Consider the following 72,089-nt stretch of genomic DNA (forward strand, 5'->3'; position numbering starts at 1 on the left):
AGGCAAGCATTCAAACTACAACAGAACCCGCCCATCATTAATTAATCTTTTTTTTTGCTACCATTCTTGGTAGGCACAAGGGTGACCCACACCCAAACAGGCATGCATCCTAACACCTGGAACATGTGGCATTACAATGCAAATGGAGTTTTGTGGAAGTGATTATGTTAAGGACCTGCAGACAGGAAGATTACACTAGATTATTCAGGTGGGCCCAAGAGAATCAGAGTTAAAGGGAGGAAAGCTCAGAGCAGACGTGAAAATGGTAGAGTGAGGGGCATAGGATCCAAGGAATGCGAGCAGATTCTGGAAACCGGACGAAGCTAGGAACAGACTCTCACCCAGGTGCTCTGGATAAAACACAGCAGTTTTAGCCCAATAAAATCAAAGTCAGATTTCTGCTTGGAGAACTGAAACATAATCCATCTGTGCTGTTTTAAGCTACTAAGTTGAAACAATTTCTTTTTAATTTTTTTTCTAAACTTTTAAAATTTTTTTCTAAAAAGGGAAAAAATTTCATATATTTCATATACACAGTTTTAAGAGCACAATGGTACTTCCACCCTACACTCCCTCCACCCTTCCTTCTTATTTTTCATTTTCACAATGACATATTTTCAATTTTGTTTATAATCACAAGCTTAACCTCCCCCCCCCACTAAATAAAGAATCCAACAAGTAGTAAGTAGAAAAACCACTCATCCTCAAGAGTATATAAAAGGAGTATAAACAATAATCAAACATATCAAAATGTCAATCTCGCTTATATACTTTTTTTGTAATAGGAAACTAAGAGATTGTCATTTTTAAAATCTTTTGTGTATGTGAGAGTCAGCGAGTGAGACAGGGCTTCCATCCACTGATTCACTCTCCAAATGCTCACAAAAGCTGGAGCTTGGCCAAGCGGAGGCCAGGGATACAGGAACTCCACCCAGGACTCCACAACAGTGGTAGGAACACCCCAAATGGAGCCATCATCTGTTCCCTCCCAGGGTCTGCACTGCCAGGTACTGAACTCCTGACACTCCCTTGTGAGATACAGGCAACTTCACCACCAGATTAACTGCTAGGCTAAACTCTGTCTGTGTCTACCGTTTTTCTTTTTAAAGGTAGATGAACTGTTGTCTGGGCCTGCTAATACAGAGCCTGGGTCATCATGCTCAAGCTAATAGACAGAGCTGCTTGATTGGAGAAACATAAAGTAAAATCTGTTCTATTTTTAAACACAGGAGTTATTTTAACCAAATTGGGTTCAACTTAATAGGATCAGAAATTTGGAGCTTGTTTTATTTTTCTTTGTGTTCTGAATGATGCTTTTGGCTTTAGCTGGAAAAACACAGGTGGTGGGCAGACACAGCATTTTGGTGGGCCATCCCCATAAGCCTTGTAAGCCTCTTGGTAAGGCTGTGTCTAATTTTTATCTTTGCCTAAAACCAGAAGGTAAATTTATATACTTACTTAAAATATCACTTATAGGTAGGAAACAAATTTCAAAGAGTATCAACGGTTTTTCTTCAAAAGAAATGCTTTGTTAGATTAAAAAATAAAGATTTTTCAGGTGCCATATTTATCACACTTTGCCTTATAACTTGAATCACTAGTACATGTTGTGTTTTGATTTTCCTGGAAAAAGGTATAAGGGGAGGAGATGGCAAGGAACACTGATAAGTGATTTCTTAACTTATTTTCTATTTGCATTATTTTCCAATTCTTAAGAAATTTTAGTAGCATAAAAATTAAGTCTAAGTTGTTATTCACATTGAAGCTTTAATAAGTATGATTGTCACATTAAGAAATTCTTCTGGGGCCAGCACCGTGGCATAGTGGGCAAAGCCACAGCCTGCAGTACCGGCACCCCATATGAGTGCCTTCTAGTCCTGGCTGCTCCCCTCACATCCAGCTCTCTGCCTGAGAAAGCAGTGGAAGATGGCCCAAGTCCTTGGGCCCCTGCACCCGGAGATCCAGAGTAAGCTCCTGGCTCCTGGCTTTGGATTTTCACAGCTCTGGCCATTTAGCCATCTAGGGAGTAAACCACTGGATGGAAGACCTCTCTCTCTCTCTCTCTCTGCCTCTGCCTCTCTGTAACTCTGCCTTTTAAATAAATGAATAAATCTTTTAAAAAATTTAGGAAGTTAATCAATGAAAAATAATAATTTCAATCCGTTTTAATCATAAAAAATTGTAATCTTCCTCACTGGCCAGCAGTTTCACCAGTGACAGGTCACTTGTCTCAGCCACTTAAGAACATTCTGACTACCAAGTGACCATATGAGTCATATCTTTGACAATGTACTGGAAATCAATGAAAATTCAAATGCCTGCCACATAGGCAATCTTTAAACATTTTCTTGAATAAAGGAACATCTGTAAAACTATTATCCTATATAAAGTGTGTGTGCATGCCCACACACAAAACTGAGGAAGCTTGTTCTAATCCAGCAGAAATGAAAGCAAAAAGGTTAATAATTTATTGCTAAATAAATAATTGTCAAATGAATGACTGGATTTAAAAAGAAAAAAAAAACACATTTCCCAAGGTGCATTATGCTGTTCTAGGTATCACCACAACTCTGATTTGATCAATGCATAACCTAAAAAGACAACCATATTCTTTCAATGTGCCATGAAGCCAGAACAGTTTTTTTTAATGAAGATTTTAAAAATTCTCACAATGCAACAGAGAAGGCATTAAACTATTCTCCCATACCTCTTCTTATGTACAATGCTTTCTTTACCTTTAAGGCAATGATTCTCACATGTGATTGAGTAACATCAGTAATTTCTGAAATCTTGTTAGGAATTCAACTCTAGAGACCCACCTTAAACTATGAGGTTTGGAGACTCTAGTAGTGTGACCCAAGAATTTTCAAGGCCTCAATGTGGTCCTGAGGCAATGGTGATCCTGATGCAAACTACAATTTGAGAGCTACTATTCTACAGCCATCAAGGCAAAGACAGTGTCTGGTTCTGTGTGTGTGTGTGTGTGTGTGTGTTGTGTGTGTGTGCGTGTAATGATAAGGCATAGAGATTATCAATAGTTATTTCCTGCTTGTAAGATTATGAATGTTTTTAAATTTCTTCTGCATGTCTTTGTGGGCTGTGTACAACAATAATATAAACCTCTATAAGAATAACAAATAAATATATAACAATAGAAGTACTCAAATATGGCAGTCAACAATAAAAGTGAAATTTATTATCATGTCAAAAAGTCCATAGATTTCAAACATTTTCAAAACATTCATTTGGTACACTATTATTCTTTGTGATATCAATATGAGGGAATTTCAGAATGTCAGAAAAATGGAATTAAAAGGTAAATACATGCATGAGTTTTCATATAAAAAGTTAAAACATACTTATGTATATAAACTTATCCATATGTTCTGATTTGAATCTACTATTAGCGTTAAGCTAAGGTGGTACTTCTGTGTTAGAGATTCAAAAATTAAACACCCATATTTTCCTAAGATATTTATATTACATTTTAATACTTAAATAATCTGGTATTTACCTTAGTGTCAATTTTCAATCTAAAAGTATTCTAAATTTATCTATTCATAGGTGACCAATTATCACAGCACCATTTCATAAGAAATAAACTTCTTCCTGGTGATCTAAATAACTGCGACATGAGCCTCTTGTAGGTCCTTTCTTTTCTTCACCACTCGACAGGTGTACCAGTCATTCCTACAACTGAAATAGTGGAGAGACTCTCCTTACAATAGAAGAAGGTGCATTTTGGCTCATGGTTGGGGAGGTTCATGGTCCAAGATCAGGTGAGGGTGGTGGATGCACTGGCAGAGCACAGAGAGAACCAGGAAGCAGAGAGATGGGGGCACACTCCTCCTCTATGCCCGAGCGCCTGTCTTTATAAAGCCACCAAGTCATGATCCTAACAACATAATTCAATACCATCTCTTCCTAAAGGCCCCCCTTCAGACACCACAACTGAACGAAGCCTCCACCCTATCACTGCCATCATTCCATGACTTTGGGACTTGAATGTTTGCATGGGCCAAATCCTGTTGAAACTACAGCACAAGAAATGATTAAAAAAAAAAAAAAAGGAAATTCTAGGGTAAGGAAGAAAGAAGTCCAGGAGAGAATTCAAGTGTCGACCTCAAACCACTCGTAGTATCTCCATTATTTATTTTCCTTTCAGGCTTAGTCCTAACCATTGGATTTCTGGGTCTGATCTAGTTTCCTTAACATTGTTATGACTTCAGTAATTACTCATAAGCAGAGAAAATTGTTACTGAGGATTTATTCTGTCTTTGAGAGAGGCACTTAGACTTTTGGAGGACAGTGGGAAGGAACAGTTAAAACCAAGACTGCTTTCATCTATTCTTCCATGCCTACGTATTTGTTGATTTACTTAATTATTTTAAATTTGCAAGTCTTTATCTTTGTTAAGTTTTTGTTTCATTTCTATTGATTTGTGAGAGAGAGAAAGAGAGAGAGTCTTCCACATACTGGTGCACTCCCCAAATGCCCACAACAGCCCGTGCAGGGCCAGGCTGAAGCCAGCAGGCAGGAATGCTATCTGATATGGGATGCGGATCCGCTTGCTCCCAACCGGATGCTTATGCAGCACTCTGGTGGAAGAAGGAAGGACACAGTCATAGCATAACAGTGGCACTGGAAGGAAGACGTCAGTAAGCTAGTGCCCGGGATTTTTGGAATGAAAATTATTCCCAATCTAGAACTTCATGGCCAACTAAATATCTAAATTTTTTTTTTTACCCTTCTCACCTACTTAACTGACATATCAATCAATTATGTGAGATGAACACATTACAATTGGATGTGAAAAAAAAGCATTTATTTTTTTGCTTTTAATACTTTCTTCCCCATGAAACTACTGGAACATATCCCCAAGCAATGCAAGCAAGTAAGAATCAGAGTCAGCCACAAAAGAGAGAAATGGGAGATTTGTCAGGAAAGTCAAACCCCCTTTAAGGGTGGTGAAATGAAACCCCAGACTGACAACGCACACGCAGCACAGTACGTTGATGTAGAAGACTCAGTCAGCAAGCCTGTCACTGCCATGCTTTTAACCTAATGAGACTACTGGAAGCTATCCCTTCCCATGACAAGTGAATGAATCAAGAAGCAGCCAGACACAAGAAAAAGAAACCCCATCAATGGAAAGAAGCAAAGGGATTCCAATACACTAACAAAGACTCCCTTGGAATGACAATCATGCAGGAGCAACACAGACAGCAACAATCATCTTTAGGAGGAATATTTTGCAGGAAATCATGAAAAAACTGAAGTGAATAAAGTATCACACTATATGCAACTGACCTTTATGGAAATTATAAAGTTTTATTGGAAGGTGTGGGGAAAACTGGCAAGAGATACCAAGGAAAATACAATAACAATAATTCCATATTTATTTTAGAGAAAAAAGCAAAAATAGAAAAATGTTCAAAAAACACAAAATGCTCAAATATGAACAATATGGGAACAGTTATACTAATATAAATACTTTTTTGATGTAATAAAAATTGACAAAACATATTGGAGCATGGAGCAAAGTGACAAAATATAAACTATGCGAAGCAAACCTATCCTAATTTATAATAAATAATATCATGAACTGAAGAATCAATAGAGAGCAGATTTTACACTTTGTTATGAATACAGAGATATGTAAGAGCCAAAACAATGGTTTGAAAAGTATATCATGGAGGCTTCAGGGGAGATGAGAGGGACACGGATTGTGGTGGTTTATTACATACCCTGAGCACTATTTGAGTCTTTAAAACTATGTGCAGGTGTTGCTGGGAAAAATCAGGTTAACACACACTCACACATACACAATCAGTATGCCCAAGAGAACAACCATATCTCCTATATTCCTACAGAATCATGGGAAAAATGATAGAGGTATCAAATAAATATAGCTCCATTATTCAACTATCTTGATAGGACTTACAAAGTGGACAGACTGTAGATTTTGAACTCGGGCACAGATTTGCAATTTACTTTCTGAATTTCTGATTTTTCACCTCTTGTGTGATTATACTGCTGGAAAGGAATCAAGTGCTAGAAAAGCTGAACCTTTAACACGTGTCTGGCAAACAGTAAGTGGTCATCATTTTTAATTCCCTCCCGTCCTCGATAACATAATGCAGGCAGGAGGAAAGAATTGTATTGATTCAAAGAGTTTTCATTGCTTTGAGTTGAAGAGGTGTAATATAATCAATTGTGCCTAACAACTGCCAGCTGCCATTTTTCACATTTTATATCCCTGAATTTGGGCTGTTTTATAATGAATGACATCCCAGAGACAATGAAACGTGTACAGTAGTGGAAAGTACAGAAAGCATCCGTTTTTGCACTGGCTCAGGCACCGCCCACTCCACTGTCCCAAATGGCAAAATATTTCTATGTGAAACAGGCCAACTACTCTAAATAAATCTTTCATTTACTTACATATATAGTTCCTTTCTATCAGTGAAAATGGTATCTAACCAATGAAATGAGAAATATGAGCAAGTGTGAGAACTGATATGGGGCAGCGATGGGGAAGAAAGTTGCAGATGTTTCAAAATCAATGAGGGTGCTTATCCTCCAATTCATTCACTTAATTAAAACCAGTGAGCACCTGCTATGTCCCAGGCATGGAAGAAGGTATTCAAGTCCGGTCAAATAGAGTTCTGGCTCCTGAAAACATTTGCTACTTATGTGTTGCTTTTTTTTTTTTTTTTTTTTGCCACCACATTTAATCTTCTCATTTTCATGTTTTAAGCAATTGCTCTTTTTTTGGTGATACCTAAAACTGCCTTAATTTAGAAGCCTACAGAACTGTGAAGAGCTGCCGTTCTTTACTTTTTCCTATTAGTGAGCTATTTAAGAGAGCCCTAACCATTATCTTTGTCCTTTAATGGAAACAGCTACTCAACTGGACTAAAAATAGCCTTTATGTTGTTAACATTAGAGTTCATTATTCAAACATAAGAAAACATGCTCTGTGAAATTGTGCATTAATATCTTCAAATAACTCCAAGTGCTTCATGTTCACTGAAAAAAAATTAGCTGTTCAGTGTTATGTATATTCCATATGTTCATTGTCTCATTCTGTAAATATTTATTAAATTTCCACTAATTGATAGGGACAACCCTAGGCCTGGGACATAACAAGGAGGCTGTTAAGATGTGGGAGCTATGTTTGGCATGCTTGAGAAAAGGAGCTGAAACAGTGAAAAGCGGTCACAGAGCTAGCCAGGAGCCCAGAAGTGTATGAGGTTCGAGCACTGTCAAGACCCTCAGTGAGATGCAAAACCATCACAGGATCTGGGACACAGTGCTGATACAAGTTCATTTAATTTCTAAAAGGATCACTCAAACTGTTATCGGGAAAAGATGGCATCATGGTGAATAGTAAGATATTGAAATAACATTGTTGCTTAGATGTCACTCATGGAGTTTTGGAAAATAGATGGACTGGCCTTTATTTTATTGTTTAAGTTTTACAGTTGTACATAGTTGTACAGATTTACAGTTGTGCGCAGTTGTACAAATGTATATTGTAAAATGTGACTTTTGAATACACACAGGCATTGTGTAATGATCAAATGTCTTTAACTGAAGATGTAGTCAGTATGGCTGACTGACAGACTGAATGGGCAGCATTACAAGAAGAGAGGATTAAGGGATGAATCCAAATAGGCTCGCCATTTACTGATGTGGAGAAGATGGTGGGAAGAAGGAGACTGGCAGGTGGCAAGACCAGTAATTCTGCTTTGGACATTTTTATTCTGAAATGTTTATTTCACAGTTACTTAGAGGTGTCATTTAGCTGTTAGATCCAGGAGACTGTTCTTAGTAGTAAGGTGCAAAGACATCATGCAAGAAGCACATAAATGGTGTTTTTAAAAGCCATGGCCCTAGGTAAGACCATGAAGGAAAGGTATGAAGACAGAAACATTTTCAGTGAGGCTGTGTGTCATTATCATGTAATTGAAAGGCCAAGAAAATGAGAGAGAACCAGAAAGGAAGCTCATTGGGAGTGCTGCCAGTGAGGGCTGAGAAAAATCAAGAGTGTGGCTTCCCAGAAACCAAATGAAGAGCACAGTTTCAGCGAGAAAGAAAAACCAACTGATCAATGCTGCAGGCACAGCAATAAATTGCCATCCAAGAATGACCACTGCAACCAGCAAGTCACCTGTTGATTTTGAAAACAGCAGTTGCAGGGGATCCTTGGAAGCAAAACCCCATATCCTACTTCGTCACTCTCCACAGTGGTTCCCAAACAGGGAGTTTGCCCTCTTGTGGACATCTGTCAATATCTGGAGAAATTTTCAAGTGTCATGACCTGAGATAGGGGCAGGGCTGATACTAGCATTTAGTGAGCAGAGACTAAAGATGCTGCTAAATATCTGAACATGGACAGGTCAGTCCCCCATGACAAGAATTATTTGGTAAAATATGTCAATACCAATGGGACTGGAAAATTCTCTCCAAAGCAATCTATCAGTGCCTGATCCTTCAGAGAGAGCCCTCAGAGTTCACGGATGCAGAATAGTGGTGTGAGCAGTACGAAGTCACAAAACTGACTTCAAACACCGCAGTTAAACTACTACTTGGCTAACACTTGTTATCATTAAAATGAGGGCAGCCAATCAGACAATCACCTCCATAGACGTAAGTGAGTCTCTACCCAGAGAGTGCTGCTATAACTGATGCATCCTTAAGCTTCATATGAAGGTAACAGCAGCGTACGGTCTGGGGCTGGCATTGTAGCACAGGAGGTTCAGCTGCCACTTGGAGTGCTGGCATCACTTATGAGCACCAGTCTGAATCCTGACTGCTCTACTTCCCATCCAGCTCCCTGCCAATGTGTCTTAAAAGGCAGTGAAAGGCGGCCCAAGGACTTGGACCCCTGTCATTCAAGTGGGAGACCAGGCTGGTGTTTCTGGTTCTGGGATTCCACCTGGCCCACTCCTGACCATCTCAGTCATTTGAGGAACGAATAAACAGATGGGAGATCTCTTTCTTTATCTCTTTCCCTTTCTCTGTGCAACTCTCCCTTTCAAATAACTAAATGAATCTTAAAAAATAAATAGTGCATGGTTTCACAGACAGATGTGTATACAAAAACCAATAGCCCTGAGGAGCATATGTATTTTTTTATTTCAGATTTTAGTAACCACCAAATCATTCAGCATGTTTTCTTTTCCTTTTAATATAGTATCTTCCTTGAAGCCAAAACTGAATAAATTAATTTTATAAATATGTTCATGCATAATAAAAATAACTTGCAAGACAAAGTGAACAAGGTGAATATATCTGTTCTGAAAAGCTAAAGAAGATCCTGGAACATCATTCTAAGAAACAATGAACATGCAGAAATAATTAAGATGTGCTACATAATAGTCTGCATGAATATTTTAGAAGAATGCATTAATTTAGTTTGAATAATTCTTTTGAATATCTTATAAAAAAGAAATTTGGACATGTCTGTTTAACTAAATTCACCATGCTTTAAAACTGCATACAGAAAATTAATTCAAAAAGAACTCTGGGCCACGTGACCATGACAGCAGCAACCACTCTTGGTCAAGAGTCTATCTGAAAGCAATTACAATTGAATTTCATTTGGCTCTTACAGTAGTTCTCCATTCACTCTTTCTTTTAGACAGTGAATGTTTATTGTCTATTATGATGCATTATTTTCCTAAGTACTGAAAAAGTAGTTGAAAGTAAGTGGGCAGGATCTTTGCACTAATACTGAATAATTTATTCATTCTTTGGGGAAAAAAATCTTGTTTTTCTTAGGCAATATCTATTTGCTATAGAGAAGGATGCTTCCAGCTAGAAACTTCAATTGCACACAATTAGAAATTCCTCTGAAACCTTCCTACAGGGAGTATCTGCCTGAGGAAATGCATGGGGTGTTGTACAATAGTGTGCACTGAGCTTCAGTCAGGCTTGGAGAACACTGGAGATGCCTCTATTCATTGGCACTACTCATTAATACGTCATTTCCAGTGTTAATTTACACGGAACACTGTCATGTCAATTCAAAAGATAAACATTGACTAGGTCTACTAGCATTTACCTACTAGCACGTGACAACCAACACTGCACAGTGCTTACTGCTCCCTTCTTTGGAAATCCTAAAAGTCTATGAAACTGTCAACAACTCTCAATAATATTATTACTAAAATACCAACCTCTTCAAAGCAGAGAATGCTGCATATTCATCATACACTCACATGTACACTTTAAAAGCCTGAACTCGGCAGAGACCTGGTTTCGAATTTGAGTTCAATTACTTATTTGCTTGTGATACTGGACTGGCAGCATAACTTCTCTAAGCCTCAGCTATCCTGGGTAATGGCTGCCAAGAAGAGGAAATGGGATGGTAGGTGCAAAGCATCTGACTGACAATAACCATTCGATATACATCAGCTGAAGTTGTCTTCTTAATGTGCAACCAGGTTTTTTTTTTAAGATTTAATTTATTTATTTGAAAGTCAAAGTTACAGAGAGGGAAGGAGAGGCAGAGGCAAAGAGAGAGGTCTTCCATCTGCTGGTTCAACTGGTGCCCATATGGGATGCCAGCACTACAGGCGGTGGCTTTACCCGCTACACCACAGAGCTGGCCCTGCAACAAGTTTTATTTTTCAAAAATATGACCATCCTGTAGAAATCCTGCAATTGTTGCAAGTAATATATGAATGGAATAGGTCTGTTCTGTTTACATACAGCATTTTGAGGCATAAAATCACATCCTTGAATTTGGCAATAAGGAGCCTGCAAGCATGTTTTAGAAAGAAGTATTACAAGAGTGGTTAGTTTGAAAATCAGTCTACTGATCAATGGTTTTTAAGTTTATTTATTTATTCATTTGAGATGCAGAGGGTAGAGGGAGAGAAGTAGTTAAGAGAGGGAGAGGGGGTATTCACTGGTTTACTCCCCAACTGTCTCCAAGCCAGGAGCTGGGATTGCAGCTGGGACTGCGATGCAGGAGTCCTCCATGGGTGGTAGGGACCCCAGCACCTGCTTCCTCTCGGATCTGCCTTAGCAGGAAGCTGAGTCAGAAACCAGAGCTGGACATCTAACCCATGTACTCCAATAGAGAATACGGGCTTCCTAAACAGACTTTTTAACCACTAGGTCAAATGCCTGCCCCATAATTTTTTTTTCTAATGAACAGCTCAAATGTTTCAGTTTGGCAGAATAATAACTGAAGGAACAGATGCTATTTAGATGACAAAGAAGGCGCAGATAGACATTTCAAGGCAACATTATATACAACCAGAAGGGGCAGAGAAAGGAGAGATTGAAATTAGACATGATTTGAGGAATAGACATCCTGGAAGAGGGTGGGGTATGTAGGATACTGGGCAAAAGGTTAAACTGTACTGAGAGGAGCAAACCAGGTTTGTCGATACTGAAAAATAAACGCATAGATATAGTAAGAAAAAGAAAACCATGGACTTTGTGTATTGACAGATCAGCACAGCTTGTGTGCACCAAGAGGAATCCTTAATAATTGAATAAGAAGAATACTTTATCAAATTAATAATTTAATACTGTTGAGGTTTTATGTTTGCTCCATGAGCATGTAAAGCCGCCACCTACACTGCCAGCATCCCATATGTGCTCCAGTTCGAGTTCTGCCTGCTCCACATCCTATCCAGCTCTATGCCATGGCCTGGGAAAGCATAGAAGATGATCCAAGTCTTTGGGCCCCTGCACCCACATGGGAGACCTGGAAGAAGCTCCTGGCTCCTGGCTTTGGATTGGCACAGCTCTGGCCATTACAGCCAACTGGGGAGTGAACCAGCAGATGGAAGACCTCTCTCTCTGTCTCCCTCTCTGCCCCTCCTTCTCTCTCTGTGTAACTCTGACTTTCAAATAAATCAATAAAATAAAAAGAAACAAAAATGAGGCCACTGGGTTGTGTCAGAGTAGAGATGTCGCTGATCTTCACAGACATGACTCTTCTCAAGTGTGGTATTAAGGACGGGCAGTTAATGTTAGGGGCCTTCAAAAAGCTCATGGAAAAGTGGCATTAAAAGTATCAGTTTGCTTTGGTACCAAAATTTTGCTAATCCATGCATAATTTTTTCACAGTGTGACATTTTAAATGTATTGTGAAAAATATGATTTGCACCAGTGTAAACTTGTACTTTCAATTCCATTTTTCCACAGATTTTTCCATAGGTACTCTCATACCTGTGGTCAATATTGGTACATGCATTGCCTCAAGTGATCCAGCAAATCACCCATGTGGATACCCCCAATACTACAGGAATTAAGTGTGTCCTGTATTTCAGAAGTATTTATGGTTAGAGTAAAAAAAGGAAAATCATGAGAACAAATGGCTTCATCTTACCTTTTCAGCTGATATAGGGAGAGGCCTCACTGCCTAAGAGCCCATCTAATAGATGAGGGTGCCTACTTACACTTGCTCCAAAACTGTGCAGTACATTAGAATCACCTGGTGACACTTAAAAATGATGCCCAGACCATATCCAAGATGAGCTAAACTGGCATCTCAGTGGTGAGTTCCAAAATCAACAATTGTTATTGCTTACCAGGCGAATAAAATGTGTAGCCATGGTTGAAACTAAGTATAACTAAATTAAGAAAATTGAGTACTAAGGATATACAGTTTTCTCACTTTGTATAGACCCTACAGGATACACGGAGTGAAAGACAGAGCACACAAAAGCACTTGCAGTGCCAGCCCACTACTGTCATGGATGCCTAGTCCAGCTTTCTGTTCCTAACATCCCCTTCCCACATTTTTATTTTCACAAGAGAATATGGAGAAAAGAAGGGAAGAAATAAAAGAGAGGGAAATAAGCCCTCAAAATACTTCCTCTAACTGTGAAGTACCATATTCAGCGGGTGTATGACTTCACTGCTTTGCTGTGCTAAGTAATCTACCCCACAGCCGATGACTTCATTTTCAGTATCAGTATTAGATGGTAGAGAATGGCCCTGTTAGGAAGCTGTTTTTAATGGAAAGCACAATAATGAGACTTTGAAATGTATTCTTATATTTTAAAATGTTGGTGTCCCAAGTATAAATTAATAAAGAGGTGCATTGCAATGTTTAAAAATATGAGCAGGTATTTCAAGATATGAATGTAGACAGCTTATATAATTGTGAAATAGAATGCCACGTGTCCCAAAGGATCCATCCATTATGGGACCAACTGCAAATACTTTTACCACGTATGGTAACAAGCAAAGCATATTGTTAATATAGAGAGATCTTCCATAGGCTGGATCACTTCCCAAATGCCCGTATTAGCTGGGACTGTGCTAGACTGAAGTCAGAAACCTGGAACATCAACTGGGTCTCCCATGTGGGTGGCAGGGACACCAGCACTTGGACCATCATCTGCTGCTTCCCAGGATGCATTCAGCAGGAAGATGCATCAGAAGTAGGGGAGACAGGACTCAAACGGGGACTCTGAGATGGGCTGCACGTGTCCCACGTGGTGGCTTAACCATCTGTACCACCATGCCCACACCACCTGGATTTTGGAAGCCCCCTTGTAGAGTTAGAATGCATGACAGGCTTAGCCTGATTTGCAAATCACCTGTCTGACTGTAAGCCAAGGCTCTATGCACAATGTGAGGCTATCTTTTCACTGTGCTCTTAGCAATCACTCTCAAAATAGCATAGGAATCAATGGAATGCCCCAGGGACAGTGAGCAGAGTAACTACTGGCATCACTCTGATACATTTCTGCGTTGGAAACTGTTAGACTTTAAATCAAGGAGGATTGTTTGATAGCCCCTCTCGTGTCACCTGTGATGATTTGGCACACCTGTCGTATTTCCAGTGTTCAGGAATGATGCCTTGCGAATGGCTGCTGTGCTGGACAGGGCAGATACAGAGCCCATTTGTGACTACAGAAAGTTCTACAGAACAGCACTGTATGCCATCACCTTAAACATCTGAGTCGGGGACAGGCATTGTGGCACCACAGGGCAAGCTGATACTTGGGACACTCACATCCCGTATCAGAGACCCTGTTCTCTTTCAACACCTCCACTTCCCATCCAGGCTCCTGCTAAGGTACACCCTGGGAGGCAACAGGTGATGGTTTTAGTGCTTGGACACCTGTTAACCACTGACCACATGAGAGACTTGGATGGAGATTGGCTCTTGACTGACGCACTTGGGTAGTGAAACTGGATGGAAGACTTTCTCTCTCCCTCCCTCTCTGTCTCTCTCCCTGCTTTTCAAGTTGATAAAAAAATCAACAAACTTTCTTTTTTTTTAATCTGAGTCCAAAAGTATGGTACGATGTTTGACTCTGTAACTTTTGATTGTAACAATATTCTCCCTAATGTATGTGATTTCTCCAGCTTGAAGGTGCAACATTAGCAGTCAAATGACTACCAAAACCCCAAGGGGAGCTGTTTTCAAAGTCACCAATTAACAAATACATTTATACTACATAGCAATATTCTGAACCCAGGTGATAGTAACACCTTCAAACTGATTTGAGTTGGGGGGGGGGGATAACAATATGGCTGATTTCAGGAAAAAAAAATAAAACTGTCTGTTTTTCTTTTCTTATTTACCTACATCCTTCCATTTTAGACCTCAAGCCCTGTGACACCAGTCATCCTCTATTACAAACCATGTGTCACTTCAGATCATGAATCTGAGTTTTCTTCGTGGGAGGCCAGTGTTGTGGAACAGCAGGGGAGACACCACTTTGATGTTTTCATCCCATATTAGGGCACCAGATCCAGCTCCAACTGTCCCACTCTGACTCAGGTCTCTGCTAATGTGCCTCAGAGCGCGGTGGATCATGGCCCAAGTGCACGGGCCCCTGGCTTCAGCCTGGCCCAGATTTCACTACTGAGGCCATTTAGGGAGTGACCCAGCATAAGGAAGCTTGCTCACTCACCACCCCCCTTCTCTCTTCTTTTTAAACAAATAATAAATAAGTCTTTAAAAATTTCTTGGAAAATGCATTCTATGGAAAATCTACATACACTCAGAAGCCCCAGAAGAAATCATGTGCCCACAATGAGTACGGTACAGCGACAACAAAGAGAGGTTGTTTTTCCAGAATGAAAAGTTTAAGAGAGAGAAAAGGGACAGCTTGTGTCATACGAAAAGATTTTTAGAGTTCTCAGTTGCTGCGCTGCTGTCAAAGATTTAAACAATTAAGCAGAGGAAACAAATTGATTCAACAGAACTATGGGGAAAAATCTGTTCAACCCTCATTTTTTTTTTTATTTATTTGACAGATGGAGTTAGAGAGAGAGACAGAGAGAAAGATCTTCCTTCTGTTGGTTCACTCCCCAAATGGCCGTTACGGCTGGCACTGTGCCGATCCGAAGCCAGGAGCCAGGTGCTTCTCCTGGTCTCCCATGGGGTGCAGGGCCCAAGCACTTGGGCCATCCTCCACTGTACTCCCTGGCCACAGCAGAGAGCTGAACTCAACCCTCATTTTTAGTACAACCCTTCCATGACCTATCCCAAACCCCTCCTCACCTATGACCATTTGGAAATCAATAAAAAATGAAAATTTCTATCACTTCTGCAACCTTTCTCATAACTCAATCTTCCTGCTACAGAAATGCTGCAGATTTTGAAGATGTCACTACACAGTGTCATTTTTTACTGGAGTCCATGACTGACACATATACACCCTGCTGTGTAGTCGTACAGCAGCTCCCAAATCCGATCCAAGAACCTCACATGAAATTACTAACAGCGAGCAAAGTAGAGACAATAACACAGCGCTTTCCCATCTACTTTGCTCTCTTAGTAGGGGGAGTTATGATGAAGGAAGTAAAAAACGGTGTTCAATTATCCTCATGTTTTGCCTTGAGATGATTTTGCCTTAACGCCTGCATTAATGTATCCATCCACATGTATGTCTATCCCCTTTAAAATAAGACTGTATATGGCATGTCTGGAAATATTTTATAATGTATTCCAAGATGTTGTCACTGCCTTATATTTTCAAATGCATAAGATTTCAAATGTTTAATTGAAGTTATAACAGACGCTTCAAAGAAAACATAAAATATGAAACAGGAAAATTTGTGTGTAAAACAACTCAAAAATCTATCATATTTCATGTCGTTAAAGCCCAAAACTCTGACGTAGGCATTTAATTCCCTCAGGCTTACCACTTTCAGAGAATGCATTTAAAATGACTGTGCAGGGTGCCTTAAATGCAGACACTGTTAACCAGCATAAGAAGAAAGTCTCAAAAACGTCAAATCTAAAATGACAGGAGAAAATTATTGACTGCAATATTTGAAAAATATAATGTAGCTCTAATAAAGATATTGTTATGAACCACATAGGCACATTTAAATTTCAAGTAGCTATAAATATAAGAAGTAAAACCAAAAAGTGAAATAAATCATAAAAATATGCTTACTTAATATATTTAAAAATAGTTTGTAGCCAGTGTTGTGGCATAGCTGGTAAAGCTGCTGCCTGGGGCACCAGCATCTATTATGGGTGCTGTTTCCTGTTTCTACTTCTGACCCAGCTCCCTGCTAATGGCCTGGGAAAGCAGGGGAGGATGGTCGGAGGCCCTGGACCCCTGCACCCACGTCAGAGACCCAGAAGAAGCTCTTGGCCTGGCTTCAGTCTGGCCCAAACCCGGCTATTGTGGCTATTAAATGGAGTGAACCTGTTGATGGAAGATATCTCTCTCTTTCTCTGTAACTGATTTTCAAATAAATAAACGAATAAATCTAATCAAATAAATGTATTGCAATATCTAATAAAAATTAAGATATTGGAGCTGAAATTATGGTGCAGTGGGTTAAACCACAGTTTGAGGCATTGGCATCCCGTATTGATGCACCAGTTCAAGTACCAGTTGCTCTGCTTCCAATCCATCTCCCTGCTAATGCAGTGAGGCATACAGCAGTAGATGAACCAAGTTCTCAGGCTGCTACTACCCACATGAGCATCCCAGACAGAGGTCCTGGTGCCTGGCTTCAGCCTGGCCCTGCAGCAGCTGTTAGACCATTTGGAGAAGATCTCTCTCTTGGTATCTCTCCTCCACCCCCATCATTCTGCCTTTCAACTCAATAAATAAATCTTTTTAATTGAAATATTTTATATTATGTTTTTTATAAAATTTTTAAAGATTTATTTATTTATTTGAAAGCCAGAGTTACACAGAGAGAGGAGAGGCAGAGAGAGAGAGAGAAGTCTTCCATCCGATGGTTCATTCCCAATTGGCCCCAATAGCCAGAACTGCGCCAATCTGAAGCCAGGAGCCAGCAGCTTCTTCTGCATCTCCCATGAAAGTGTAAGGGCCTTAGGACTTGGGCCATCTTCTACTGCTTTCCCCGTCCATAGCAGAGGGCTGGATTGGAACTGAAGCAGCCGGGACTCAAACTGGCGCCCATATGGGATTCTGGCCTACAGGCGGCGGCCTTACCCACTACACCACAGCGCTGGTCCCAATATATATTATTTTAAGCATAAAGTCTTCAAAATGTTGTGTTCTATTTTACACTAACAGCATAATTTTGATTTGTACCACCCTGACTCCAAGTGTTCAATAACAGACTATTGAACAGAGCAGGCAGAGAGATGTAGTTAATAAGAATCAAAGGGCAATACAATTTATTCACTTCCCAGTTTACCACTTCAACCCATAAAAACTCATCAAGTTAGTAGTTTAGAACTCTTTTCTTCAAAGTCATATCTTATTAATTTTATGATAACATGAGAAATATCTACACATGTATGTATGGGTCATTTGCAAAAAGTTCATGAAAAATGGAATTAAAAGTAGTTTGCTTTGGTGCAAAAAGGTTTGAAATCTATGCAGTCTTTTGATGATATGGATTCTCTAGGAATGTTTTCAGATCTGTCATATGCATGGATTTCAAATTTTTGCACCAAAACAAACTTATGTCTTGCTTCAACTTATCATGAACTTATAAATAAATAATTTATTTATTTCACTTAAAAAGGCAGAGAGACAGAAAGAAGGGGAGAAAAACCTGCTATCCACTGGTTCACTCCCCAAATGCCCACAATAGCTGGGGGTGGGCCAAGCTGAAGATAGGAACCAGAAACTCAAACTGAGTCTCCCATGTGGGTGGCAAGGACCCAACTACTGAAGCCATCGCCCACCTTCCCCAAGGGTGCACATTAGCAAGAAGCTATAAATGGGAGTGAACCTGCTGCTCAAACTCAGGCATCCTGACATCAAAGCTGCATCTTAGCTGTTAGGCCAAAAGCTCGGCCTAGCAGAAACTTTTTGAAGACTCCTTGCACGTATCTACAACCTGACTCTACTTCATGAACAGCTGCTAACCAGAAGGACTGCTGATCATTTAGTACATTTTAGTTCAGGCAACCCAATACAAAAACCTCTAAGATGTAAAAGTTGTCGTTAATTATAAAGAATGTAAAATACAGGATTTATTTAAAGCTGAAAACATAAAGGAAAGAATCTGAAAAATAAGATGTCTGATGTCTGCAGATTGTCCAATTCCATTGAAAAGAACTCTTAGAAATGAGCACTCACGCAACACCAACTGTGCTGATGCCATTTTAAGCATTTACAGTTCCTAGAGTTTTCCATCAAAAACATCAAAAGAGCCTGAAATTGAGGCACAGACTTAAATGATCAGATTGTTAAGACTATTCCATAATTCAAGAATAAAAATTACAGAGCAAGTTTTAGGGAATATAATTAATAGCAGTGGAACTGTGTCAAACACTGGTTTTCTACTCTAAAGGCTCTTTGAAAATGTTCTGTAATTTTTGACAAATAGCATGATATTGCAATTTAATCTGTGATTCGAAGAGTAGGATCTCCAGGATAAGATTCCTCACTGCATTATTCTATGTGGGGGTATACAGAATATCATTTTCAGAACCATTCTCTCAAAAATGTGATCATGTTTTTGCCCATGTCCCACTTTAATAGCCTATAAAATCAATTATGGACTGAAAAGTGATGGAATAATTTCTTGAACACTGAGAGAGTGACTATTAACCTAAAAATGTACGTTTAGCAAAACTAACTTTTAAGAAGCAAAAGTGAAATAAAAAAGAAGTGTTTCTACAAACCATATTGAATCTATTAAAAATTAATTAAAATTTAAATCTTAAAAATATACATAAAATTTTAAACCTTGAAATAACCCCATGTGTTGATTAGCAGAAAAAAAATGTTGCTTTGGGCAGGGGTGTTTCTGGCACTGTCTGGGAAATGTCACATACTATATCCCTTCTTTTGGACAGTTACCCACCACTTTAAAATAGTGAGAGTTCTTTAAAATCCCACAACAAGTACTTACAGCTCTTTTCTTAAGTCATTTTTTCTGCAACATTAGTAAATATACTACAAATCTGGAATTCTGAAAAGCACAACTCTGGAAATGTCACCTTAGTGAAATTTTTATTACTGCTAGAAAAAAAAGTTTATTTCACCCATTCCATGGAAATCTGCAATTCATTTTGCATGCACTTCTTTGCATCATCTCATTCCACTTGACTGAACAGTTTTCAAGGAAGTAACCGAGTTTTCAGTAAACCCCATGTGAAAATTATTATGAAATTTTGTTTTGATAGTTAATAACCCAAATAGATCCTTTATATTATGTATCCTTCATGTTTTAAATTGGGCAAAAATTGGGTAGGCTTTTGATCTAGCAAGTAAGATGCCGCTGAGATATCTGCATCCCACATCAAGTACCAGGGTTTGATTCCTGGCTCTGAGTCCTAACACCAGTTTCCTGATAATGCAGAGTCTGGGAGGCAGCAGCAATAGTTGAAATAACTGGCTTGGACTTTGCTCTCTCTCTCTCTTTCTCTCTCTCTCAAACACAAAAATAATTTTTAAAAAACAAGCAGCTGTGATGGCTCAAATGACTGGGTTCCTTTCACCTAAATGCAAGACCTGGATTGAGTTCTCCATTCTGGGCTTCAGCCTCAGACCAGTTATTGCAGGCATGTGGGAAGTGAACCAGAACACTGGATGGAGCTCCCCGCTCCTTTGTGGCGGAATGAAAAGGCTGCTGGCAAGCGAGTGTCAGTTACTCAGGAATGGCTTCAGAAACCCCCTGGGAAACCACCAGAAAACAGAGCCTGCCTGGCAATGGGCTGTGATTGGTTAGGGCATAAACTGTCACTTGACTGGATTGGCTGCCTCGGCTATATAAGCTGCTGCACTAACTGAAACAAACGAGTCTACAGGCTGCTCGCTTCTGGCCCACTTTCACCAGACTCCTGGGGTCTGTGTGGTGACTCTGTGCTTCTTGCCCTCACCATGCTCCTCCTCTCAGCACAAATCCACAGCAACACTCCTTTCTCTCTCTCTCTCTCTCTCTTTCTTCCCTCTCTCTCCACCTCATTCCATTTGTGTTCCTCTCTGTGTCTCTTAAATAAGCTTTATTTTTTCAAAATAATTAAAATTGTAAATGAGAGTTCTATAACTAAGAATAAAAATAAACTATAACTATATAACCTTTTACAATCTAATATTATCATAGCTATTTAAAATTAAAGGTAATTGATTACAGGAAAAGGAAGCTGTGGAGAAAAATAAATACAGGAGGAAACAAAAATTAATCAAGCTTACTTAGCCATGACTTACATTTGTACCTGTATTATAAACAGATTTAAAATATGTATATATAGAGAAGTGAGGTCTCCGTTAATCCTTGACAACAGACCTTCATCATGTCATCCCCCTTGAATAAACTCTGCCATGGTTTTAAACCCAATTTAAAAATAGTTTTCCAACAATGAAAAAGATGCTAAAATGCCAAGCATGGCCAGCACCTGTAATGGACACATGCATCTGTCGGGAATGCAGTCAGCATAGTCACTGACTTGCTAGCAACAAACCATGGCAAACCTGGTTCTCACCCTGGCATGCCAGGGAGTTTTGTCAGCATTTGTTCTTATACACACAGGATGGCTCTCCTGAGCAGACTACAATTCTACCTTGAGCCAAGTAAATAACCTCTGAGACGACCTCAGATACGAACCAGCTCTCAGGTGGTTTTCCTTCAGATCGTGATCTGAAACTGTTATTAACAAAAGCCTAACAATATTCCAATTTTCACATAATTCAATTTGAATAAACTCCATTCCTTGAAATAGCACGGGAGAAACAAAATGGGTAGTAAAATTCTATCTCCACATACTACCTAATCTTTGAATCTGTATTCCATGTATTCATAGCAGGTATCACCCAGAATGCTTGAAGGTATGTAATTAAGATAAAACATAATTGAGGTGATAGGATACCAAAACTATTACTATTTTAGTTTTCTCTCTGAGAAAACCTCAGCAAGAATGAAAGATCCACCCATGCAAATTGAAAGAAAGATCTAGTTAGCCAGAAAAATGTCACAGTGTACAAAAGACAAAACAAAAAACACAAAAGCAAAAAGTCAGCTGAACTCAAACATCAGGTAGATACCAAAATGATATATGTTGGCAAAACCATGGGAACCAGCAGAAATAGAGGTTACAGCATCAAATTCCCTTGGTATGAATATTTCATAGCCTTAAAGTTGTTGAATCTAACTAAGCTTTGACTTTCCTCATCTAAAAAGTAATGGCGGCAGGCGCCGCAGCTCACTAGGCTAATCCTGCACCTGCGACACCGGCACCCCGGGTTCTAGTCCCGGTTGGGGTGCTGGTTCTGTCCCGGTTGCTCCTCCTCCAGTCCAGCTCTCTGCTGTGGCCCAGGAGGGCAGTAGAAGGTGGCCCAAGTGCTTGGGCCCAGCACCAGCATGGGAGACCAGGAGGAAGCACCTGGCTCCTGGCTTTGGATCTGTGCAGCGTGCCAGCTGTAGCAGCCATTTTGGGGGTGAACCAACGGAAGGAAGATCTTTCTCTCTGTCTCTCTCACTGTCTAACTCTGCCTGTCAAAAAAAAAAAAAAGTAATGGCTATAGTAATTCGTGCTTATCCCAGTCTGGACTGTGTTGATCCAGAATAAATATGAGCTTGTGGTGAGGCTCAGGACACCCCATCCCAACATATGGCGCATTGGCACTGGAGGAAACAGCAGAAGCAGAAAGCTCACCCTCGCCTTCCCTAGTCTTTCCTCCCTGAAGCAAGTCTCGAGGTCCTTATCCATTAGAGGCCTCCCTGTATGCAGAGCAAAGCAGCACCCTTGACTGTAAAGACACAGGGACACACAGATACCAAACCCAGAGACAACAGATCTACTCAGTCTTCCCAAACAAGAACAAGTCAATGCTCCTGTTTGCAACAGGAAATAGAAACACGCTGTATTTTGATAATGAATTACTTCTATCAACAACCAACTTATTCATTATTGTTTTGTTTTGTAGAGATTTATTTATTTATTTGAAAGGTGGAGCGGGGAGGGGAGAGAGAGAGTGAGAGAGAGAAACACAGACAGAGATATATCTTCCATATGCTGCTTCAGACCCCAAATGGCTGCAAAGGCCAGGGTTGGGCCAGGCCAAAGCCAGGAGCCTAGAACTCCATATGGGTCTCCCATCTGGGTACAAGAACCCAAACCCTGGGCCACCCTCTGCTGCTTTTCCAAGGCCATTTCCAGAGAGCTGGATCGTAAGTGGAGGAGCCAGGACTGGAACTGGCACACATATGGGATGCCAGCATCGTAGGCACGGTTTAACCTGCTATGCCAAAATGGCAGTCCTAATTTATTTATTTTTGTATCACTGAGAACACTCTAATCAATAGACTATTTTAGAATTGTTACATATAAATAACAACTATGTAGGTCTTAAGAGTAACAAAATTATAATACTCCAAAATGTAAAAATATCATGTATATTTGCTATAAGTATATAGAGAGAGTTCTAAAATGTGTAAGTATTTGCTGTGGATATTTTTATAAGTAGATAGATGTTGGAAAGGAAAACATGAAAACAAATGAATTTGAGAAATTAAGGAAATTAAATTGGATAGGTTGAGAATGCAAATTTTAAACAAGAAACTCTTCCTGCGTTAAATTTGCTTTAATTTCTAGAATTTAGAAACATACATTGAAAACGTACATAAAGTGAAAATGCACATGAACTGTAAACTATATATATATAAACTAAAATATACAATAAGATTATTTATACATCACATAAGAGTTATTTTCTAACAGTGTGAGGGAAGTTTGTTGAGTACAGTAAAATACTATAGATTACAAGACACAGAAACTGCACATAAGAAAGAGTTATCAGAGATTCAAGAAATTTCCAGATAAATCACAAAGGTTAGAGGTTATGTTGCCCTAAAGAGGAGATAAGCAGGCTAAAGGAGAAGCCTCAACCTGAAATGGATCAGGAAAATTCCATTTCACAGAAACTCCCAACACTGGCTGGAACAGAGGGAGACTCCATTTCCTGTTGTTTTCCTCTAATAAGTGTCACCATCAGCATAATCAATAAAAGGGAAATGAATTCCAGAAGCTGACTTCCAGAATCTTGTAGGGCTTAAACATCTTCTTACTGAGAGAAGGCAATGAACTCTCAAAGACATATTATTCATCACAGCCAGCCACTGACAACAAAGGCAAATTCGGAGCACACATTCCCTAGGGTTCCAAGGAGAAGGAAGACCAGGGGGAGATCACTCTTATATAATTTCTGATTCCTGCTGCCATGCTTGGGAAAGCAGTGGAAGATGGCCCAAGTACTTGGCTCCTGGCCACCACATGGAAACCCTGGATGCAGTTCCTTGCTCCCCATGTCGGGAGTGAACCAGCGGATGGAAGTTTCTTTCTCTCTCTATCTCTGTAACTCTGTCTTTGAATAAATAAATGAATATTTAAAACAAAATCTTGTATTTTATCAAATCCAACCCTGCCATGGGCTTTGATACTGTAAAGGACTAAAAGTATTGCCCTATTTTAACATTCCTTGGATCTCTGTGAGACCTCAGAGGAAAGAAAGGGTCATCAAAGAAGGATACACTCTTCTCTAAAGGGAGGAGAGAACAGCCGTGTCCAAAGATAGATGGCGTCTATGGTCATAAAAGGCTTCCATAGCCTTGGCAGCCCATGGCAAGAGCCGTGGATGATCACTGACATCATAAAAAAGAGTGTTAATTGTTAAAGGAACAACAGCAGTCACTGTGCACTTGCTCCCCATGGACGACCTCTGTCCCTAATGAATTATAATATGAGAACTCACTGCAAATTTTCTCCCCAAACTGTACTCTATATATTGCGTGTGGGCATGTGTACAAATTGTTGAAGTCTATGCTTAGCATGGAGTTGGTCCTCTGTATATAAAGTCAAACTAAAAATGAACCATAATGAAGGAGGAGATGGGAGAGGGAGAGGTAGGTGGGATAGGAGCTGGCAGGGAGGGGGTAAAGGGGAAAGAACCACTATATTCCTAAAGTTGTATCTATGAAAAAAAAATCATTAAATAAAAACTATAAAAACCCCTTCCTTGGATTAAAAAGGGACCCTTTCATGTGCTATGCCTTTTTTTTCTTCAAATAATAAGTTGACACTATTATGGTTAAGAAATTAAAATGTAACTGAGGTTTCTAGAGTCCAATAGGCACAATTCTTTTCAGTGGTACCTCAAGGACATGGCCTATTTTCTTACTTCCTGGAGTGTTTGACAGCCTGCAGCCCTCTCTCTTTGTACTGTGCTAAAAGGTAAACTGATGTCAGTGACACTGGTTCTACGAACCATCTCTTAAGGGCAGGAAAACGCTGAATGTCTTAGCAGTCTGTCTTCCTGTCAGTTTTCTGCATTCTTATAATTCTGGTTCTACAAGCACCTGTGAGCCTTTTCAACAATTAGTTTCCTGGGGACCGATTAATAGTGTTCAGTTAGACAGCTAATATTTATGACAGTTGAAGGTAAACCGTCTATTGAAATGTAGCCACCCAGTCATTAACTTCACCCCTCAGCGGGAGAAGAGCCTTCTACACATTTCTTTTTGAAAACAGCTAAAAATGTATGCATGGGATTTTGAAAATGGCAATGGTTTTTTAAAATACTCAGGAGTCTTTTTGTGTCATGATTCCATAGTGGGGAAAAAACTATAAAGGAAGTTTATTCTGAATATTTCTCAAATATTTCAATCACAAGAATTAATCTTTGTGTTTTCATAATGAATTGCATTTATGATACAGTCCCATGTCCAAAATGTGTTTGAATTATGAGGGAAAAAAGACTAATTTCCGGTATACTTCCAGAAGTTTATGGGACACTCCCAACTCAAATGCTCTCAAATCATTTTATTTTATTTTATTTTATTTTTATTTCCTCTCCCACAGAATGAGAGATTTCACTGTGGCAACCTCAGTGCTGTAATACTCCTGTCTCTCCCCATACAAATTATACCTTGACATTTACTGCTGTTTTCTGCATCTTCCTTGATAAAAAAAAAAGTACAGTTAGAACAAAAAAGAAATTGATCATTAATAATCCCAAAAAACAGGTATACCAATATATTATTTGTAGAACTGAAAGTTCAATATTTCATAAATGATTTCCAATGGCGTGGGGATTTCAGGAGTATAAACCCTTCATCATTGTGAAAACTGATTGGGGTTTAATAACAATCATCTTTCACCAACTGGCATTGGCAGTTTCATTATCAGATATCATTTGAAAGCAGGGACTTCTTGATACAATCGTTGTGCAATTCAATATAATTATATTGAGTCAACCTTCATCCTCCTGTGAAAATGCTTTTGGAAAATTATAATGAATTATCCAATTAGAGAGTGTGGTACCACTTGCTATTATGAAGAGGAAACTATGAAACAAAAATAGTGGGTATTTTATTGTATAAGAATTCAGGCTAAGAAATGGAATCCCAATTTCTGTGGCAGACTGTTATTTGAAAGGTACAGTAAGATTACCTTGATTACAGTTAATAATAAAAGATCATCTGGTTTCATTTAAACAATTAAGTGAGGGAACAAATGTAGACAGAGAACATTTGTTGAACTTCAAGTTGTTGAGAAAACTAGATTTAATTTGTCAATAAATAGCTTTAGTTCTATGTGTGCGTGTGTGTGTGTGTCTGTATCTGTCCAAGCATTAGAAATTCAGAGGACTGTATGGATCCCTTTCAATACATGTGCAAACGGTGTTAAGTAGCAGTACACTTAATCATAGTAGAATGGCACTGAAGTTGTTAAAATTGCTCCAGCATCTACCTCTATCTTCTTGTTAATGCAGAACCTGGGAGGCAGCAGTGTTCACTCAAGTAGAGAAAATATTAATCATTTCTCATTTTTATATCCAGGGTAATCATTTGCAAAAGCTATGTTTCACTATTGCAAATAAAAATTAAGGGTATTATCTAATTGATTTGTCCAGCATGGAACTGACCTGAAAGTTACAAGCTCAAAGACAGATTCTGAATGTCTTACTTCTACAAGAAACTCAAACAGAAACCTCAAAAAATGCACCAGGTGCTGATGGTACATGATTCACTCACACATTCAACAAATCTTTTCCGTATGGCCAACATACATTACATGCTATCCTAAGCAGAGGACACAAGCTAACATTTATTGATCAATTTCAATGGGGAAGACACTGATCTATTAATTCCTTAAATCATCTCCATAATTATCTCATCTGTCCATTCTTACTAATGGGAAGATGAGGCCGTGATACTATGAGGGCACTAACACCTTGCCAAAGCCACACAGCCGGACAGTGGCAGAGCCTAACTTTGAAACCTGGGGACTCAGCTTCACGCTCCAGACTAAAGTCATTAGTCTCTATCAATTGTATTAGTTTACCTTTTTATAAGAAGACCTGAAAAAGGAAATAATCTATCACCTGAAACCTGGAAATACTGAAAGAACGGTCACATTTCAGAACTGCTGTTGTTTCTGCAAGGTGGAGAAGCAGCAAAGCTCCACTGTTCAACCCCCAGCTGCAGCTCTGGGTTATTTTATTTACTGGTTTAAAAAAACCCAGAAGATGGGGCTCTGATTCACAGTTGCAAAAACTCAAGTCAGCTCTAAGAGTACCTGATTTCAAAACAAAGAAAAACAGGGCAAGAGAAAGAACACAAAAGAGAGAGAGAGAGGGAGGGAGGGAGGGAGGGAGGGAGGGAGAGAGAGAGAGAGAGAGAGAGAGAGAGAGATTTGCAAGCAACAGATAACAAGGAAGCAGAAAATATCAAAGGCAGAGTAACTTCTGAGTATTTTTTCTTAATTACACCAAGAAGACATGACTTAACTAACAAGGAACCTAGTTCTCCAAGCTTCTCAGCTAAAACACTTTCAATATGAACAAAAGACTGACATCAAATGTAGAGGCCGGAGAGAGAGGACTTACTTATTCCATAAATGGCTTATTTTCAGTGTTATAACTAATCAATTATTCAGTAAAGGTACAGAATGTGCACAACTTAATAAAATTGGAATTTTGCAATTTTACAAGACTATGTCTATAAAACAGTATGAAGTGTCCAGCTCATGATTAAATGTTTAACATAATACAGAAGCTTACAAACAGAAAACAGACTGGCTTCCGAACCTGGGTCCTTAAAATACTCATCCAAATTTTCCAATCATGTCTCTGTCTTATTAGATATTCCTCTCGTGATCTGATCTGTTCATGTTCTCTTGTATGTGGAACAAGAAAAGGACAAATAAAATATTATAAAATATTTTAAAGGGCAAGTATTTGTCTTACCAGTCAAGACATTCCATCTTGTATCTTATCCCTGGGTTCCCTGCCCGGCTCCTAACTTCAGCTTCAGGCAAATGCTCACCCTGGGAGGCAACAGTGATGGCTCAAGTGGCTGAGTCCCTGCCACCAATGTGGGAGACCCAGACTGAGTTTCTGCCTCCTGGTTTAGCTCAGCTTAGTCCTGGACTTTGTGGGCATTTAGGGAGTCAATCTCTCTTTCTCTTTCTTTCTCTCCTCTCTCTCTCTCTCTCTCACTCTGCCTAACTAAATAGCATTTTTAAAAAAGGAAAATTTCTTTTTTCCCCCAGATAACTGAAAATTGTAACTGAACAGAGTGAGAAACATGAGATTAAAGTTTACTCTGTATCCGGGAAAGAAGATTTAAAAAAAAAAAAAAAGCCAAATGTAACTAGGTCATACGAGAAAAATTAATGGGAGGCACAGTCAACACCAGTCTGCCTGTGGCCAGGCCCCAGGTGAGGGAATCTTCACAGCCCACCTGGGGTCTCTGAGCACCTATCAGTGTACTGATGCTGAGAGCAGGAGACAGGATGGGGCAGGGCACTGGGGATGCTGCTGACAGGTGCAGGACTCTCTACTCCAAATCATAAGCAACGTTTACAGGCAGGCGAGTTCAAATTCTTTGCTCTAACAAGGGGCTACACCGAATTTGAGCTTTTAACAGTCTGGAAGTAAATAATCAAACATCATTGTTCATGCCCCATAGGAGATACCCACTCCCTAAAAATAGGAATAATAAATAAAACTGTATCTCCAGTGACAGCAGGAGCTACTCACTCAGTTTGAGGTTTGTATACGATGACCACCAGCCACAAGCACGGATTTACCGAGAGAGGATTCCTGATAGCTGTTTGTTCCTTCTGTACTTCAGATTATTACACGTAGATAGAAAAGAAAGTCTATCTCCTAAAATGGGTAAGAAATTCCAAACAAGGTCTGGTTAGTTTACCCAAATGAACTTGTTCAGTTCATCTATATTATATTTGAAATATATATACAGACTATTTTTAAAAGTTTTTTTTTTTAAAGTTTGTTACAACTTAGGGGTTTTAAAAAGGGAAGTATATGTGTGTGCATATATGTTCACGTATATAATACACATAGATATTTCAGATAGATAGACTGAAAGACAGACTGACCAAACCAAGCAGGCATTCAGGCATTTCCTTTTGGACAGATGTATCTGGTTGACAGTTCACCAAAGGCATTTTCTTGTTTTTTTTTTGTTTTTTTTGTTTTTTTTTTTTTAAGATTGATTGATTGGTTGATTGATTTGAAAGAAAGAGTGACGGGGCAGGGGCGATTTTCCATCCACTGGTTCACTTTCCAAATGTCCACAACAGCAGGGGCTGCAGGGTCAGGCTGAAGCCAGGAGCCAGGAGCTCCAGTTGGGCCTCCAGAGTGGATAGCGAGGATCCAACAACTTGAGCCACAATCTGCTGCTTTCACAGGTGCAGGAGCAGGGAGATGGACTGGAAGCAAAGCCTCTGGGACTGGAACCAGCCTCCAATGTGGGATGCCGACATCACGAGCAGCAGCGTGACTCAGCGTGCCGCAGTGGCATTCGCATCACCGAAGTTTTGAGAAAGTCTGGAAAGATTTCAGAGTGCATGCTTTTGCAAGGGTGAGTAACTTTACCTCATGTGTCATGCATGAAACACGAAAATTCTCATGCAAGAAATCACAGGAACAAAGCCCGCCTGCTGTTTTCCTTTTCTAGTTCTTTCTATTAACCAGGCTGCCCTTTACAGAACCACATGCACACCGACGTCTCCCTGTCATCTCTTCCTTCATTCACACCCCACACCTACAGCCCAGGAGAGCAGCCAGGTGTGCTTCACTGGCCTAGAGTTACATTTTGACGACCTGCTACTTTCATTCTCCAGGATGAAAGGCAGAGAACCAGAGAAAGGATGCCCACTAGCACTTTGTTTATCTATGCAGAAGTGGCCCTTCATTGATGGAGCAACAAAAGCGAAAATGGCTCTACTTCTACTTTTCATTATTTTCTCTCTTTCTATGACAGCAGGTCCAAACACTGTCATTACAGCTTCTCATATGTGTGTAAATGGCTTGCACGATATTGCCTTCACTGATTTTTATGTTCCTTTGCATTCTGTAACTTTCTGGCTGGCACTTTTAGCCTGTATTTCAAACTACTTGGCAATTTCCTGAAAAACGTGTTTATTTCCCCTCCTGAAACCCATATCTAGTCATTGTTCTAAATCTAAAGGATGCTTGTTCGGTACTGATACTGAATTCTTCATATGCCTTTCTAAAAGCATTTAATAGTGACAAGAACAGAAAGAAAAAAAAATCTGTTTTCATATGAACTATTCATGCCCCCATATATTTCTTTTTTTACTGGTTTACACATTCTTTGCTTAATTCAACAGTTTTTTTTTTTTGACAGGCAGAGTGGACAGTGAGAGAGAGAGACAGAGAGAAAGGTCTTCCTTTCCGTTGGTTCACCCCCGAAATGGCCGCTGTGGCTGGTGCACCGTGCTGATCCGAAGCCAGGAGCCAGGTGCTTCTCCTGGTCTCCCATGCGGGTGCAGGGTCCAAGTGTGTATTAAGTAATGGGCACTGTGCTAGTTCTGCTATTTCAAACAATCATCAGCTTTGACTTCAATAACCTAAGAGTACAGTGAGAAAGTCTGTTGAAGAAGAAGGAGAAGGAAGAAAGGGAAGAGGAGAGTGAGAAAGGAGGGAAGAAGAGAATGAGAAGGAAGGAAGAGGAGGAAAGAGAAGAGAGGGAAAAAGAGCAGACATTAGTGCTTACTACCTAATATGATCACTGCTGAGACAGAGGTGCGCCTACATTCAGAGCCACGTGGGTGGGTCCACAACATACTTCATGGGTGGAGATGCATCCAAAAGCAGAGGAAAGGCCACAGGATTACGGGTCATATCAAGTTAAGTGTATTGACTGAAGGCTTTTCACAATATTTTCTGTATTTTGTTGAGCCTTGGAAAGGAAATAATAACGTACTTGTGACTTATTTATAAGAGAACACAATGGAACAGCCAAACAAATGATTACATGAGACTGATTCAAATAGCAGTCGTAAGATCTTGTATTAGTATAGCATACTTCCATTCATATTCTTACTGCTCCAAAACTTTTAACTCACATGGAACATAGCAATTGTATTGCAAATTTTATTTAAAATCATATTATATTGAAAGAATAGTAAAAAGTATAAGGATGAAAATCGTGGTAGAACACAGGAGAAAAGACATTCTAAGCATCCCATGGTCCCAGAAGAAAATACATCACCAAATCATCAGTTATAAGTGCACTAATATTGTATTCTAAAATTAAAAAAGAAGAATCTGTTCACTAAAGCACACAGAGCTGATCAAATGGAACAGAGGGCTTCAAAAGTGCACGGAAATTGAAAGTTATGAAAAAAGTCTCAAAAACTTTTGCACCAAAATTATCCTATATTTTGTTTCCATCCTTTTCCCCACATACTTTTTGAGGTGCCCTCATATAAAGAATTTATAATAATCGAGTTTCCATTTTCCAGGATGAAACGTGGAGCAGGGCACTTGATGAGGTACAACTAAGGTTTAACACCAGGTAGCAAGAGCCCATGTGAACCCAGGAAGAGATGGGTCTGGTGCCTCTAAGATGGGAACTGAAATTCTAGAAGCCAGAAAAGATGCCAAATTTTGAGAAATGGATAAAACAAAAAGCTTGTCAGAAAAAAAAATACTTCAGGAAAAAAAAGCTTATAGAGTAGGCCCCCAGGGGCTCCAAAAATAAGCTGTCCTTTAAATTGTTTAAAAGTGATGCAAGCAAATAGACACACACAGAGACACACATACACAAATGGACATTTTCTTGGTCTAAATCAAATCTTTACTTTTTGTAAAACACATTTTCAAAAAAATGTCCTTGAAGTCTTAAGCTCCACTGGTCCAAGACAAATCTAATGAAAGTCAGATTTCAGTGTGACTATGACACGGTCTGCTTCCTCCCTAGGAGCATGCAGCTGCCACTTGCTTTATGAGATGTGCTTCTTGGTCCACCCCAGAACTACCTGGGACTCTTAAAATGATGCAGCAAATGCACGCCTCTGTGGGTCTCACAAGAAAACATGAGTGACCCAAGCAACTTCTGGCTCCACTAAAGAAAATCCTCGATAATTACAAAGGGGAGTTGTCTTCCCAAGAATGAAACTGTCATTTAGGTTTGAAGGTGTAGCCCAGGGGTGACATGAATGATACCACTTCTTACTCAACCAGTAACCCCACAGTCTGTCTACACCGTGGCATATTCCTCATCACACTGCCTTTTTTTTTTAATTCTTTTTTTAAGATTTATTTTATTTATTTGAAAGAGTTACAGAGAGAGGTAGAGACAGAGAGAGGTCTTCCATTCACTGGTTCACTCCCCGAATGGCCACAACTGCAGGAGCTGAGTTGATCCAAAGGCAGGAGCCATGTGGGTGCAGAGGTCCAAGGACCTGGGCCATCTTCTACTGCTTTCCCAGGCCATAACAGAGAGCTGGATCAGAAGTAGAGCAGCCAGGACCCAAACCAATGCCCATATGGGATGCTGGCACTGCAGGCTGGGACTTTAACCTGCTGTGCCACAGCGCCGGCCCCTACACTGCCCTTTCAAGAATCATCTTAGCAAAATCAAAGTTATGGGGTCAGTGCTGTGCTGCAGCGGGTTAACGCCGTTAGTGCCGACATCCCATATGGGTGCCGGTTCGAGTCCCAGCTGCTCCTCTTCCAACCCAGCTCTCTGCTATGGCCTGGGAGAGCAGTAAGAAGATGGCCCCTGCACCTGCGTGGGAGACCCAGAAGAAGCTCCTGACTCCTGGATTCAGATCAGTGCAGCTCCGGCCATTGCGGCCAATTGGGGAGTGAACCATCAGATGGAAGACCTCTCTATCCCTCTGCCTCTCCTCTCTCTGTGTGGCTCTGACTTTCAAATAAGGAAATAAATCTTTAAAAAAAAAATAAAAGTTATGGTTTAACTAATTCTTAGACACCTTTTTCTTTTTCTGAGAAGACAACCATGACTTTCAAACTCTACAGTTTTATTTTAAATTCAGGTAACAATGATTATGGGTTGCTGCTCTCAAAATTCATTGTTTGAAGGGGCAACCTTTACGACCACACAGTGTGAGCTTATTTCAAAAGAGGGTCTCTATGGAGAGAATCAGGTACAGTGAGGCCATTAGGGTGGCTGTTACCCAGGATCCCTGGTATCCTCATAAAAGGAGGGACGAGGTTCAAAACCAGAATCAGGCAGAAAGGGATGAGCATGTCTTTTAAGTCTTGTTTATCATGTTGTCCACATATAGACAAGTGGGCCAAAGAAAGCATCAACAGACCAAGAATGAGTGTGATATACATAGTCATACTGCCATTGGATGGGGTAGAAATAAAGCTGTCCCCAGCAAGGCAGGGAAACCCTCTGTCTCTACAAAAGGGTAGAAAAGACTTCTACCTGCCAGCAGCCCAGGGAGAGAGCCCTGTCAACCTTGCAATCCTGACAACTCCAAGCGAAAGCACAGCTAAGACTCCCAGCAGCAGTGCCTGGTGGGACCAGGTCTGTGTGTCACTGTTTCCCAGCGTGGATGATCAGCAGAAGAAATCAGTAATGAGGATGAGAAACAGGGACATTCTTTTTGAGATATCCCCAAACTGGCATTAGCAAAGCAATGTTCAGTTCACCCCTACTAAATAAGTGAGGACATTTGCCATTTTCAAGAAACTAGAGGGCAATTATTTGGCAAGACACTAGTTTTCATGGGCTTTCCTGGGCACTAGGAGACAAAGGAATTACCAGTCTGTGGCCTGAACCACTGAGGGCAGGGATGCTGCAGGAGATGGAAAGTCTCTAGGAGAAGAAACTCGATGGATACAAGTCAAAAGTTACAGGAAAAGCATCAGACAGGAGCACTGATGGCCAATAACACCTTTATTTTATTTTTTAGTGTTTATTTTATTTATTTCAAAGACATAGTTTCAGAATAGAGAGAGACAGAGAGCAAGTGTGTGTGTGTGTGTGTGTGTGTGTGTGTGTGTGAGAGAGAGAGAGAGAGAGAGAGAGAGAGAGAGAGAGAGAATCTTCCATCCACTGCTTCACTCGCGAATGGCCCTGGTCCAGTACTTGAATATGCAATGCCTACATCACAAGCAATGGCTTAACTCACTGTGCCACAATGCCAGCCACCATTTCATTTCTTCACTCTCTTTTTTTCTTTCAAATCATGCATGTTCTGAGTCCTTTACACTAATTAATTTTAGCCTCATAAAAACCTTATGAAGTATTACTACTGTCATCATTGACATGCACTCCAAAGTCCCTATCAGAGGCATGAATGGTTGCACAAGTCAGGTTTAATCCTTGCTGCATTAAGGAGAGGCAAGGAGAGTTATAGGGCATTCTGTAGCCTGATTCAAAGAATCTACAGGATTTGGGATTTACGAAGATGATTTGGGATAAGGCTCCAAAAAGCCAGGTTTCATTCTGGATCAGGTCCTGTCATGAGGCAGAGTTGATCCTGTAACTGAGTATATTGGTCAGCAAGTTCTAGAAGGAAGACAGGTTACATAAGGCTAATGAAGTAGCAGTCACTCATATCACCAGGAATTCTGAAGTCTGCATAGGGAGATTTTCCTTTATCTTCACTTAGACAATATTATCAATTGCTCTCATCTTGTGTCTCTTTATCAAAAGCACAGAATGACCTTGTCTGATATTAACATTCTATTTTTTTTTTTATTTCTAACAGGATAACACCAAGGCCCAGGCCAGGTCTTAAGAACACCAAGGCCAAGATGTGTCAATTCAGTTCCCCCAAATTGCCCATTGGTAAAGAAACAGACGTGGGCATTAGGCACAGAGGCACTCCCACGATGGAGCGACTGAGTTCAAGTCTCAGCTCTGCCCCTGACTCCAGCTTCCTGCTACTGCACACCCTGGGAGGCAGCAAGTGATGGCTCAAGTACTGGGGTCCCTGCCATCCACCTGGGAGGCCTCAGTTCCTAGTCCCCCAGGAGTGGCCTGGACCAACCCTGGCTATTTCAGATATTCAAAGAGTGAAACAGCAGATGGGGCATCTCTGTCTGTCTGTCTGTCTGTCTCTGTCCCTGTGACTTTCAAAGAATACATACAAATGAATAAAAATAATGGGTGTTGTGCTGCAGTGGATGAAGACACCTCTTGGGATGCCTGCATCCCATATCAACACACCAATCAGAGTTGTGACTACTCTGCTTCTGATTTGGTTTCGTGATAATGCACCTGGGAGGTAGTGGGTGATGGTCCAAGCACTCAGGTACCTGCAAACCAAGCCATGTGCAAGACTTGGAGACAGTTCCTGATTCCTGGTTTTGCCTTGGATCACTGAGAGGTGAACCAGTAGATGGAAAATTTCCTTCTCTTTCTCACTCTCTCTCTCAGTGTGTGTCCCTCCCTCTCTAAGTCATTCTTTCAAATAAATAAATTGTTTAAAAGAAAATAAAACAGAGACCCAGGAAGTTCGAGTTAATGACCAAAGGTCACACAGATGAGTGCAAAGCAAGCTGTGAACCTGAGTAATTTCGCTCCAGGCTTTGACCCTGTGCTAAAATCAAGAGCCAGAGGTAGCAGTGGTGACAGCCTAATGCTACCTGTCCCAGACCAGAGGACACCACAAGTGATATTCTAGGAGATACGGTGTCAAGGATGCTTTTGTCTGCACAATTTTATTCTTGTTTACGTAACTTGTATTTATAATTTCTTTTTTTAAATTTATTTGACAGGTAGAGTTATAGACAGAGAGAGAGAGAGAGCGCAACGTCTTCCTTCTGTTGGTTCACCCCCCAAATGGCCACTACGGCCGGCACTGTGCTGATCTGAAGCCAGGAGCCAGGTGCTTCCTCCTGGTCTCTTATGGGGGTGCAGGGCCCAAGCACTTGGGCCATCCTCCATTGCCTTCCCGGGGCCACAGCCAGAGCTGGACTGGAAGAGGTGCAACTGGACTAGAACCCGGTCCAGCACCACAGGCAGAGGGTTAACCAAGTGAGCCACAGTGTCAGCCCCTGTACCTTCTTTTTTTTTTTTTCACTTTTATTTAGTAAATATAAATTTCCAAAGTACAGCTTATGGATACAATGGCTTCCCCCCTCCCCATAACTTCCCTCCCACCCGTAACCCTCCCATCTCCCGATCCCTCTCCCATTCCATTCACATCAAGATTCATTTTCAATTATCTTTATATACAGGAGATCAATTTAGTATATATTAAGTAAAGATTTCAACAGTTGGCACCTACACAGAAACATAAAGTATAAAATACTGTTTGAGAACTAGTTATAGCATTAATTCACATTGAACAACACATTAAGGACCGAGATCCTACATGAGGAGTAAATGCACAGTGACTCCAGTTGTTGACTTAACAAATTGACACTCTTGTTTATGGCGTCAGTAATCACCCTAGGCTCTTGTCATGAGATGCCAAGGTTATGGAAGCCTTTTGAGTTCGCAGACTCCAATCTTATTTAGACGAGGTCATAGTCAAAGTGAAAGTTCTCTCCTCCCTTCAAAGAAAGGTACATCCTTCTTTGATGGCCCGTTTTTTCCACTGGGATCTCACTCCCAGAGATCTTTCATTTAGGGTTTTGTTTTGTTTTGTTTTGTTTTGTTTTTTTTGCCAGAGTGTCTTGGCTTTCCATGCCTAAAATACTCTCATGGGCTCTTCAGCCAGATCGGAATGCCTTAAGGGATGATTCTGAGGCCAGAGTGCTGTTTAGGACATCTGCCATTCTATGAGTCTGCTGTGTATCCCACTTCCCATGTTGGATCATTCTCTACCTTTTTAATTCTATCAGTTAGCATTAGCAGACACTAGCCTTGTTTATGTGATCCCTTTGACTCTTAAACCTATCAGTATGATCAATTGTGAACTGAAATTGATCACTTGGACTACTGAGATGGCATTGATACATGCCACCTTGATGGGATTGAATTGGAGTCCCCTGGCACGTTTCTAACTCTACCATTTGGGGCAAGTCAGAATGAGCATGTCCCAAATTATACTTCTTCTCCCTCTCTTATTCCCACTCCATATTTAACAGAGATCACTTTTCAGTTCAATTTAAGCACCTAACAATAATTGTGTGTTAATTACAGAGTTCAACCAATAGTATTCATTAGAACAAAAAAAATACTAAAAGGGATAAAGTATTAAGTTATACATCAACACTCAGGACAAGGGCTGATGATGTCATTTTTTTCTCATAGTGTCCATTTCACTTCAACAGGTTTCCTCTTTGGTGCTCAGTTAGTTGTCACTGATCAGGGAGAACATATGATATTTGTCCCCTTGGTACTGGCTTATTTCACTCAGCATGATGCTTTCCAGATTCCTCCATTTTGTTGCAAATGACTGGATTTCATTGTTTTTGACTGCCGTATAATATTCTACAGAGTACATGCTGTATAGTATTCTATAGAGTACATGTTCCATAATTTCTTTATACAGTCTACTGTTGATTGGCATTTGGGTTGGTTCCAGGTCTTAGCTATTGTGAATTGAGCTGCAATAAACATTAATGTGCAGACAGCTTGTTTGTTTGCCAATTTAATTTCCTTTGGGTAAATTCCAAGGAGTGGGATGGCTGGATTGTATGGTAGGGTTATATTCAGGTTTCTGAGGAATCTCCAGACTGACTTCCATAGTGGCTTGATCAGTTTGCTTTCCCACCAACAGTGGGTTAGTGTCTCTTTCCCCACATCCTCGCCAGCATCTGTTGTTGGTAGATTTCTGTATGTGAGCCATTCTAACCGGGGTGAGGTGAAACCTCATTGTGGTTTTGATTTGCATTTCCCTGATTACTAGTGATCCTGAACATTTTTTCAGGTCTGTTGGCCATTTGGATTTCCTCTTTTGAAAAATGTCTATTGAGGTCCTTGGCCTATCTCTTAAGTGGGTTGTTTGTTTTGTTGTTGTGGAGTTTCTTGATTTCTTTGTAGATTCTGGTTATTAATCCTTTATCAGTTGCATAGTCTGCAAATATTTTTTCCCATTCTTTTGGTTGCCTCTTCACTTTCCTGACTGTTTCTTTTGCAGTACAGAAACTTCTCAATTTGATGCAATCCCAATTGCTAATTTTGGCTTTGACCACCTGTGCTTCCGGCGTCTTTTCCTAGAAGTCTTTGCCAGTGCCTATGTCTTGCACAGTTTCTCCAATGTTCTCTAATAATTTGATGGTGTCGGGTCGTAAATTTAGGTCTTTAACCCATGTTGAGTGGATTTTTGTGTAAGGTGAAAGGTAGGGGTCTTGCTTCATGCTTCTGCATGCGCCAGCCCCTATAACTTCTATAACTATCAAGCTAGTACCAGTGGTGATGGTTTCACATCTCACCATTCTGCAGTTTAAGTTATGTTAGGCACTGGCATCATGATACAGCAGGGTAAGCCTCCTCTTGGGAGGCTGGCACTCCATTTGAAAGTATCTGGGCTCATGTCCCACCTCTGATTTTAGTCCAGTTTCCTGCTAACACATCTGGGAGACAGCAGTAAATGGCCCCATATTTGGGGCCCTGCCACTCATGTTGGAGACCCAGAGACAGTTGAAGGTTCCTGGCTTCATTCTGTCCCAGTATTAGTCAGTGCAGACATTTGGAAAGTGAATCAGCAGATGGAAGACCTCTTTGTGTCTCTCCCTATCTCTGTCACACTTTCAAATAAACAAATATATAAATCCTAAAGCTAAATAATAAATCAATATTCTTTTATTTAAATATATTTTTCACTTTGTGGACTTGGACTTTGTCTAAGATGGAAAAAAATCTTCTAACTGTAAACCAAAAGGATAATTTAGTGTTATTAAGGATTACTTTTAACCAAGTCACCAGATATTCCCATCCATCAGACTGATGGTCTCAGTTCCAACATCTTTCTCACTTTGCATGTGAGTAAGTATTGCAACACATGTTTTTCATCTGACCAACATACATTGTATTACTATCAACTGTTATGTAACCCAATCCAAACTTTTAACATTTAGTGATTCACGGTGTCAGAAAATAATTTAAAATACAGTTCTTTTTTACTTTTACTCAAAGATATACGATAATGTAATGAGAAAGAGTTTCCAAGAAACTTTTTTAAAATTATACTATAGTTTAGGAAATTAGTACAACTTAAGAAAGTAGGTGATAACCATGCTTTCAAAGACATACAAAAATGATATAAATGTAAAATGCATGTTTAAAATAAAACACACAATATTCCAAGTTGATGTAACTTTCATACTCTATTAGACGCTTCTAGGAGAATTGCTTACTAGGTTCTTTTAATGCCAATCTTCATAATAAAGGATTATGTCCTAGCTAATTAAACTTGATGAACAGAAATTCAAATGCCAACTGAAAGGATTTGCAACTATCTATTTATTTTTCAGAATCATTTTAGGGGGTTCCTACAGATATTTATTAAATTTTTAAAGCATTTTATTTTTAACTGAAAAATAAAATTGTACATAAATATGGGCATCATGTAATGTTTCTATACTATTTTTTTAAATTTTTATTTATTTATTTGAGAGGTAGAGTCACAGACAGTGAGAGGGAGACACAGAGAGAAAGGTCTTCCACCCACTGGTTCACTCCCTAAGTGGCCACAACGGCTGGAGCTGCGCCAATCTGAAGCCAGGAGCCAGGAGCTTCTTATGGTCTCCCACCCGGGTACAGGGGCCCAAGGACTTGGGCCATCTTCTACTGCTTTCCCAGGTCACAGCAGAGAGCTGGATGGGAAGATGAGCAGCTGGGACTAGAACCAGTGCCCATATGGGATGCTGGCACCACAAGCAGAGGATTAACCTACTGTGCCACGGCGCCGGCCCCTATACTTTTTTTTAAGATTTTATTTACTTATTTGAGAGGTAAAGTTACAAACAGAGAGAAGGAGAGGCAGAGAGAAAGGTCTTCCACCTGCTTGTTCACTCCCCAAATGGCCGCAGCAACTGGAGCTGGGCCAATCTGAAGCCAGAAGCCAAGGAGTTTCTTCCAGGTCTCCCATGTGGGTACAGGGGCCCAAGTCCTTGGGCCATCTTCTACTGCTTTCCCAGGCCATCAGCAGAGAGCTGGATGGGAAGAGGAGCAGCCGGGGTTTGGACCAGCGCCCATGTGGCATGCCATTACTGCAGGTGGAAGCTTAGCCTACTACATGATAGCACCAGTCATATTGCATAAAGGCCCATCAGAATACACTTACTATCTTCTCAAACAATTAACATGTTTAAATCAATTCATCCATTCATTAATCAATTGTTCATTTTTTAGTTTTTAACAGATTCAGTGTAAATCCAGGATAAACTTACTGTCTCCTCAGTTTACATTTCTTTCTTTAATTGATTCATTAATTTCTAGTTATTTAGTTTTTAACAGATTCAATGTCATTCACTGACAAAAATCTAAGAACACAATGATATTCCCTTCTTCCTCCCTCTCTGCCCCCCTCCTTCCTTCTTTAAGTTTTCAAGGTAACATATTTTTAATTCTCATTGTAATCAAGGGCTTAATGCACCACCAAATAAAGAGTTCAACAAGTAAAAATTGCAAAGATCCTAGTTTAGTGAGCATGTAGCTAAGGGCTATACACAATAATAAAATAGAAAGATGACCATTTCACCCACATACAGGAAATTTTAAAGTAACCCCAGATCATCAGAACTATGGCAGTATAACTTTCTTAAACATTGGTTTGACAAAGTTATAAAACAAAGTTTAATGAAACCTAAAACTCTTTTTGAATATGAATCATTTATACTGTTGTAATTTACCCAAGACAGTTTGTAAGACGTCCAGAGACACTCCGAAGGAAGGAATCCCAGGAGGGGGAGGTCGCAACACTTTATACCCATCAAAGGCCCTGGTGAGTTACTGTTTTCAAGCATGACTACAGACAAACAGTAGAAAACCATTGGGGCGGGCACAGAAGTAAGAATCCACTTTCCACTATCACCGTGGGCAGTTCTGGCCACAGAAACCTCCTGGAGTTGTTCAAATGATTTCCCAGAGGGAATCTGTTTTATAATCAAGTACCTTTTACTCATTCTTGGATGTTCTACATGCTTGCCTAATTTATCAAGTGTGGATATCTTATAATCTCAATATGAAAATTACATGAACTGTCCTAACCCACACTGATTTCAACTAATATTTTCACCTATTTTAAGCTTTACAAGAAGTGGACACTGAACATTTTCCTATATTCAGATCAGAATGATAGCATGGTACATTAATAAAGATATGTTCATGATATTTAAAAGACAGGAATCCTAGCTATGCCACAATTGAATTCTAGATAAGTCTCTTGAAAGAAATAAGGAAACATCTTTCCCTGCATTTGAAATTTATTTGAATCTACTTATTTCCTTAGAAGTTTGTGTGTTTTGTTGTGTTTTAAAAAAATGAAACCTTGGGGCCGGCTCTGTGGTGTAGTGGGTAAAGCTGCTGCCTGCAGTGCCAGCATCCCATATGGGTGCCGGTTCTAATCCCAGCTGCTCCTCTTCCATTCCAGCTCTCTGCTGTGGCCTGGGAAAGCAGCAGAAGATGGTCCAGGTCCTTGGGCCCCTGCACCTTCATAGGAGACCCAGAAGAAGCTCCTGGCTCCTGGCTTCAGATCGGCGCAGCTCCAGCCATTACGACCAACTGGGGAGTGAACCATCAGATGGAAGACCTCTTTCTCTCTGTCTCTCCTTTGCTCTCTGTGTAACTCTGACTTTCAAATAAAAAAATAAATATTTAAAAAAATAAAACCTCAAATGTCATGGCAAGAATCAAATATCACAGAATAGCTAACAAACTAGCATCAGCACATGAATGGGAGGAGAAAGTGAGAAGGGACAAGGTTAATTCCCCCAAAATCGTACATTGCAAGAAGAAATTGTGGCTTTCCTGCAGGGACTGCAACTCATAAGCTTAGTTTAAATAACCTGGACCCACAGGCAGACCTGAGAACTGGAGCTTGTATGAAATTGGGCACAGCTGTTACAATCCAGCCCTCCTTGAGGACACTCTGGGAAAAGAATCAGGAGAAGTTCAGAAAAGCAGTATCCACTCCAAGTCTTTTTTTTTTTTTATTTACAGGCAGAGTGGACAGTGAGAGAGAGAGACAGAGAGAAAGGTCTTCCTTTGCCATTGGTTCACCCTCCAATGGCCGCCGCGTCCGGCGCACCGCGCTGATCCGAATGCAGGAGCCAGGTACTTATCCTGGTCTCCCATGGGGTGCAGGGCCCAGGCACTTGGGCCATCCTCCACTGCACTCCCTGGCCACAGCAGAGAGCTGGCCTGGAAAAGGGGCAACCGGGACAGAATCTGGCACCCCGACCGGGACTAGAACCCGGTGTGCCAGCGCCGCAAGGCAGAGGATTAGCCTAGTGAGCCGCGGTGCGGGCCAGTCTTTTCTTTTTTAAAGATTTATTTATTTGGAGGCAGAGGCATAGAGAGAGCAAGAGAAAAAGAGACATAGAGAGGACTTCCATCTGCTCGTTCACTCCCCAAGTGGCCGCAATGGCCAGAGCTATGCTGATCCAAAGTTAGGAGCCAAGAGCCTCTTCCAGGTCTCCCCATGGGGGTGCAGGGGCCCAAAGACATGGGCCATCTTCTACTGCTTTCCCAGGCCATTAGTAGAGAGCTGGATCGGAAGTGGAGCAGCTGGGACTAGAACCGGCGCCCATATGGGATGCTGGCACTGCAGGCAGTGGCTTTACCTGCTATACCACAGTGCCTCCCCTCCCCCCACTCCCAGTCTTTAAAAAACACTGTCTGGAAAGCTTCTGAGCAGCGACAGTTCAAAGAAGGACATTTGCCGTGGAGATGAAGAAACAGAACTGGGGATTTTTTAGCTCACACAGAGATGAACTTGACAGAGGTATTAGCTGACATTGAGGAATGCCCACCAAAAGGGTGTGTGGTGGAAAAGCCAGGGCAGTGAGATACACACAACAGCTGTAGCCTAGAGTCAGGTCAAGCCACACTCAGCAGCTTGAGGTTCATTATCGATGAGGAGAAAATATTAAAGAGAAACCAGAAAGAGAAGTTGTGTCCCTATAAGTACGCAGGCTCTACTAAGGAAGAAATCTTGAGGGTCAAGAAGCACTGGGGTGGTCACATTTTTATGTACAGAATGACAAATTACGATGATATTTCAGCATTTTTTTAAAAGATCAACAACCCAGCTATTATTTTTTTAGCCACTAGAAAAATACTAAGATTGACTAAGATTCCTGACTTTGAATTCAACAATCCAGGTATTTTACCTTTTTTATATAGATTTGTTTATTTATTTGAAAGGTAGAGTTGCAGAGAGAAGGAGGGAAAGGAGAGAGAGATCTTCCATCTGCTGGTTCACCCCCAAATGGCCACAGTGGCTAGTGCTGGGCCAGGTCAAAGCCAGGAGCCAGGAGCCTCATCGGAGTATCCCATGTGGGTGGCAGGGGTGCAAACTCCCAGGCCAGCTTCAGCTGCTCTTTCCAGGGCACCAGCGGCAAGCAGGATTGGCAGTGGGGCAGGCAGGCCATGAACCAGAACCCGTATGGGATGCCAGCACTGCCAGAGGCAGCCTAACCCGCTGTGCCACAGTGCAGGCACCAATCCAAGTATTTTTTAAAAGGCCAGATTGAGGAAACAGCGTTGTTTCACAGCAGGGTAAGTAAGCTGCCTTAGACCTGGCCCAGCCCTGACCATTGCAGCCATTTGAGGAGTAAACCAGCAGATAGAAGATCTCTCTTTCTCTCCCTCTCTCTGTAATTCTGCCTTTCAAATTAATGAATTAATTAACTGAAAAAGGAAGGCATATTGACCACTGGGCATTTCACATGGCAGTTACGCCACTGCTCAGAACACCTGCATTCCATATCACAGCACTTGGGTTTGAGTCTCGTTTCTGCTCCCAATTCTAGCTTCCTGTTAGCATACACCTATGGTGGACGCAGGTGATAACTCAACTGGCTGGCTGTCTGCCTCCCATGTGAGAGACCTGGATTGAGTTTCTGGCTCCTGGCTTCTGCCTCGCTGAGCCTCAGCAATTTCAAATATTTGGGGAGTGAACCAGCAGGTTGGATAGGAGCTCTGTTTGTTTGTCTGTCTCTTTCTCACTCCCCATCTCTTTTAAATGAATTTAAATAAATAAATGAAAGCAAGCAAGCCAACCAGATAGACACCAGGAAAACATGGCCTAGAATTTTTAGCATAATAACATTCATGTAAGTGATACTATTTTGTTGTAAACACACACAAAAAAAAGTGACAAATTTTCAGGCCACAGAGGATTTGATTTAGTAAATGGATATGTTATTATCACATCAAAATTGGGAAGTCTTAAGTTTCAATTCAAATTATTTTGGTGTTAATTAACCTTTTACAATAACTTAGGATCATGTCCAACAGGACCAATTTATCATGCACTGATTCTTAAGTATTTCATTAATTGATTTAAATAAGTTCCATTGTTTCAAACACCAGCCATTGACTAATGATTTTCAAATTTATGCCTTTGTTCCATGGACTCCTTAGTACTCCAAACTCACATCTATATGCCTTCTGGCATACTTAAGTGTCTCAAGCTTAAAATCTCAAACTTAAAATGTCCCATGAAAAATTCTTGAATCTCTCCATAAGTCTGTGCCTCCAACAATCTTCCCCATCTTGTTATAGGGTAACTCCATTCTTAAAATGTGTAGGACAAAAAACTTTGAGTCAGAGGCAGGCATTTGGCCTAGCAGTCAAGAGACCAGTTTGGATGCCCACATGCCATGTTAGTCGGGCTGACTTCAGTTCCCAACCCTAGCTCTTAACTCCAACTTCCTGCAAATGAGGATGCTGGGAGGCAGAGGTGATGGCTCAGTGCTTGGGTTTCTGCCACTCCCATGGAAGTCCTGGATTGAGTGCTCAGATCCTGACTCTAGACCCTGCCATGGGGCCAAGGTGAGCATCTGGGGCATTAACCCAATGACTGGAGCACTCTTGCTCTCTAGCTCTCTCAGCCACCCTCCTTCCCTCTCTCTCTTCTCTCTCTCCTTCTGCCACTCAGGGCCAGTAGTGTGGTTCAGTGGATTTAAGCCACAGCTGGGAACTCCAGCATCCCATATCTGAGTGCCAGTTCAAGTCCTGGCTGCTCTGTTTCTGATTCAGCTCCTGCTAATATATCCTGGGAAAGTAGCAGATAATAGTCCAAGTGCTTGGGCCCCTGCCACCCACTTGGGATACCTTCATACAGTTCCTGACTGCTGGTTTCAGCCTGGCCCAGCTTTGGCCATTGCATCCCTTTGAGGAATGACCCAGAGGATGAGAGATCTCTTTTCCTGTTTCTCCTCCCTTCTCTGTAACTCTGCCTTTCAAATATATACATAATTTTACAAGGCAGATTCATCTCTGATTCCTCTCTTTCCAGGGTTCACATTGAATTCATGAGCAAATCCTGCGGGCTCTCCTTCAACACATATCCCAATGTGGACAATGTCTCACTATTTCTATTACTGTCAAACCATCATCAGCAATACTACTATAAGAATTTTCTAACTTGTCTCCATGTTTCTGCTCTTTGCTAGAAAATTTGATCACAGGATTGTTCCAATAGCTTCCTATTTCTCTGCAATGATGTGACCCTTCATATTTGCCTGGGTCTACATGATCTAGTTCCTTAGAAACCATTCTGACATTATATTCTGCAATTTCCCACTCAGTCATTTCATTTTCATTTTAGCTACAAAGGCCTCATTTTGTAAGTCAAATTCCCACTGTTCAAAATCAGGATGTTTTCATTTGCCCTGTCTTCTAACTAGAAAGTTCTTCAATTAAATCTATGGATTATTCTTAGGCTCCCTTTTTCAAGATACACTCAAAAGGTACACATGCCTTGTACTCTCTTTGATCAACAGATACAATGAGACACACTTTACCCTTCTCATTAAACTCCCACTCTAATAACCAACCAATTTATACTCATTTTTATGCTTGTCTTCCTCGACCAGAGTAGGTTCCATAGGATCAAAATACCATCCAATGTATCCACTGTGGTCTCCCTAGCACATACATATCAGATGTTCAACAAAGGGTTATTGAATACATTCAATAATGGCAAAAAAATAGAACTTCATGATTTTATAATATATCCTCTTTTAATCTATCCTTCACTGACTTCCTAAAAGACTCATTGTACAGAGTTACAATTCATAAAATATTAGCAAATTTCATGTGGTTAATGAATTATTAGAGAACATGGTGTGCCTATTCTGGCAAACTTAGCTTTTTCCCTTGGTTATAAATTTTCAATACATGCTCAGGTTTTTCTCACCATCAACACACAACCACAGTCTATATCTGTCTACAGTTCCATCATAAGGGAACATTTGCATACCTGAGTGCAATCATGTGAAGCCAGAACTAACATTACCTGCCCCATCAGATCTCAGATTTATATATGAGCCAAAGATAAATGGAATTCTCTAGAGCCAAAAGAATGACAACAACCAGAGAAATTTATTCCTAATTCCCAGGCTCATAGATATTTTTAGAAATCACAAGTGGTAGAAAGCTACAATTATGAAAACAACTGTACATGTATTCAACAACTGTGTAACTTACACAATTACATAGCGAAGTTCTAATCTCCTTCCTTACTCTTTGGTGGATTGTGGTAATGATCTCAATCATTTGCATATTCCTGTACCCACCTCCTTTCCATGGTTTCAATATTGGCAAAGAACTGGTACCTATTCCTTAACTTTGGTCTTGGCCAGGTGACCCTGTTGAACCAACAGAGTGAAGGCAGACGTGACAGTATGCTGCTTTCTGAGCACAGAGGTGAAGAGACTGTGAGGTTTCTGGTTGTCCTTTGCTCTGTGGTCATTACATTAATTATGGCAGGCTCTACAGGTTCTATATGAGAGCTCATGGAGCACAGCAAATCCAATCAGCCCATAGAATTCCAGGAACAAGTAAGAGACCCCACAATCACAATACCCTGAAAAAAGTACTTGGCTGAGCCCAGCCCAGCCAAGCCAAAGGCATTTGAAGAATAAATACTTATTGTTTTAAACACTGAGTTTGGAGGTACTTTGTTGTATACAACAGAAAATCAACAGAATCATCTTTCCAAAACATTCCTTTAAACTTCCTTAAAAAAAGTTCTCATAAGTTTGAAAAAAAGTTCAACCAAATTCAAACACATGAAATGACTTCCAATCAAAATTTAGGTAGAAATATTCAGTATGATACCTTATAAAGACAAAATGCACAGGAAGAATTTCTAATGAATTATCATTTAATAAATTATTTTCATAGAAATATTAGTAAAATGTGATATTGGAGAGTTTTCATGATAAAGAAGCTTGAATGAAACAAAATAGGAATAAAGAGAATAAAAGCCTTGTGATACTCATTGATGTTAGCAATTTCATATTCCATAAAGAATCTGAGTGTGCAAGAGCCATGTAAGACTGTATTTTCCTTAAAAGAAAAGAATTCCCAGAATAATAAAAGCTACCCTTTGAAAAATGGAATGAAAAGCAGCACATAATTTATCAGACTGTAACTAAGAGATTGTTCAAAAGCCTAGGAGAACAATCGCAGCAAACAGTCCTCAGCCATGAGGGCTACAGACTCAACCTAACATTACCCAGAGGGCCCACTGAAGGAAGACATAGAGGAGACATCTAGACACAGACACTTTTATAGGAGACTGTCATAAAGCATTGGTGGAAAGTCTTCCTGAATATCATGCCAGAATCATTTATTTGAAACCCAAATGGTTCATGAGTCACCAAGACTCTCATAAATCAAAATGGCTGTGAGGGTAACTTGCTTAATTTTCCACTTGTTCTTGTAAAGTACATATACTGAAAGAAAGTTTCCTTTATATGTGCACATTGAACATACCCTAAAGACAGGCTTTAATTTTAAGAGACTTTGAAATTAATTTCTTTTCCCTCTTATGACTACTTCCCCAAAAGAATACGCATATACATATATGGGCATTAACGTCTCTTTAGTCTGACAAGAGAATATATCACTAGATTCAATTCAGAGACAATCAACTATGTGGAATATTTCAATTCATGGGAATACAGAAGGCCAATGAAACACACATTTTGTCACCTATGTCTCAAATATCCCTAACTCACCATGTGTCATTTTTCCTGTAATAACACATACTCTGTCCTATCCAGCAAAATCAACATGCAGATGGGATTTAGTAGCAGCTCTCTTTTATTAAGAATTTATACAAACCAGAAAATTAATTTCCCATAATTAACTCCCTTAAGCACCAGAGCTGCCCCATAAAATAAATTCTATTATTGTCTGCAGTTTACAGAACAGAGAAATGAGGATTAGATTTGCTAACTCAGGACAGAACCTGAATTGTAAGCCCTGTTGACTGATAACTGACTCTGCCACCATATCACCAGTCTAAAAAGTGGTAAAACAAAATAGTCATCACCAGATTTCCTCTTAAGGAAAGAACAGTCAGAATTGAAAGACATCCTGCAAGATGCTTGATTAGGAAGTCCAGGCCTTGAGAGAATTAATTATCGGTAGGTAGTCTTTCTACTGAAGAAATCTCTCATTCAAATATTAAACATGAAGTTCATGACATGTTGAACAGTGAGTGGCGGAAGTCTGGACAGTTATCTAGCAAATGTGAATACAGAAATTATTTCTAAAAATAAAGATGTCTGATACTCAATTTACCCTTCTATGTTGGCTACATTCCTCAGCCTTGTGTGAGACATATTTGGTTTGTTTTATGTGTTGGTAGTGGTTAGAAATGAAGAGTTTGGGTTCTACTTCTTGCTCAATATATTAAATGAATGCAGTGAAAGCAGAACTTAAAATGTGGGAGTGATCATTAAAGTGTTGGGTTCATGGGAATCTACAGAAATCTTCAGAACCTTCTTGGGGCCTGTGCTATGGCTCAGCATGTTAAGCTGCCACCTGTGACTCTGGCATCCCATATGACTGCTGGTATCCAGAACTGGCTACTCAGCTTCCAATCCAGCTCCCTGCTAATGCACCTGGGAAGGCACAAGAGACGGGACAAGTGCTTGGGTCCCTGCACCCATGTGGGAGACCCAGACAGAGTTCCAGGCTCCTGGCTTCAGCCTAGTCCAGCCCCAGCCTTTGCAAACATTTGGGAGGTGAACCAATGGATGGAAGGTCTCTCTCTCTCTCTCTCTCTCTCCCTCTCTCATTCCCTGTCTCTAACTCTGCCTTTCAAGTAAATAAATAAATAAATATTTTCTTAAAAAATGAACTTTCTTATGGTCCTAGATGTCCATTAGGATGAGGAATATGGGAAGAGGAGTTGGCATTTCTTTTAAATAAATATTCAAAGAGTGACACCCCACTGATATCATTCATCCATTTATCCTTTACTGTGCTATACTCACCATTGATAAATCTATCACCCTATCCCTGCCTCTAAGGACACCCACCCTCCCAAGAACAAGTGGCTCATCCTGAACCCAGATATTTGCCAATCGATGGCACCTCCTCTCTGGGCTGCATTCTTAGTTTGTTTTCTCTTCATCTCTTCCTTTTTCTCTTTCTTCACCCAAAACGAACCCACAACAGCTCTGTTGTGGCCATGAGTCAAGATTCCCTGTATAAACAACATCTGCTCTGTGGGTTCTTCTCCCACAAATAATTGAGTTGATTAGAAAAATACAGTAGTCAGTGAAGTCATATCGAGGACAAGAAGCGTGAACAGCCAGAACAGATTGGAGCTCTCCATATTTCTGCATAAACCAACAGTGTGGGAGGGGCATTCCTCACAAACAACAGCTGCCCCTTCACACACGTTGGAATTTAAATCCTAACAACACAATTACAGGGAAAAAAATGTAACTGCTAGCAGAAAGTAAATCTAAAGACAATTAACTATCATTGAGTTCAGTGAGGAACAAAACAATTCAGGATGGTTTTAAAACAGCATTTTTACCCACTTTTATCCCCAATGACCTGTTCTTATTAATTTTTATTGGACAGTGAGCAAGGGAGACATGGAGACAGTGGAAGCTCCCATCTACTGGTTCACTCCCCAAATGCTGCAAGTCAGAGTTGGACCAGGCCAAAGCCAGAAGCCAGGAGCCCAGAACTCAATCCTCATCTCTTCTACTTGGGCAGCAGGGACCCAGTTACATATGCAGCTATCACCACCTCTCAGGATCTGCGACAGAGGGAATAGGAGATGGACCTGAGAGCTGAATACCAGCATCCATCATGCAACAGGCATCTTAACTATGAAACTAACTGACAACTCTGTTTTTTAAATGAAAACAAAAATGTTATCTAATTTCTTTCTTTGGCCTTCATCCAAGATTTTAATGCCTACATAGTTAACAAACTGTATTAATTACAGCTGGGAGGTACTCTTGTTTTGTACTATTTCTAGACTATACATACACATCCTCAAATACAACACACGCCCCATACTCTTCTCATTTTTTCAAAGGAATTTTTTTAATTTTAATTTTTTTTATTTTTTATTTTTGACAGGCAGAGTGGACAGTGAGAGAGAGAGACAGAGAGAAAGGTCTTCCTTTTTCTGTTGGTTCACCCCGCAATGGCTGGCGCACCACACTGATCCAAAGCCAGGAGCCAGGTGCTTATCCTGGTCTCCCATGGGGTGCAGGGCCCAAGCACTTGGCCATCCTCCACTCTACTGCCGGGCCACAGCAGAGAGCTGGACAGGAAGAGGAGCAACGGGGACAGAATCCGGCACTCCGACCAGGACTACAACCTGGTGTGCCGGCGCTGCAGGGGGAGGATTAGCCTAGTGAGCCGCGGTGCCAGCCCCATACTCTTCTCATTTTTACAACGAAGTTTGAAAGACATAAGAACAGATGATACTAACATTGGAAAGAGGACAAAGAATAATAGAGAAGTGGTATCTAGCATGTCTCTTTAAGATGGATATCCTTCAGAGACATAAAAGCAAATGGAACAATTAATTACACAATACTACACATAGATGTGGTCTCTTACACTGTAAGATGTACATTTATTCTCTTTATAAATAACTCAGTCTGTGATATTAAGTTATACCAACACAAACTGGATTGAGACACTTGAACTATTTGCTTTTTCTTAATGGAGACATTTAATGTAATAAATTTCCCTCAACCCACTTTTGCTACCACTCCTAAGTTCTGATATATTTTTGTTGTCTTCTGTTTGATTTCCTTTTTTCATTTCTCTTTTATTCCACTGGTTGCTCAAGATTATGTTGTTTAATTATAACACATTTGGAAATTTCTCAATTTTATCCAGTTTTGATGCCTAGGTTCATTAGGTTGTGGTTGGAGAAGATACTTGAGATGACCTCAGCCTTCTTAAATGTGTTAACACTCGTTTTGTGACCCAACATACTCCTACTAACTATCCTGGAAAACACTCTGTATGAGTTTCAGAAGAATGCATACTCTGGAGGTGAGCATTAGCCTACAGTTAAGACCTAAGTGTCCCACATCAGAGTGCCTGGATTCAGTTTCTGACTCCAGCTCCTGACTCCAGCTTCCTCCAGATGCAGGCCATGAGAAGTGGTGGTGATGGCTCAAGTAGTTGGGTTCCTGCCACTGATATGAGAGATGGTTTGTGTTTCCAGCTCCTGGCTCCAGTGCCAGACCAGCCCTGGCCATTTGCAGGCATCTGAGAAGTGAACCAATGGATGGGAGCTCTCTATTGTCTCCCCCTCCCCTTCTCTCTCTCTCTCTCTCGTGTGTGTTTGTGTGTGTGTGTGTGTGTGTGTGTGTGATTCTACAAATAAAATGAATGTGTATTCTGTTGCTGTAGGATATAGTATTGTGTATGTGTGTCTTAGGTCCATCTAGTTTATACTGCTATTCAAGTCCAATGTTTCCTTAGTGATTTTCTGCCTGAATGATCTATCCATTGCTTAAAGTGGGGGTACTGAGGTCCCCTACTTTTATTGCATTGCTATTTATTTCTCTCTTCAATTCAGTTGACATCTGCTTTATGTTCAGGTGCTCTGATATTATATACACATATATTTATTATTTTTATATCCCATTTATGAATGGATCTCATTACCTTTATACAATTGTGGTTTTATCTCTTTTAACAGATTTTGACTTAATGTTGATTTTGCCTGATATAATTATCACTATCTTGCTATCTGAAGTTTTCATTTGTATGGAATATCTTTCTCCGTCCCTTCACTTCCAGTCTCTGTAAATCTCACAGACCAAGAGGCAGAACAAAATTGGATCTTTTTCCATTCAGCTACTCCACACAAACGTGGTCCTCTTGAAGTAAAATCATTGGCAATGGTAAGAACCTACTATTGCATCATGTTAACTACTTTCTGCCTGTTTTGTGTGCCTTGGGGCCTTTTTTCTCCTCTTTACAATTTCACATGGATCAATTCCATTCTCTTTATATTTTCTGCATCTACTATAGATTTGTACATTGTAGATATCATGTAGCTTACAGAAAATAACTTGGTTTAACTACTTTAATCAACTTAACATCAATTGCATATAAAATTTCTACATTTTACTTTTTCCCTTCCACATACTTTTGTGCTACTGATACCATACTTTACATCTTTTTCGATTGTGTATCCATTAACCAATTATTGAAGCTGTCATTACTTTTAACTATCTTATTAAAGTTAAAAGTGATCCACGCACCATCACTTACACATCACTATTAATATACTAGAACAGGAGTGGGGACTATCTGGCCCATGTGCCACATCATAAAGCCCACAAAATCATTTGGTCTGGCCCTGCGAGGCAACCAAAGGCAGGACTAGAGATTCGGGAAATCTATAGCAGGCTATTTTTTTTTTTTTTTGGACACCAATGTTTATTTTTCAATTAAACAATCCTTTTAAATGCAAGGAATGAATTCTCAATCTTCATAAAGATGAATTAAAAATGAAATCCCTCGGTATAGTATGTGTAATTACTGTGTTCTTGATCACTACTGGTGTTTACTATTTAACATCAACAACAAAGACAGGTTATTTAAAATTCATGCTACTGGGTTTCTAGCTATTTTTAAGTGGATAATTTTGGATGAAGTGCAAATGATGTTGTAAATATACAAAGGTCCTTGGCAGAACAAAATGGCCCACCACCTCTGTTTTCTGATGTTGAATATGAGTTAACAGCGATTTTTATATGCTAAGCTTTATCAGGTATAGTATTCTTAGCTGGAAGGTTTTTTCTTTTTTTCAATAGTCTTAATATATTGACCCAATCCCTTCAGACTGCAAGCGTTGTGTTAAGAAATCCACAGATAATCTCAGGAGGGTTCTCTCTCCTTTCCTTCTGAAAAAACACACTGCATATTCTCATTTGCTTCTTGATGTCCCATAGGCCCAATATGGTTTCTTTATTGTTTTTCATTCTCTTGTCTTTTTGTTCTGCTAATTGGTTCATCTTAAATGGCCCGTCTTCAAGTTCACTGATTCTTTTGCATGATTCGTTTTGCAGTTAAAGCTCTCTGTTAAAGTTTTAATTTTTGTAATGTATTTTCCTATTTCACTATCTCTGTTTCTCATTTGTGTTTTTTATCTGTATTGAACTTTCTATTTTGTTTATGTATTGTCCTGATTTTCTTTGTGTTCTCTTGCATGCCATTGAGCTTAAGAGGGGTATTTTTAATTATTTGTCTGGCAATTCATAGACTTCCATTTTGCTGTGTTTGGTCACTACAGCATCATTAGTTTCCTTCCGTCCTACCAGTTTGCCTGACTCTATGATTCATATATCCTTGCATCAGTGTCTGTGCATTCCAAGGTGCTAACCCCACTTTCAGTCTTTACAGAGTGTTTCGACAGATGACAACACCCCCGCTAGGTCTCCAGCACTGCAATCCAGTGGTGTTGATGCCAGGTGACACTGCTGCCGCTTAGTTGGCTGTACTTCCACAGTCGGTGGATTCCAGTGGATGCGGATCCTGCCTAGTCCCTGGGTATACTTGGAATCCTCAGGTACCCAGATCAAAAAGGCTATCACTGGAGGAAAGTGACTGCTTCAGGGTTCACAAACCGGTTCTTGAGAGGACAAGATTCTTAGCAGGACTCACACAGGTCTCTGGGAGGGGGAGAGACTGGGTGGACTCCTAGCTTGGTATCATTAACCCTGGACCACAGCTTGTATGTTGTGGAACTGAGTCGCAGGCCTGTTTCACGGCCAGAGCCAAGACTGAAGTCTGAAGGCCTGCTTCAAGTGGCAGTGGACCAGTGTGCCTTCTGCTAGTTTCCTGGGTGGAAAGGACTATTACTGAACCACAGATAAGCAGCCTAGAGCCAGATCACAGGATCTCAAAACTCCCATAAAGGCACTTTTGTTCATAGAGGACTGCCTAATTATCACTTCTGTGAAAGGATACTGGTAGGGAACCTCCTATTGCATTGATTTGCTAAGGTGCCTCCCAAAGGAATTTTAGATTACCATTAACCTATTCTCCATGTTTAGTGGAGAATATGTTAGCATATCCTATCAATTTTCTATGAAAAAAATATTCTATATGGAGCACATGGTTTGCAACCTCTTTTCAGTCATATAAAAATAAACCAAAAGCGGTAGGTGCTGTGGCTTAGTAGGCTAAGCCTCCACCTGTTGTGCCTGCTCCAGCCACTGCAGCCACTTGGGTATGACCCAGTGGATGGAAGACCTTTCTTTCTATCTCTCCCTCTCTCCATCTGTAACTCTACCTCTCAAATAATTTAAAAAAAAAACTTAAAAAAAAACAAGAATTATTATAGAATGTTTAATGACTGAGCAATCTTGTACCTGGATATATCAAAACACCCCTATTATTTTGCAATGCAGTTGCTTGTGCTTTTGTTACTTTTTCTTCTTAAGCTCTATAAAACTGCTATAGCTAATTTCCTTGGTTTATCAATTATCTATTATTATATAACACATTAAACACAAACTTAACAGCTTAAAATAATACCCAGGTATTTATCTCACAGTACTCACGCGTCAGGATGGGCATAGCTTAGTGAGGTTCTCCAGTCAGGATTCCAATAGACTGACATCAAGCTGCACCCCTCTGAACTCAAGTTCTCTTCCAAGGTTGCACAGCTGTTGGCAGAATTCACTTCCTTGTCATGGTAGTACAGAGATCTTCATTATCTCACTGCATATCACTAAGGTGCACTCAGCTCCTAGAGACATCTGGCAGCTGTCACATGGTTCTCTCAAAGGCCTTCTCACATACTCCAGTTTACTCTCCCCAGGCCAGTGGGAGACCCTCACCATGCAGCCTGCCAGAGTGTAGTCTTAAATAATTGTGATCATTCCACAAAGCCTGCCATGTAACTGAGCCTAATCATGGGAATGGCATCTTAACACCTTTTTCAAATTTTAGCATCAGAAAGCACGTCACAGATTTTCCCTAAACTTCTAAGGGGGAGGATTTCACAAGGGTGTGACTTAAGGTGTTACCTTAAGGTAAAACTCCCACATTTAAGTTCCAAATATAGCTGAATGTACAGAACTGTATACAACCTTATCAATTCACTGATTTCAATGTCACAGATTTAGGAATACACTCAAGGCTATCAAAAATGATAATAAAAGACAGACATGATTATTGCCTATAAAATTTATAATTTAATTTTCATTTATATGCCTCATGGTGTGTGAAAACATGGGCTAGTACTTATAAGGTAAGTGAAGTTGTAAAGAGAGTGACAATCAACTACTGGAAATTTAAGTGTGAGACATCTACAGCTCATTAATTTTAAATTCATTAATAAATACTCAAAAGTTCCATAACCATAGAATTGCTTGAAGCTAGTACTCTAATGTTTTAATTGCTTTCTATCAGAAAAAAAAGAAACATAAACTCCAGGTGGAATAAATTTGTGTAAGTAATTTAAATAAAGTGATTAAATAAGATAAACATAATATTTTATCAATAAATTACCTATTTCCATGCCTAAGCTCACCTAATGAGCTTTGTAAGGCTCCTGACAACAAATCTACTAAGTTGCTGAATAAAGAACATATCTTACGTTCATTTGTGTTGGGTTACCCTTATTTTACATTTTAAAATATTCTACGAGGGCTGGTGCTATGGCATAGCGCAGAAAGCCGATGCCTGCTGTGCTGGCACCTCATATGGGCACTGGTTGGAGACCTGGCTGCTCCACTTCCGATCCAGCTCTCTGCTATAAGCAGTGGAGAATGGTCCAAGTTCTTGGGCCCCTGCACCCGCATGGAAGGCCCAAAAGAAGCTCCTGGCCACAGAAGCCATCTGCATAGTGAACCAGCAAGTGGAAGATCTCTCTTTCTCTCTCTGCCTCTGTCTTTCTATATTTAAAAAATGCTATGTGCATGACTTTTCTTAATTACCATTAGTATCCGCGGAAATGGATCATGAACGTAGAAAAGTATATTTTACTCTTGAAAACAAGAATATCAAAATGGCACTATGATGAAATCCATTTGGTGTTCTTAAACTCCTTGTTTAGAGTCATTTTAACTCCACAGTTCCTCCTGTGACTGAGACTTCTGCTATGAGTTCAGAGGTCAGCTTCTCCCACTGCCCCTCAGGGCTCACAAATATGATTCCAAAAAGTAGTCCCCAGCAAAACTACCCAACCTATGGCAACATGGATGAAATAAATAATAACAACTTTAAGTACCAACCTAGGTAACTACAGTTATCACTGTGGGATAAAATCATAGAAAATTTTATTTTCTGTGCTTTTCTATACTTACTGTACATGTTACTCCAAACTATGAGCATACTTATAATTGTAAGGAAAAAGATCTTTCTTAGAAAAATCCTACAAATAAGGGAAACAATGAGTATATAACCATGAAAAATACAAGAAAATTATACAGTATATAGTATGTTTAACACAATATGTGACTTATAACCCAGCTAAAAGACACCTTTAAGTATTTATGCGATTATCCTATGGACAAGGAAATATATTTGTTATTACTTCTAGATCTTTCTAGAAGACACCCTTAGCTCCAAAAATGTGGGATTTACTCAGTAGACTTTAATTAAAACATGAGGAAGCCTAATTCAAATACTCACTGCTTGTTTGAAAAATTAAAGATGCGGGGGAAGCCCGCGGGTCCAGCGGCGGCACCGGGTCTCCAGCCCGCGCGTCCCTGAGGTGGCCGCCCCTGGGGCCCTTTCCGCGTTACCCGTGGTGGCGATGCAGTCAAAGCCGATGAAGGCAAAGAAACACGTGGCCGTCCCCCGGAGAATCCCGTCGAAGCCGAAAGGCACGAAGCCCCCGGCGCCCAGAGGGCCCAGGCTGTGGAGACAGGGGGGGAGGGGGAGGGGTGTTCTTCAGCCAGAGCCACGGGGACGCGGCCACAGCCGCAGGTCCTGGCTCCCTGTGGCCCAGGAGGGCCGCTGCTAATGTGGTCAGCTCCGCCCGCCCCTGCTCCGCTAACCTGGAGCTGTTGTGGCCGGAGCTGTTGAGGGCCATGGCCACGGCGCGGCTGTAGTCCCGCTCCGTGAGCCTCCAGTTGTGCAGCTCCCCCTTGATGAAGCCGGAGACGGTGACGCCGCCCAGCACCAGAAGGTTCACGCCGGTGAACGCCTTGGTGACCAGGGCCGACTGGCGAGCGCCCAGAGGCAGCAGTCCTGCAGAGACGCCGGAAAACAGTGACCCCAGGGACAAGGCGGCCGCGCGGGCTGGCCGGGACTGCTTCGCAGATAAACAGAGAGACAGAGAGAGAAGTCTTCCTTTCCGTTGGTTCACCTCCCAAATGGCCGCTATGTCCGGCGCTGCGCCAATCTGAAGCCGGGGGCCAGGTGCTTCCTCCTGGTCTCCCATGCGAGTGCAGGGCCCAAGCACCTGGGCCATCCCCCACTGCCTTCCCAGGCCACAGCAAAGAGCTGGACTGGAAGAGGAGCAACCGGATTAGAACCCAGCGCCCATATGAGATGCTGGCACCGCAGGCGGAGGATTAACCAAGAGAGCCACAGCGCCGGCCCCTACCGTATTATTCTTATAATCTGGCCAGATAAGAAATAGGATCTGCTCTCCAAACTAAACTGTGAACGAGTACTGAAAGTCACACCACTCTTCATTAACATGTTCATCGGGCATGTGCTGATCAAACAAATATTAAGTTTTGTTGGCTTTCTCTTCCTTAAAATGAGACCATGCTAAGTGGATTAAATAAATTAAAATATGCTGGTGCTGAGAATCATGCCAGGCTCACTGGGGCCACTAAAGAAAATAAGAATCGCCTGAAGTCCTGATGGTTAACACTCCCAGGCCTCCTCACTGAGGGTCAGCACCTGGGAGCTTTGGGTATAAAATCTCCAAGCCTCACCTGCTGAATCCGAGGCACTGCCGGAGGGAGGTGTTCCTGCCATGTGAGTTTAGAAACAACTGCTCCAGTCCTCATCTCTGGAGCAGAACACGGGACCGGGTCGAAGTACAAAGATGTCCGGCTCAGAGGACTTCCTTCAAGGCAAATATAACAAGACATCACAGAGGAAAAGAACCGTATCCACTGATGAACAGCTTGAAGACTTGAACATCTTGTTCAGTAAGAACCCGTACCTGGACCGTGACCTTCAGGTAGAAGTAGCCTCCAAAATGAACATAGACCCCACGGTGGTGCAGGTCTGGTTCAAGAACCACAGAGCAAAACTCAAGAGAGCAAAATCCACTCAAGTTCCACCCCCGCAGGAAGCTCAGCACCAGACACCCCTGGAGGACCCAGTCACAAAGCAGACAGAACCAGAACAATTTCCAGACACAGAAATAACTTCCAGCCATAAAGAACAAACAACGATATGGTGGCTGGGTTTCAAAAACATCCCAGGGCCGGTGCTGGGGCTCAGTGTGTTAAAGCCCTGGCTTGCTCCAGTTCGAGTCCTGGCTGCTCCACTTCCATCCAACTCCCTGCTAATACACCTGGGAAGGCAGCAGAGGACGGCCCAAGTCCTGAGGCCCCACATCCATGTGGAGGCCTGGAGGGGGCACCTGATTCCTGGCTTCAGCCTGGCCCAGTCCCGGTCATTGTGTCCAATTGGGAAGTAGACCAGCAGATGGAAGACTCTCTCTCCTTTTCTCTTTCAAATAAATAAAATGAATCTTTAAAAAAAAAAAAAAAGAAAAATTAAAGATGCGAAGGAGAATGTATAAAAGAGATTCATAGATTGAAATCCTGCTTAAAGGAGATGAGCAGCTTTGAATATCTACATATTCAAAGAAATGCAATGTTATCTACTCCTTGCCTAAAAATAAATCTAGGTCTTTACGTTGTTCAAGGATGCCCTATTAGATTTCAATGGCACTCAATCCATAGGTTAAAAAATTTAAAACTCTAAAGAACAACTGGAAATGCTTACAATGAAAAGGCAAGGGCCTCCATTAGTCACCAGATATACCACAGAGTATTCCCAACAAACATCTTTGCTATATATTTCTTACGTAAGCATTTTTACTGGCATAGCACACATATAATATTACAACTGATAACAGCTATGAAGAGCAAAGTCACAGAGAATTAGCAGATACTAAAGAGCAAGAGAAGGTCAAATGCATCCTTGGCTTGCTGATTTCACCATCATCAGGGACCACAATCACAACGCTAACCTACAAGCAAAGGAAGAAAGTCGGTGATTCTGCTGATATAAGATGCCATTTCATTTTAAATACGATAGATTTAAAACCAAATTATTTAAAAGAGTCCCTGGAACTTTCAGTTGACACAAGAGAAAACGTATCCTCTTGGAATCGCATTCTGAAGGGCCCTTCATCCCAAACACAGCCCATCAACAGAAGCCAACCCGCTGCGGGGTGCCTGGGCTCACCAGCTATAATCACACAGCTTAATTTCAGCTCTTGATGCATAGTTTATTAAGGCTTCTGATCAAAATTTGAAATAATTGAGTCGAATAAAAATATATTCGGATACTGGCAATTTATTCTTGGGGAATAATGACTGGAGAAGCAGAGAGAGAAAGGAAAAGAGAAGAGAGAATGAAAGTTCTTAGAAGAAAAACATAAAAATCAGCAAAGGAAGGAGAGGGAAAATAAAAATGCATTCTTATAAGAATCAGATAACAAAAAACTTTGAAAATGAAAACTATTGTATTCATTCTTTTTCTGTACATTGCTAAAGTATTTTAATGGATTAAAATTTATTTTGCATTATGATAATGAGGATACTGATGATGACATCCTTCTTGGTCATTTAATAAAACAAAGTATGATAAATGATCTCATCTATAAAGTCTATATAAAATAAGAGAAATATTCAAAAAGTTCATGGGAACTACATACTTATGAAGAGTATACATGGATTTCAAAATGTTTTGCATGGATTTCAACATGCTTTACATTTAATACATTTTAATTTCATTTCTTCAAAAAGTGTTAAAAGTCAGCTTGTATTAAGAAAAGAAGTATGAAGGCTGTGATGCAGAACTTCCCAGATTCCTTAACATATCAAATGTACTCCTTAAGCTGAATCTCTGGATCATCATAGGAAATAGATAGCTGAGAATGAATACATGCCTTCTTTTGTAAGAGGAACACTTCTTAGTAGACATATTTTTAAAATGTGTGTAGTGAATTTAATATAAAATGCATTCTCATATAAACATGCATATTGAAAGCACATTTTGTCAATTATAATAAAAGAATTCACATTATTTCTTCTATAATAAATACTACTGTAGGGCTATTTCTCCCATTTTGAAAATTAAAATCTAGCACTGCACCTGGTGATTTTATGCTGTACCCGATGTTAGTAGTATAGTAGAAGAACTAGATTTAAACAAGCATCAATTAATCCATAAGCTGTACTTTGGAAATTTATATTCATTAAATAAAAGTTAAAAAAAAAAGTACCTGCGGACATTCTCAGAATCAGGCCAAATAATGATATGACTTATGCATGACTTCTATAGGGCAATTTCAGTTCCATATATTATGAATGTAATCTCCCAGGGTGTAAACACTATTCCTCACTTTAGTTCAGCTTTATGCACTTACTTAATCTACAGGACAGAATTTACTTATCTTTTGGTCAACTCAATATGTCTTGACTTCAGTATTAAATACATAGCATGAAATGAGAGTACTGAATGCTGCTTTATAATTTTACAACCATTATTAGGACTAGCTTCTTGGGCTAATCCAAACAAATTACTGCGCTGTGTGCTGTAGTTTACCTACTCTTAAGTGCCACGACCTGTCTGCAGATTTCAATGTAATTTCCACCAAATTTTGTTCCAATAATGCCGTTCTACAGCTGAGACTACAATCCATTATTTATAATAATCAAATGCCAATTTGCCTAAAGTCATGCAAACAGTTATTTTGTAATTCGGGTACTATTTTAACCAAGAGATAAAGATACATGTTTAGGCAGAAATGAAATAATAAAAACCTGAGACTGTGAATATGACAAGTTAAATGTCACAGAAACAGTCATATTTATGAAAGTCTCCATTTTAAGTAGTTGGCAAGTATCATAAAAATACATGTGATGTACAGCAGAGTTTTTAAACCAGTGCACTGAAGCTTTTGGAGATGCCACAAGAAATCTTGTACTAAAGGCGTGACCAGTTCAAATAATCCAACTATCAGGGGAAACACTGTGGTGACTGAGCCACTGTCATCCACATGTGAGACCCAGAAAAAGCTCCAGGCGCCTGGATTTAGTCTGGTCCAGCCCTGGACAAGGCAGCCTTTGGGAAGTGACTCAGCAGATGGAAGATCTCTCATTATGTCTCATCCTCTAACTCTACCTTTTAAATAAATAAATAAATAAACCTTTTACAAAATAATCCAATGGTCATCATTTGCAGTGCTATCGTTCTGTAACTCTCCACCTTTGAATACATTTACATTTGCCTCGCAAATCATACTGTCAATCTCAACTGTTAATGGTAAAGATGTGCATGTGTCTCCCACCCCAAGAAACAGGATCTCTTTACACTTCTGATAGATCTATTCCCAAAATAGCCTTAAGTGTGTTCAATGAATAAAACGAAAGAGACTGCCTTCTTGTTATTCCAGCATTTTTAGCTCAAAGCCAGAGGTCAGCAAAATTAAGACAAAGATAAAGAGGAATAGCAAACCGTTTGACCTATGGGTAAAGATACATCAACAGAATAATTAGTGTGAGTTTTTTCTCCTCCTACACACATTCTTTCATGATTTTTAAGTTCTTTTATTTACTCTTCTCTATCACTTCTCAGCCTTTTGGCTAAGATCAAGTGTATTTAGACTTTGCATTTTTCTTTAAAATAATATGGAATAATAATTTCATTTACCTTGGTGTTATTGATGCATATATATCTAAAACACAAATACAATTATTCCTAAACTAAGTAGATTACAAAATATTAAATCAGATTAAACAGTGATTTCAAAAATGAAAATTTTCAGAAATTACTGATTAATTCATATTTTGTGACTATTATTATAACAGGAAAATTAGATGTGAGACTACATATACTGAAATTTAAAAATAACATTACTACCATAATATAAGGCCACAAACAGATTTCATTCATTAAAGATCTCAAGACAATAAAAATAAAGGTGGAAGCATCATAATTCAGAATTTCAGTACATACTACAGATCAGTTATTCAGAACAGTCTGGTACTGACATGTGGAACAATGGAAAAAATTAGAACCCCAGAAATTAATCCACACATACACAACCAACTAATCTTTGACAAATGGGCTAAAATCACTCCCTGAAGAAAGCATATGGTGTTGGGAGAATCAGATTTTTCTATACAAAAGTATGAAACTAAATCCCTACCTTACACGCTATACAAAATCAACTGACAATTGATCAGTGATCTAAACCTTAGAACCATCAAATTACTAGAGGCAAACAGAGAGGAAACACTTCAAGACAGTGGCGTAGGCAAAGACTTCTTGGATAAGAAACCAGCTTCACAGGCAATAAAGGCAAAAATAGACAAATGGGATTGCATCAAGCTAAGAGGCGTCTACATGACAAAGGAAACACTCCACAGTGAAGAGGCAACTTATGGAATGGCAGAAAATATTTGCAAACTATACATCTGATAAAGGACTAATATCCAGTATCAACAATAACAAAACAAACAATTCAGTTAAGAAGTGAGCTAAGAATATGAACAGACAGAAATGATGAAATACAAATAACCAACAAACACATGAAAATATGCTCAGGATCACTAGCCATCAGGGAAATGCAAATCAAAACCACAATGAGGTTTCACCTCACCCCAGCTGGAATGACTATCATACAAAAAAAAAAAAATAACAAATACTGGTGAGGATATATGAAAAAGGTACCCTAATACACTGTTGGAGGGAATCAAAGGAAATGAAATCAGCATATGAAAGAGCTGTCTATACCTCTATGTTTATAGCAGCAGCTGATTACTGAATAACAAAAATGTGGTATATATACACGATGGAATACTAGTCAGTCATAAAAAAGAATGAAATCCTGTCTTTTGTAAAAAAAATGGTTGCAACTGGAAGCCAAATGCTTAGTGAAATAAGCCCATCCCCAAAAGACAAATATATATTTTCCCTGACTTATGGTTACTGATACACAGAATACAAAAGAAGTGATGTATATAGCAAAAGTGACATTTTGAGATTTGATTATTGATTATAGTGCCTGTCTATACTATTTGAATAACAGTGGTTTCTCTATTTACTGTTTGTTAAATTTTTTATTTAGTGTAGTAGTAAACTTGTAATTATAAAGTAAACTGAAAGTAAATCATTGTCAGTATGGAGATATCTTAGAATCCTCATGTGAATGGAAGGGGAGAGGGAGTGGGAAAGGGGAGGGTTGCGGGTGGGAGGGACGTTATGGGGGGGGAAGCCATTATAATCCATAAGCTGTACTTTGGAAATTTATATTCATTAAATAAAAGTTTAAAAAAACTTAAAAAATAAATAAAATAAGATAAAGAAGGGAAAAAAAGAAAAAAATAGAAACATGTAGAGGAAAAGCAACATGCTTTTGGGTGGAAAGAAAATAATTAATTTATATGCAGATACATTATATGCGGATACAATGAGTGTTTTGGAATATTAAATACGAAGGCATTTGACTTTTAGATTGAGACTCCTAACTCTGTCCTTATGCTCCCTCTCTGTATGTCGGTCCTCATGGGACCAGCTGTCCTCTTTTTCACAACCATTTTACAATGGCAGACACACCAACGGAATTACTGAAGCTTGGTGCCAGATTTATTCTGTTCAACCACCATTAAGGTCCACAGTTGCTACTTGAACATTTCAATAGTTTACTTATTTGTAGAAGTAAAAATGAAATTTCCTGGGGCCAGCGCTGTGGTATAGTGGATAAAGCCGCCACCTGCAGTGCCGGCATCCCATATGGGCGCCGGTTCAACTCCTGGCAGCTCCACTTCTGATCCAGCTCTCTGCTATGGCCTAGGGAAGCAGTAGAAGATGGCCCAAGTCCTTGGGCCCCTGCACACATGTGGAAGAACCAGAAGAGGCTCCTGGCTTCGGATCAGTGCAGCTCCGGCCATTGTGGCCAATTTGGGAGTGAACCAGCGGATGGGGGACCTCTCTCTCTCTCTCTGTCTCTCTCTCTCGGCCGCTCCTCTCTGTGTAACTCCGACTTTCAAATAAATAATAATTAAAAAAATAAATTTTGCCACACTAAAGACAGATGTTAATATTAACTAAAGAAAAACAGTTAGGACATCTCCCTCCATTGATAAATCAAATATTTAAACAGTAACTGCTGAAAACAAGATAAAAGTTTTGTTAAGCATGAAAAAGTACAGTAGAGCACAAGAGTCATGCAGGGCCAAAAATGATCCACTGCCTGTTTTGATTTGGCTCACAATTTAAGAATGATTTTTACATTTTTATTTATGTGTCTTTAAATTATTTTTCATTTACTTGAGGGGCAAAGCGAAAGCTCCCACCTGCTGGTTCACTCTCGTGGGCTGGGTTAGGGCTGGAGCAAGGAGCCAGGGGCCAGGAACTCAATCCAGGGTCCACATTCACAGGAAGCTAGAGTCTGGGCTCCAGAGCTGGGACTTGAACCCAGGAATGTGGGTTCTTAACTGCGAGACTAAATGACTGCTGCCGATTAAGTGGCTGGTGAAAAAAAATACCCCGTGATGTATGAAAATTATATGAAGTTTAGGATTTATCTAGGATATCCTGATGTCATCCTCCTTGTCCTGTGGCCCTGCCCCTCTCCTTTGTTGCGTCTAATTGATTTTCTTCCCATACACTTTGCTGATGCTCCATGTACAGAATCCTAGCTCAAGTTGTTTTTGTTTTAACCTCTTTGAACTCTTAGCGCAGCTCAACTGATCCTCCATCATCAGGCCTCAATTAATCTATTTGTGTTTTGTTGCCTGAATACCAGGTTACTGTTGCTTTTCTAACCATATTTCCCATTAGTTTCCTCCAAGTATTATAGAATCCCAATTATTTGCTGATTCCTGTGCTTTCACACTTGATTTTTTTTTTCACACTTCATTTTCCTTTCACACTTCATTTTCTCAACTCTTTGCTTGGAATAGCCCTCTGTTACAGTTTGGTTATTCCCAAAGTCCCATGTTTTAACACCTTGATCCTAGAATCTTATACTTGAAATTTTTTTTAAGATTTATTTAATTATTTGAAAGAGTACAGAGAGGCTTAGGCAGAAAGAGAGAGACAGAGAGAGAAAGAGGTCTTTCATCTGCTGGTTCACTCACCAAGTGGCTGCAACGACCAAAACTGCGCTGATCCAAAGCCAGGAGCCAGGAGTTTCTTCCGGGTCTCCCATATGAGTGCAAGGGCCCAAGGACTTGGGCCACCTTCTGCTCTCCCAGGCCATAGCAGAGACCTGGATCGAAAGTGGAGTAGCTGGGACTCAAACTGACGCCCGTGTGGGACGCCAACACTGACGCCCATGTAGGATGCAGGCGGTGGCTTTACTTGCTATACCACAGCACCAGCCCCATACTTGAATATTATGGAACTTGATTCAAGTATGTTATCTGAAGGTGTGACCTTGGAAAGTGATTGCATTGTATTAGGCTGTTAGGGTGGAAATCTTATGATCAAATCAAGGTAGCTTTTTAAAACTTTATTAATTAATTTTTAGATATTTATTTATTTGAAAGTCAGAGTTACATAGAGAGAGAAGAGGCAGAGAGAGAGAGGTCTTCCATCTGCTGGTTTTACTCCCCAATTGGCCACAACAGCTCTAGCTGCGCCAATCCAGAGCCAGGAGCTGAGAGCTGCTTCTGGGTCTCCCACGTGGGTGCAGGGGCCCAAGGACTTAGGCCATCTTCTACTGCTTTCTCAGGCCATAGCAGAGAGTTGGATTGGAAGTGGAGCAGCTGGGACTTGAACCAGCACCCATATGGGATGCTGGCATTGCAAGCTCTTTGGCTCTACCTGCTACGCCACAGCGCCAGCCCCAAAACTTTATTTTTAAAGATTTATTTATTTATTTATTTGAAAAGCAGAGTTACAGAGAGGCAGAGGCAGAGAGAGAGAGAGGTCTTTCATCTTCTGGTTCACTCCCCAGATGGCCACAACAGCCGTTGCTGTGCTGATCTGGAGCCAGGGGCCTGGAACTCCATCCAGGTCTCCCACGCAGATGCAGGGGTCCAAGGATATGGGCTATCTTCTACTGCTTTCCCAGGCCATAGCAGAGAGTGAGATTGGCAGTAGAACAGCTGGGATCGAACCAGCATCCATATGGAATGCCAGCACTGCAGGTGGCAGCTTTAGCCACTATGCCACAGTGCCAGCTCCTAAAATTTTATTTATTTCTTAAAGATTTATTTATTTATTCAAAAGAATTACAGAGTAGGAAAGAGATAGAGATTGATCTTCTATCTGTTAGTTCACTTCCCTGATGACTGCAACAGCTGGAGCCGGACTGGGCCAAAATCCAGGAACTGGGAGCTTCACTCAGATCTCCCACATGGATGGTAGGAGCCCAAGCACTTGGGCCATCTTCCACTGCTTTTCCCAGGCCCTTAACAGGGAACCGGATTGGAAGTGGAGCAGCCGGGACACGAACCAGCACCCATATGGGATGTTGGTGTCACAGGTGGCGGACTATACCCATTGTACCACAAAATTGGCCCCTCAAGGTAGCTCTATAAAGGGACAAAAATAAAACACTCATGCTCCTTGTCTCTCTGTGCCCTAGCTTGCCATGTGATCCTTACTGTGCGCATGTTCTGCCATTAGCCTCAACACACACCAGACCAATTGGGCTCCCCAGTGTTGGACTATGAACTTCCAAAACTGAGCCAAAGTAAACCTTTCGCTTCGTTTCTTTCTTTCTTTCTTTTTTTTTTTTTTTTGACAGGCAGAGTGGATAGTGAGAGAGAGAGAGAGAGAGGTCTTCCTTTTGCCGTTGGTTCACCCTCCAATGGCCGCCACAGCTGGCTCACTGCGGCCGGCGCACAGCGCTGATCCGAAGGCAGGAGCCAGGTGCTTCTCCTGGTCTCCCATGGGGTGCAGGGCCCAAGCACTTGGGCCATCCTCCACTGCCTTCCCGGGCCACAGCAGAGAGCTGGCCTGGAAGAGGGGCAACCGGGAAAGAATCCGGCACCCCGACTGGGACTAGAACCCGGTGTGCCGGCGCTGCAGGCGGAGGATTAGCCTATTGAGCTGCGGCACCAGCCATAAACCTTTCTTTTCTAAGAAGCTACTCTAAGGTGTTTGTTATAGTGATGAACATCAAACTAATATATACCTCCTATCCCATATTTTGCCCCATGCAATTCTTCCTTATTCAGCTCTGAGAGTCTCCTTCAACAACCTCCCTAGCCCTCTTTCTGCACTCTTCTGTCTTTGAACTACATTAGCACTTTCACTGGAAAGAAACAGAATCTATAAAAAGGTTAACATAAAATTTATCCATATTATTTTTTAAAAGATTTATTTATTGGAAAGAGGGAAATGGGGAGAGAGAAAGATCTTCCATCTGCTGGTTCACTCCCCAGATGGCTGCAACAGACTGAAGCCCGAACTCCAGCCTGGTCTCGCACATGGGTGGCAAGTACTTGGACCATCGTCTTCTGCCTTTCCAGGAACAATAGAAGGAAGCTGGTGCAAAAGTAGAAACAGAAAGCGTAATTTGAACCAGTGCTTTGATATAGGATGCTGGCATCACAAGCTGTGCTGCATCACTGGCCCCAATATGTATGTTTTATTCAAGCCCACGAGACACGAGCACATGATTTCCAATAGTGTCTTGCTCAGTTCCTAAACCATGTAGTGGTTACCTAGGGGATAAGTGTAAAATGTACAGAGGCCACGCGATTGGTCAGCTGCCCTGGAAACGCAGAATTGAGGTGATAAGGGAAGCTAGTGAAAAGAAAAAGCTAAGTAGAAGAGGTATTTTGAACATAAAACCAAAGGGTTTTAGTAACTGGCTTGTATTTTAGATGTGTATATGTGTTTTTAAAGATTTATTTATTTGAAAGGCAGGAATACAGGAAGACAAGGAGAGGAGGGGAGAGACATATCTTCTATCTGCTGGTTCACTCCCCAAATGACCACAACAGCCAGGGCTGGGCAAGGCTGAAGCTGGGCACCAGGAGCATCTTCTGGGTCTCCCACATGGGTGCAGGGACCCAAGCACCTGGGCCATCCTCCACTGCCTTCCCAGATGCATTAGCAGGGAGCTGGATCTGAAGTGAAGCAGCCAGGGTGGAGTACCCATATGGGATGTCAGCACGGCAGGCGAAGGCCCCTAGTTATGAGTTTTTTTTTTAAACTTTATTTATTTGAGATGGAAGATCTCTCTCTGTCACTCTGCCTTTAAAATAAATAAGTTATTAAAAAAAGAAAATGAGATTAGCAGTTGATGTATCCTAAGAAGAATGCTCAAGAATCTTGTGATCCCTTAGACTCAGAAATCCTGGGCCAGTTTGGAGCTGGTCTGAGAAATTTGGATTTGCTGAGATTTGGTCCTGGGACCTACAGAGTACAAACAAGGTTCATTTTCACAGACCTGGGCCTTCCCATAGTGTGAAGGGTCCCTGGCACCAGGTCAGAGCTCCCATTGTTCTTCCAGCCCATTTCAGAAGGGTGGTTCTTGGACCACTTAAAAAGATGCTAGCATTAGTGTGTGTGCTCAGAGGTGGTGAGAAGAGAGAGAATTATTTACTTCCCTGGAATCTTTCATCAGTGGGAAACCCCATGCTTTAGAATTCTGTGTTAGGACTCTGTGCAAATTTGTTGAAGCAACATGGGAATTTTCTCATTTCACATAACTGAAAACCTCGCAGTTGGTTCCTGCTGGCCAGTTCCAGCAACATCCTACATGCCCATTCCTAAACTATAGTTGCTGTGGGGAGTGCCATGTTCTGATTGGCTAGACCTTGGTCACATGCCCAGGGGTTCGCATGGGTGGTAAGCAGGGAGGGTGGTTTCCCCGGAGTGATGGGCTGCTGCTAACAGAAGTGGGACTGGATGTTAGAGTGGCTGGAGCAGGAAGTGTTCCCTAGAGAATCAGGCAGCCCAGGTTTAAATCCTGGCCTAAACACTTACTAGTTTTATGAGAACTATTTTTTCTTTTGGTATGTAGAGTAGAAATGTATATATCTGATATATGGAACCAAGTGCAAATTTTTAAAATAAATTGTGGCTTCCTGGGAGCTCACTGAACCTACACTGGTTCTGAATGCTACCAGTTCATGAATCATTGTTTGCTCGATTCAACTCTATTAAATTTTTTATTTTTGCCGGCGCCGCAGCTTACTAGGCTAATCCTCCGCCTTGCAGCGCTGGCACACCAGGTTCTAGTCCTGGTCGGGGTGCCGGATTCTGTCCTGGTTGCCCCTCTTCCTGTCCAGCTCTCTGCTGTGGCCAGGGAGTGCAGTGGAGGATGGCCCAAGTGCTTGGGCCCTGCACCCCATGGGAGACCAGGATAAGTACCTGGCTCCTGCCATCGGATCAGCGCAGTGGCCATTGGAGGGTGAACCAACGGCAAAGGAAGACCTTTCTCTCTGTCTCTCTCTCTCACTGTCCACTCTGCCTGTCAAAAAAATTTTTTTTTATTTTTAAGGTATTTTAATTTCTTTTTAAAGATTTATTTTATTGGGCCGGCGCTGTGGCTCACTTGGTTAATCCTCAGCCTTGAGGAGCCGGCATCCTATATGGACACTGGGTTTTAGTCCCGGCTACTCCTCTTCCAGTCCAGCTCTCTGCTGTGGCCAGGGAGTGCAGTGGAGGATGGCCCAAGTCCTTGGGCCCTGCACCCGCATGGGAGACCAGGAGGAAGCACCTGGCTCCTGGCTTCGGATCGGCACAGCACCGGCCATAGCGGCCATTTGTGGAGTGAACCAACGGAAGGAAGACCTTTTTCTCTGTCTCTCTCACTGTCTATAGCTCTACCTGTCAAAAAAAAAAAGATTTATTTTATGTATTTATTTGAAAGAGTTACAGAGAGAGAGAGAGAGAGAGAGAGAGAGAGAGAAAGGTCTTCCATCCAATGGTTCCCCAATTGGCGGCAATGGCCAGAGCTGCGCCAATCCAAAGCCAGGAGCCAAGAGCTTCTTCTGGGTCTCCCATGTGGGTGCAGGGGCCCAAAGACTTGGCCCATCTTCTACTGCTTTGCCAGTAGAAGTCGGAGTTAGAGAGAGAGAAAGGGAAAGACAGAGAAAGAGAGATGTTCCATTCGCTGGTTCATTCCCCAGATGGTTACAATGACCGGCGCTGGTCCAGGCTGAAGCAAGGATCCAGAAGCTTCCTCTGGGTCTCCCACGTGAGTGCAGGGGCCCAAAGCTTGGGCTCTCTTCTGCTGCTTTCCCAGGCCATTAGTCTGGAGCTGGATTGGAAGTGCAGCATCCAGAACACAAACCAGCATCCATATGGGATGCCAGTGTTATAGGCAGTGACTTTATCCACTATGCCACACCCCAGCCCATGTTAAATTTTTTACATAAATAGGAGCAAGCATTGTAGCACAGCCACTGCTTGTACTACTGTATCCCATATCACAATGCTGGTTCCGATCCCAGCTGCTTAGCTTCTAGTCCAACGTCTAGAATGCATCTCAAGAGGCAGTAGGTGATGGCTCAAGTGTTTGGGCTGCTGCCATCTTCAAGCGAGACCCAGAAAGTTCTAGACTCCTGGCTTAGGGCCCAACTGTTGAGGACACCTTGGGAGTGAACCAGCTGATGTCTCTTTTTCTCTGTTGTTCTGCCTTTCAAGATGAAAACTGGGAGCCAACATTGTGGCATAGCAGGTAAAACCACCATCTACGATGCTAGCATCCCAAATGGGTGCCAGTTTGTGTACCAGCTGCTCCACTTCCTATCCAGCTCCTTGCTAATGGCCTGGGAAAATAGGAGAAGGTGGCCCAAGTGCTTGGGCCCCTGCTGCCCACATGAGAGCCCTGGTAGAAGCTCCTGGCTCCTGGCTTTGGCCTGACCCAGTTCTCGTTATTGTAGCCATTTGGAGAGTGAACCAGCAGATGGACAATCTCTCTCTCTCCCTCCCTCCCTCCCTCTCTCCCTCCCTCCCTCCCTCCCTCCCTCCCTCTCTCCCTCTCCCTCTCTCTCTCTCTCTCTCTCTCTCTCTCTCTCTCTCTCCCCCTTTCTCCCTCTCTCTCTTGCTTTCTCCCTCTCTCTCTCCCTCTCTCTCTGTAACTCTTTTACATAAAATAATCTTAGAAAAAAAACACAGAAAATAATTCTTTAAAAAAGATGAAGATAAATTAAACTCTTAAATAAACTTTAGTTTCTTAACAGAAATAGCAAACCTTACAACTATTTAAAAGGAATACTTTCTTTAAAATGAGGAATTTAATGTATAATTAATGAAAGGGATAAGGAAGAAAGCAAGCAGTGGGAGTTGGGAGGCCCGAGTCAACCCCAGCATCGCCACCAACTGTGTGACCTTGACTCACCAAGTTTCTCGAATTTGTTTCAGTCTTAAAAGTGGGACTGCTTGGAGGAATTTGGGAGCAGTAATCTTAGCTTTCCTCTGCATATCCTTTCCCTGTTTTTAAAAAACACATTACCATCTCTCCTAAAGGAATAAGCAACTTTAAACTGGGGCTTAGCACATTCCAAGTAATACCAGTGTGGGCCCAGTTGGGCCATCTTCCCTATAATATATAAGTATTAAGTTGGAGGAAGTTACTTTGCAAATATCCTAGTTTAACATTTGCCAAACTAAAGAGTTCCAGAGTGGCCTTCCCTCCTTACCATGAACTCCACTCAGAGCTAGACCTCAGGAGTTTTCTGGGCTGTCATGGGGTTTGTTCTGCTGGCATCTGTCAGTCTCTCTTTCGGTCAAAGTTGGCATCTGTTGTCCTGTCCTTTCTTGGCTGCAGCCTCTCTGTTCGCTTGCCCTGGTCTCCACAACGTGCAGGCCTGGAAAACAGCAGGCAGCATAGCAGGGTGCCTGTGCCCAGGTCTTGATGCGATTTAGTAATTTCTTCACAACATTTTTCTTTTCTA

At 40.9% G+C, this 72,089-nt stretch overlaps 1 protein-coding gene and 1 long non-coding RNA gene across 2 annotated transcripts; one reads left to right on the forward strand and one right to left on the reverse strand.

Annotated features, from left to right (window-relative positions):
• Nucleotides 1-28,421: 28,421 nt before the first annotated feature.
• Nucleotides 28,422-57,490, reverse strand: LOC149124932 (cationic amino acid transporter 3-like). The gene is made up of 4 exons (XM_089302197.1): nt 57,075-57,490; nt 56,707-56,932; nt 54,630-54,734; nt 28,422-28,553 (listed from the first exon to the last, which is right to left on the reverse strand). The coding sequence occupies exons 1-2, from the start codon at nt 57,488-57,490 to the stop codon at nt 56,722-56,724; spliced, it is 627 nt and encodes a 208-aa protein (XP_089158323.1). The 3' UTR covers nt 28,422-28,553; nt 54,630-54,734; nt 56,707-56,721.
• A 556-nt stretch (nt 57,491-58,046) lies between these two features.
• Nucleotides 58,047-58,336, forward strand: LOC149124933 (uncharacterized). Its single transcript, XR_016211749.1, has 2 exons — nt 58,047-58,184; nt 58,262-58,336. It is a non-coding gene; the product is annotated as an uncharacterized LOC149124933 (long non-coding RNA).
• The last annotated feature ends 13,753 nt before the right edge of the window (nt 58,337-72,089 follow it).

Source organism: Oryctolagus cuniculus, chromosome 8 (genome assembly GCF_051225735.1).
Source record: "Oryctolagus cuniculus isolate XC-2025 breed Fujian yellow rabbit chromosome 8, ASM5122573v1, whole genome shotgun sequence".
Lineage (NCBI taxonomy): Eukaryota > Metazoa > Chordata > Mammalia > Lagomorpha > Leporidae > Oryctolagus > Oryctolagus cuniculus.

Bases quoted from the DNA above. Each gene is read 5' to 3' on its own strand.
- LOC149124932 (XM_089302197.1), bottom strand. From the start codon at position 57,490: ATGGCCCAGGTGCTTGGGCCCTGCACTCGCATGGGAGACCAGGAGGAA. The intron at 56,933-57,074 runs GTTAGCGGAGCA...CTGTCTCCACAG, and splicing joins TCCGGCCACAACAGCTCCAG to CCTGGGCCCTCTGGGCGCCG.